Genomic DNA, 72,089 nt, shown 5'->3' with positions numbered 1-72,089 from the left:
CTAAGGCCCACTTGACTTCACATTCCAGGATGTCTGGCTGTAGATGAGTGATCACACCATCATGGTTATCTGGGTCATCAAGGTCTTTTTTGTATAATTTTTCCGTGTATTCTCACTGCTTCTTAATATCTTCTGCTTCTGTTAGGTCCTTATCATTTCTGTACTTTATCATGCTGATCCTTGCATGAAATGTTCCCTTGTTACCTCCAATTTTCTTGGAGAGATCTCTAATCTTTCTCATTCTATTGTTTTTCTCTAATTTTTGAGTTGGTCATTTAAGAAGGCCTTCTTATCTCTCTCTGCTTGCTATTCTCTGGAACTCTGCATTCAGTTGAGTATATCTTTCCCTGTATCCCTTGCCTTTCACTTCTCTTCTTTCTTCAGGTATTTGTAAAGCCTCCTCAGACAACCGCTTTGCCTTCTTGCATTTCTTTTTCTTTGGGATGGTTTTGGTCTCTGCCTCTGTACAATGTTACAAAGTTCCATCCAAACTTCTTTAGGCACTCGTCTACCAGATCTAATCTGCGAATCTATTCATCACCTCCTGTGTATAATCATACCACGTACATCACAGTAAAACTACCGAAAACCAAGAACAAAGAGAATATTTTAATAATAGCCAGAGACTATAGGCTAGTTTTCTATCACTAAACTAGCATCTGACTTCTCAAAGAAAACAGTGGAGGCCAGAATTGCATGCAGTACTGTTTTCAGAGTTCTAAGACTATGAAATTGAAAATCTAGAAATCTGTAGTCAATGAGACTATCCATCAAAACTGAAGGTAAATACTGTTCTTATTTTTAGACAAGAGCAAACTGAAGCAATTTGTTATCAGAAAAGGAAATGTTGAAGCATATTCTTTAGGCAGAAGATACAACAGTGGGAGATAAAAGCTAATTATGATGTTAAAAGTCAAAATAGTGGTTATGTTTAGGAATGAGAGATGCAGTAGGGAGTGACATATGGAGTCTTCCTAGGTACTAGTTATATTCTACTTGTTAATCTGAATTGCATGATATAGATGTGTTCTATTTGTGATATATCAATGGACTGTATGATTGGGTACATTTTTGAATGCTCAGTAAAAAGATTAAGAACAGATAGGATGCTTTTTAAAAACTAAAAAAAACTTCCTTCTTTTTAAAATTGAAGTATAGTTGATATACAATGTTGTGTAAATTATTGTGGTACAATAAAGTGATTCAGTTATACATATATATGCAATATTAAAAATATTGATTGTAAGATATTGAATATAGGTCTCTGGGCTATATAATAGGACCTCATTTTATACATAGAATGGAGAGCTCTCTAAATAAAAGCTTATATCTGCTAACTCCGACCTCCCACTCCATCTCTCCACCTTGGCAGCTACAGTTTGTTTTTTATGTCCATGATTCTGTTTCTGCTTTACAGATACATTCATTTCAGTCATTTTTAGATTCCACATGTAAGTGATATCATATGATGTTTGATTTTCATTTTTATGACTTACTTCACTTAGTATGGCAATCTCTAGTTCCTTCCATGTTGCTGCAAATGGCATTATTTCATTTCTTTTTATGGCTTAGTGGTGTTCACCACTCAGTATAGTGACTACAGTGAGTATAGTCAGTATATGTATATATATATATAAAGAAAAGAGGTTCTGAAACATCAATTGACACAATTTTTTCAATTGGTGAAAAATAGCTAGATTCTGTTTTTTAAAATCCTATATGTATTGCTTTATTATTATTTTAAAATTTATACTGAAAATCTTTTAGTGATGAAAAAATTATCTAATAAAGGAAATGAGTAGATGATCAGCAGAGTTATCATGTTAATAGCAAAAGGACAATGTTTGAATACATAATAAATATTCAGAAATGAAATATGATCAATTATGAAACTATAAGTGCTGTGGGACTATGACTATTTTGAAAATATCAACATGCTGTAAATGAATACATCATATGCATGATTGAATGCTTAATAGGACAAAATCAAGCATTCAGAGCACCATCCAAGAAAATGTACTAGCATTCTGTTCATTTGGCAGACATTACATAAATTATGCCAACACTATCAGTATGATAGAACATTTATGCAGAAGACTAACATTTACAACAAATAATATAGTAGCACATTATTTAGGGGATGAAATATGAACTGATCAACTGAAATTATGGTAGATGTTATAGATCAAGAAATTTTAAATTTTTAAAATATTTGTTTATTTGGCTGTATTAAGTCTTAGTTTTGGCATGTGGGACCTAGCTCTCTGACCAGGGATTGAACCCAGGCCCCTTGCATTGGGAGCACAGAGTCTTAACCACTGGAGCACCAGGGAAGTGCAAATCAAGCAATTTTAAATAAGGTAAGAAATGCTAAATATTTTCCACTACGATTTGATGATATCATCTCAGATATGAGCCAGGTAAAACATAATTATTAGACTTATGTATTTATAAATACATAAAACATTTGTGTATGTGTGTGTGTGTGTGTGTGTGTGTGTGTTGAATAGCTAGCTTAGTACATGAGATGACTGGAAAGGAATTATATAAATCATGCATAGCTACAAAAGCTGAATACAGACAAAAATGATTTGAAACAGCAGGCATATGATAGTACCACCCTGTGTGGAAAATATAATTTGACAAGCATCTTAAAAATTTTTGATGGTCTTCTATATAGTTTGATCTATGCACATTAATTTTAAAATTTTGATAGCAAAAGATATAGTAAAAGCTTATTTTTAAATAGTTTTAAAAATATCATACAAGAGTGGTACTATCATTTTCAGTTTCCAAAAAGGCACTTGAATGTTTTGAAAATGTAAATAAATATAAAATGAAAATCATTGTTAAATATAAGATCAGGTGCTAATGTCATCATAGGATTAAGAATTAAATTTGTGGTAATCTTCAATACTTCTTAGAAAATTTTGAAGATATGGATAAAATTATGGGTTTTAGAAAACAGGCCAAATGTATACTTCCAAAAATATCCTTTAAATTGATGGACTTAGTAGTTGTTTGGCTTTATATTCAGTAAATTGATATCATAAAGAGAATGATATTATAATCCTAATCCAATGCACTTAATTCCTCCCAAACTTCAGGGGATTAAGGCATTCTTTAAAGAAAAAATAAAATGATATGTCCAAAAGAAGATATTATGAATGTTAATAAATTATAATTTTAAAATATTGAGTCTAAATCTTAAAATAGAAAATCAGTTTTTTCTTTGCATGATAGTGTGGGACTCTAAAAAATGATCATGGCAAGGTGAAACCAAGCAGAAAGACTTAAATTATCAATGGGAAAATTAGGATCATTCCATCACCTTGAAAATTTTTTGTCAAATCATTAAAATTTTTCTTATTTTTGTTTATAAATACACAGTTGATCCTTGACCAATGTGGGGGTTGAGCTCATGAAATCTGTGTAAAACTGTGCAGAGGCTGGTCGTGTATAGCTGTGGTTCAATATCTGTGGAGTGTGTAGTGCTGTAGTACATATTTATTGAAAAGAATTCATGTAAAAGCAGACTCACATAGTTTAAAACCATGGTGTTCAAGGGTCAACTGTATAGAGAAGTTGAAAAAAGCAGTAACACTAGTATTACTTTAGCACACTGTCACTGAAAACACTGAAACAGAGAAAAATAGTGAAAACACTGAAAAGAGACTGTGGTGCTGGAGGAGACTCTTCAGAGTCCTGTGGACAACAAGGAGATCAAAAGGAAATCCTTTTTGATTTGAAGTCAAAAGTCAAATCCTAGAGGATTTGATCAAAAGTCAATCCTAAAAGAAATCAACCCTGAATATTCATTGGAAGTACTGATGCTGACGCTGAAGCTCCAGTACTTTGGCCACGTGATAAGAGCCAACTCAGGTGAAAAAGACCCCTGATGTTGGTAAAGATTTAAGGGAAAAGGAGAGGAAGGCAGCAGAGGATGAGATGGTTGGATGGCATCACCAACTGAATGAGCATGAGTCTGAGCAAACTCTGGGATATAGTGAAGGACAGGAAAGCCTGACATGCTGCAGTCCATGGGGTTTCAAAGACTTGGACGTGACTGAATGACTGAACAACAGCAACACTGAAAATGATATAAATGTCCAGAATTTAAATGTTTTATTTTCTTGTAAATATTTATCTATAGCAATTTTAGCCATGCTTGCCTTATTCTCATCATATCACTTATAGATATGGAATATCTTTTCTAGGCCTTGGTGAAATTTCATAATTCCTTCTAAGAATGGATCAGTTTCCAATTAACACTGACTTTTTGATACATTGAAGGTTCCTCAAATGTGAAATTTTCTGTAGGCATCACTTAATCTGGGACACCTTCATCCTTTTGACACTATTATTTTCCTCATTGATGTTCATAAGTTTGCCTTCACTAAGTTCCTTTAGGTTCATATATATAATTTCTCATCCTGTGGCGGTATCAACATTCCCCAGGTCTGCTATATCTCCTATGGCTTCATTTAGATTCAATTCAAATCTCGCTTCTGGCATTTTCATTTTCATCTATGTTGGCTGATTCCCTTTTTCTATTTTTGTCCATAAAATGCCACATGGATTTATTATTGGAATACAAGGAAATAATGTAGGTATAGTTGACTTCAAAACAATCTGGAGTTAGGGGGCCAACTCTTTCTGCAGTTGAAAATCCGTGTATAACTTCACAGTTGGCCCTCCAGAACCACAGTTCTACACGTGCAGATTCAACTGACCTCTGATCATGTAGTACTGTAGACTGTATTAACTGAAGAAAAAAGTCCCCTATAAGTGGACTCATGTAGCTCAAATCATATTACTCAAGCGCCAACTGTACACAATTTGCTATCTGTGCATGGAATTAATAGTCACTGACAAGCTTTGAAAGAAGTGTTGTGATTGATCATCGATGTCATTGATTACTGATTGCACATTTATTGTTTCCACTGTCTTTCATAGAATGTGGAGCTACTAGTACAGTTTGTGCTTTATTCAATTACTAGTGTTTAATATACTGTGGCAACTGAAATTTGAGCCATGTTGTTGGGGATTTGGCGTTATTTAAATAAACCATGGTAACTGAAACCTTTATATATTGAAATTGCATAAAGCAAGGACAGCATATATTAGAAAAAAAGAAGATTGTGTTGGTCATGGATCCCTAGAATTCAGTTCTGTGTTTACTTTTGCCAAGTGAACTATCTGAAATCTTTAAAAGAATTAGCTATGATACTTAATATTTAAAAGACACAACAGAAATGACAATAACTTTTTATTTTAAAAGGCTGACAAACAAGGATATATTATACAACACAGAGAGTATAGCCAATATCTTATAATAACTACAAATGGAGTATACCATATAAAAATTCTGAAACACTATATCATATGCCTGTGATTTATATACAGTTTTATGTAAACTGTACTTCAGTTTTTTAAAAAAGCTGAAAAAATACCAGAAGTCATATATCATCCAAAGAAATAAGAAAATTTAAAAATTATCATCTTACTTAGAGAGCATGGCAAGGTAATTCAGCTTGTTGTCTAGCATCAGTTGATCAGAAAAGATTTTCTTTTTAATTGGTTGTTTAGAAAAGGTTTTGTGCATTCTGTGCATGCTCAGTCACTTCAATCATGTCCACCTCTTTGCATACCCATCAGCTGTAGCCCGCCAGGCTCCTCTGTCCACGAGATTCTCCAGGCAAGAAAACTGGAGTGGGTTGCCATGCCCTCCTCCAGGGCATCTTCCCAGAGGTCGAACCCACATCTCTTACATCTCCTGTATTGGCAGGCAGGATCCTCACCTCTAGTGTCACCTGTGCATCCTGTGGATTTGGGCTAGTGTATAGTGGCATATGGGCTTCCCAGGTGGCACTAGTGGTAAAGCACCTGCCTGCCAATGTAGGAGACATAGAGACATGGGTTTGATCTCCGGGTGGGGAAGATATTAAATTCTGATTGGGCATTAAAAATTAAATAGATATTTTCAATGCCAAATTCATGTTAGCAAACCTGTGATTAAGAACTTTCATAAGAATAATTTAAAAATTTTCTAGGCAGAGCACAAGGCAGCCATAAGTTTTCTTATTATTTCCCTGTTCATATGGGTGGATTTTCTTTTTTCCTAACCCAATTTCCCTGAGGGTGTAGTAAAAAGTCCCATGCATACGTGCATGCTATGTTACTTCAGTTGTGTCCAAATTTTTGTGACCTTACAGACTGTAGCCCTTGAGGTTCCTCTGTCCATGGGATTCTCTAGGGAAGAATACTGGAGTGGGTTACCATGCCCTCCTCCAGGGGATCTTCCAAACCCAGGGGTCAAACACACATCTCTTATGTTTTGTACATTGGCAGGTGGGTTCTTTACTACTAGCCCTACCTGGGAAGCCCCCAAAAGTCCCATGACAACTTGCCTTTTGGGAGGGGGTGATCTCAAGACATTATCTCCTCACTCATGTGGCTACTATAGACATAAGTCTTGGGAATCAACTCATGCCAATGACTTGGGAAGCCTAAATGTCAGCTTCCATTTGCCACTCTGATTTTCAATGTCTTATTTGAGTTCCTTCTTAAAGATTTTATTCATCTTGTGAGGTCAGCATATGCATATATTAATAATTTACAAAGCTATAGCTTACCTGATATACCTCTGTGTAGTGGTAGTGTTTTCTTGTTGATTTCTCGGCTATGATTTTACAAAAAAAGCATTTTTCCTGTTGTTAAAATATTTACAGAAGGAAAACTTAAGGTCCAGTGAGAAGGCAATGCTTTAGGTTTCAAAATTTAGCCAAGGTGGTGGGCAGCACTTAGAATGAATGGATAGGGAAGAGTGGTGATAAAAGAGAGAAGAGATCCAGGTGACTCAGGTTAAATGTAAATAGAGAATATTATAGAACCATAGAAAAGAGGTCCAGGAGGTAGAGAAAGAAAAGACTATGTACATAAAAATAAATGTCAATACAACCCAAGTAAAAAATGTTAGAGTTGAAGCAGAATTGGAGAATGTCAAATTCTTTTAGTGCAGTCATTTTACAGTGGGAGAAATTGAGACCCTGGGCAATAATCCGTGTATGCTAGTAAGAAGTTTATCCTGGATCTCAGGGTGGTACCCTTCCCACTGCTGTAGATGTGAGAGGCAGGAGGACCCAGAACAGAAGCAGAGACTGCTGCTGGGAGCCAGGAAGGGGAGAGAATCACTTGAAGAAGTGCTGATGGGGAAATGAAAGACCAGTAAAAGGCATGTGTTATGGGAGGCAGTGTGGTTTCTTGAGCAGGGAAGTGGTCAGAGGGTGAGGTTTCTGCTGGCACAGAGGGGATGATGGCATAGAGTGTGACACTGTGGGGTGGGCACACAACAGTGGAGTGCTGAGGACAGTGATCTCTAGCGGTTAAACAACCCACTGATGTGAGCTTGATGGAGGGCTAGGTAAGAGCCCAGGCAAAGGCGAGCGTGAGGTCACTAGTGGCTAGGCACCAGTGGGGCGAGAAGAGGGAGCCTGGGGAAGGCTGGTGTCAGAGGAAGAGCACTGGGATCCCCCATGAGGGGCAAGGATCCTCAGGCAGGATGCATTCTTTTTAATATTTATTTACTTATGTGGCTACCTTGGTTCTTCCTTGTGGCATGTGGGTCTTCACTGCATCATGTGGGATATTTTGTTGCTGTGCATGCACTCTCTAGTTGCAGTGTATGGACTTAGGTGCTCTGCAGGATGTGGGATCTTAGTTCCCTGACCAGGGATTGAACACAAGTCTCCTGCATTGCAAGGTGGGTTCTTAACCACTGGACCACCAGGGAAGTCCCAGGTTGGACTTTAATCAGGATGTCCCATCCATATCAGTTTATTCTATGGGGATCATGTGTGTCTAGAGAGCTTATATAACCACCTCCTTCTTTCCCTGTTGCACTTCATACAGATTTCAGACTCTTGGATATATGTTCATAAACGTTCCCTGATATAGTCTGTCGGTTTCCCTTCTTGCACGTCTCACTCCTTTCACCTCCTCAACCCTTTTTGTTGGGTAATGATACATTAATATACAAACCTTTGTGTATAAAACTGACATATATAGGAGCTTGGATTATTTTTTATGAAATTAAATGAGCTATTAATAGCATGAGCTTGACATGATGAAGTTTGCTTTTTTTTTTTGTAGTACTGATGACCATAGTGCTGAAAAGATAGAGAGAGGGTTTGGATTGCATTGTCTAGATAAGGGGTTGTGGCCTTGACCTGGGTCACATGTGATGAACGCATAACTAAATGATTGTGAGGTTAGAGAAGAGGCATATTTTATAGATTATGGAGACAAATGCCATGGTGACTGTGAGGAATAAAGGAGAGATACATTTTCAGAAAATGCAGGTTTCTAGGTTTCTGTTTGAATGAGTGGATGGGCATTGTCATGTCAGGGGGTAGAGCTGATACCATCTTATGTCCCCTAAATTTTTTTTTTTTCTTATTCCTATTCTTTCCCATGACAATAGAGTGAATTAGTTCATTGGTGACTCCAGGAGAGAAACTGGGTTTGTGATATGTCTCAACAGCTTCTTCCTGCTCTTTGTCTCTGGAGCCAAGCTGCTCTCAGAAGTGTCAGGTCTGGTCTCTCCTCCATCCCCTGACTTGATCAGAAACAGACCCTTAGGCTTGGAGATTTTCCAGAATTGCCTGGACTAGATGAGTATATTAGTCTGTCTAGGCTGCATAGCAAAACACACAATCTGGGTTACATAAAACCACAGACATATTTTTTCACAATTCTTGAGGAGTCTGGTGAAGGTTCTCCTTTTGGCTTGCTTATAGACAGCCACCTTTTTAATATGTCCTCATGTGACCTTTCCTCTGTGCATGTGGTGAGTGGGGTGGGGGATAGGAGAAAGAAAGAGAAAGGGAAAGAGAGAGAGGGAGAGAGAGAAGGTGAGATTCTCTGGTGTCTCTTTTTAAAAGTTCCCACACTCAGGACATTATTTAACCTCATATCAATACTTTCTTAGAGGTTTCCTTTTTAAATATAGCCACACAGGAAGTTAGGGCTTCAACATACGGATTTTGGGGCTTGAACAAAAACAGTTTATAAGAGTGAGTAAGGCCACTTCAATTTTCAGTGCCAGCAAGATTACTTGGATTACACACTTAAGGAAAACTCTCTAGGAAGTTTATCAGAAATTAAATTGACAATTTCATCCACACATCTTATCCTCTATATCTGTATCTCATTTGGTTCTCAATTCAGGAGAATGGAAAGAATACTAGTTACTGGGTTCTATAATATGGTAACTGAGCAGGACCCTGCAAGGCCTTTCTGGGAATAAGCCCAGTGTTCTCTGCTTTTTGTCTGTAGAAAAGCTTTCCTCTCCTGGTCCTTCTCTGAATTCCCAAGGGCAAACTTGATTGGAGAAGTGAGGGAATGCAGAAACAAAGGAAAATATTCAAGTATGACAAGATAATATTATAGTTTAGCTACAAGGCAAAGTCAACAACCTTTAATTCCTCCTCAAGGGACATAGATAGTATTCCAAACCATATCTGTGTGCTATTTGCAGGTGCTAAAACCTTTGTCAGGTGAAAGAAGTTAACTGCAGGCTGACCACCAACAGGTAATTCCAGACTAGTTAGAACCAGAGGTTGATGATTTTAACTGCTGAAATACCTCTGAGTTACCTCATCATCAACCCATCAGAAGGGTGTGCACAAGCTGATCTTGCACCTGGAGACCTTCTCCTTCATTCAGTCTTTAAAAAATCTTTCCTTGAAGCCTTCAGTGAGTTCAGGTCTTTCAAGCATGAGTTGCCCATTCTCTTTGCTTGGTCCCATGCTGGGCACCTTGGAATAAATGCTGTATTTTCCTTCTCCATCACTCAATGTCAGTAGATTGATTTTACTGTGAGTTGGACAAGTGGACCCAAGTTTGGTTTGGTAACAATATTAACCAGTAAAGCTAGTTGTGCTGCAGTTATAAATAAATCTGAGAATCTTAGTGGCTAAAGACAACAAAGTATATTTGTCATGCAGCAAACCTCATGTGGCCAGACAGCCCTTTTTTCCTGTATCTGCATCTGTAACAGGTGACTGCTGGGGTCCTTTAGTGGACCTGAACCTGCTGAAAATGAAAGAGAGAAAGAGGCTGATATTCCCTGATTTATGCAGAGAACCAATAAAGACCTTGACACAGTGCTTTCATCACTCACAAAGGCACAGGGCGCCCTCTCGAGGGGGTCTTGGAAGCCCGGGCAGGAAAGTGAGCATGACGGATTTCTACGCTCCAGAGAGTTAGCCAGAGAGAGAGAGGAAGAAAAAGAAAGACACGGAGACCCAAGCTCTGATGGAGCAAAGGTGCTTTGATGATCTTTCTGTGAGTATATATAGGCTGTTGTACAAGAAATTTCTTTCGACAATGATAAAGATCAGGAAACCAAACATACAGCAACCATTACCAAGGGAACAAGGGATTAATATTGGTCACAAGGTCAGGAGCCAATCCATATCTCAAGAAAGAGGATCGAGACGAAGCAGTTTTGTTGTAAAGAGAATGTTTACTGAAGGAGATTCAAGCCTGTCTCATATAATGACCTCAGTCCTGGGAGTGGCTTGCCGTTCCACTGATAAGGAACAGATGATTTATGAGAAACAGCATGTAGGAGTCCTCCTGTTAAACATTCCCTACCAGGTGACCTCCAGGATGGCACCGCATGGCAAGATGATCAGCACATTGCCTACATGGTCAGGCCTGGAGGAAGCTACATCTCCAGCACACTGCATTTCATTGCTCAGAACTCAGTAACATGGCCTTGAGTCAATTACAAGAGAGAAAAAACAGAGGCATTTTAAGAACAGTTTACTAGGCAAAAAATATGGTTAACATGTAGTGTTATATCAGCTACAGCTTCCTAAAATCGCAAACCAAGTGCTTGCTAATGACAAGAAGATTCAGTGAAGATGAGATCTGGTGCTTGTGAGTGATTTGAGTGGGGCTTAAATTGTGTTTGGTTCTTGGAGGAGTGTGGAGGTCAAAGAGGTTGCCAAATATCTGTATCCAGAAGTCAAGGAAAACATGGAAACAACCCCATGTTAGGTTGCCCCTCCCATTGTTCTTGCTGAGGTTCAGGTAGTTCTTTGAATAGCTTTTGTCCCATATCTTTGGCGATTTTCTAGAAATCTAAAGTTGGTTATTTTGAAAATTTTGTCCAACTGTTATTATCAATATTTGGAGAAAGGACTTGCTGAGCTCCTAACTCTGACATTCAGGATGTCCTGCTCCACATAGACATTTAATAACATGACAGATTGAACAAACAGGAGTTTTAACTCCTAAAAATTGGAGCAAAATGCAACAAGGAGCATAACTGCCTATCAAATTTGATAACACACCAGAAGTCAGGGTGATTTAAAGGATAAAAATTTATTTGTCTCCAGGGGATACATTGTAGGGTAAGAAAACAAATCTTAAATTACCCCACATCATATTTTTGGTGGTAGGGCATCTATTGTTGTTCTAAGACTGTCATGTGTATATAGGCTAGTGAGAGAAAGTACAGTGGGACAGGTAGATAGTATAGAGTATAGTGTATAGTGAAATTAGGTGAGTACATTTGTGTTGATTCCCTGGGAACCAGGATTTTCTTTGTGGAGAAGAGTAGTTGATATGAGATGGATAAATAACACTTTAGTTTTAAACTTGAAGTATATATAAAAGTATAAAATATATTTATTGCAAGCATAACTTAAAAAATCATAATATTTAAGCTTTAGAAAAAGGTCCTAGCCACTTGAAAATTCCCCAAACCAATGCTTAGGACTCAGATTATGGTTTCCACATATTATTTTCCCATTGAGAGTCACCAAACCATCTGGAGAAATGGCTAATTTCTAGTTTGGAGTAGGAAGTTTCTACAAGAGTCTGGAACAACTTTGCTGTACCTGAAGGTAAAGGGAAGCTCAATGATAAAGGCATGTTGAAAGGATTCATAAGTGACTGGCTTTAAAAAGTTCCCATGTCACAGCTGGGACAGTTTGAACCTCAAGAAATGCCAGGATTGATTCAAATATTTTTAATATGCTGAAATTCATGAGTGTTCAATAATGCAAAAACTTACCCATTGTTCTCCTAGGAAGCCATATAAGCAATTCATTCTCTCTAAAATTGGTAAATATATGGAAAGAATCAAGTACTCATTCTGCCTTTGGTTACCTCAGGGTAATGAGATAGTTATTTAAAATGAATCTTTTTTAGAAATATTCGAACTTAGAAGACATGATACCTTCACACATGCCCTACAGAAGTACCAGATCTAGGTAAGTTGTTCTTGAGGTGTGTTCAGGGACACTTGCTTGCTCCTGACATGAGTTCAAAGCTATTTTTATACCAACACCAACCTGTTATTTGTTGTATATTGTTTTCCAGAGACTATAGGACATCAGATTGTATTTGGGAACAAATATGAAAATATAGCTGTGTTCTACTAACTCAGATGTTCAAGAGAACTGCAAAAAGCATTTAAAAATTATCTATTACTATTAGTTTATTTTTACTTTGAATAGTTAATAATGTATATTTTAAAATGTTAATTTTTACCCCTAATATAGTATGCATCTATTATATATGTATGTATCTATCCACCTATTTAAAATTCCATCCCTCACACATTGCTTGTGGGAATGTAAGATTGTACAGGTGCTATGGAAAACTGAATACTACACAAAATTAGACATTGAGGTAATCATTTCACTCAGCAATTCCACTTCTAGGTATGATATCCATATGACTGAAAACAGATGTTCAAAGAAATATTTGTACATGGAGGTACATAGAAGCACTGTTCACAATCAGTTCAGTTCAGTTCAGTCGTTCATCTCAGAAACCTGTCCTCGATATCTCCTGGGTGTCCTCGATGCAGGGAAAGCAGACCTGCAGAAGCAAGGTTAGTCTTGTTCTCTCCCCAAGACTTTTCAATTACCTCCCACCTCCTTCTTTAAATTCAAAAGTGGAGAACACCTAAGTTAAGAGGTGTTTAATCAATAAATGATCTGATTCCCATAGGAGTGGAAGAGGCAACTATCCAAATTTGTGGGTTTCTGAATCCCCAGGCTCTGGATTAGAGTCATAATCTGACATTCCTACTGCTCCTTCCTACCCCAGTGAAGCCTGAAGCCTGGCTGTCCAGTGGCCCCACTCCTGGGCCTGGCTGCCTACTGCTGGTGTGCCACGTCTCAGGATTCTACCCAAAACCTGTGTGGTGATGTGGATGAGGGGCGAGCAGGAGCAGCCTGGCACTCAGCAAGGAGACATCATGCCCAATGCTGACTGGACTTGGTATCTCCGAGTAACCCTGGATGTAGCGGCTGGGGAGGTGGCTGGCCTGAGTTGCCGAGTGAAGACAGCAGTCTAGGGGACCAGGACATCATCCTGTACTTGGGTGAGAAGGAACTGGAGCCCAGCTGGGGATGGGAGGAGGTGGTCCTCAAGAACAGAGGGCACTCCTGAGGAAGAGGAGAGACTTGATGGATGAGCTAAGGAGGGAGGGAAGGAGAGGGGGAAGAAAGAGTGATGGAGGGAGAGGTAGGAAGGGAGAGACAAAGAAAGAGAGAGAGAGTTTGAGATTCATTTCTGGGACTCCAGTGCAAGAGGAATGAAAGTAGCTGAACTAAGGCAGGCAATAGGTAAGAATGAAGGACTATAAGATGGGATGGGGCAAGAAGAACAGACTGTGGGTGGCTGTGAGAATATGACATCTGGGAATATGAGAAAGAGAATCAGAAATGTCCAATCATCAAAAGCAGGTAAGCACAAAAGTGGGTGTTGACACTTGGGTGGGCAAGAAGGCCTGGAGAACCAGAAAATGGGTTTGAAGTGATATCCCTTTGTCTTCTCCCAATTGCCAGGACACCCCGCATCCATTGGCTTGATACTTGTGGCAATAATAGTGCCCTCCTTGATCCTTTCTATATGCCGTGCATTATGGTTTTGGAGACGCTGGGGAGTTTTCATTTTTCAATCTTTTTATTTCTGTCCATTGTTTTATTTTTTCCCTCTGTTTTATCTATTAATATTATGTCTTTTTAGCCTCAATATTTCACTAGAAACTTTCCCCAACTTCCATCTGTAGGTAAATTTATTTTTAAAAAATTTCAGTAAATTACATCATGCAAAATTTACTGCATTAGTCATTTTTACACATATAGTTTAGTAGTCTTAAGTACATTCACATTTTATGCGGCCAATTTCTAGAACTCTTTTCATCTTGAAAAACTAGAAGTCTATGCCCATTAAACCACTTTCCCCAATCCTTGCTCCGTCAGACCCTGGCAACCACCATTCTACTTTCTGTCTCCATGAGGTACCTCTAGAAGTGGAATCATTTGCTATTTTGTGAATGGTTATTACAGTTAGCATTATGTCCTCATAATTCATTCATGTGGTGATCTGTGTTAGAATTTCTTTCCTGTTAAAGATTGTTTTGTTTACCTGTTGATCTCTCAACAGACACTTGGGTTAATTCAACAGTCACTTTTTGCCTGTTGTGAATAATGCTGCTATGAACAGTGGACAAATATCAATTAAGAAGAGCAATTTTTTGCTTGTGTTCTTAACAGGTCATATCAGAATATCTCATGAGTCCTGAATGTCTCCTTTTCCACTTGGAATAAGTATCCAGGAACCCTGAAACTCAAGTTGTCAGCCTAGGAATCAATCTCATCATATTTTATCAAATGATCATCATATTTGGTCAAATCATTGTTTCTGTAGGTTGTAAGATAAATCATAATTTATACGCTAGCAGAAACATAAATGAAAATTGTTATGGGACAATATCACTAGCAGGATCCACTCAGATTTCATAGGTGTGATTTGTGAGAAAGAACATACCTTGGAATAAATGAAATGATGTACACAACTTCATGGTGACATGCCTTTGACTTGTTATTTAAAACTTTTTTTTTTTTTGCTTCAGCTAAAATATCATTTTTCAAATTGAACTAACTGTAATTATGCTGAGATAATTGTATTTGCAGAGCTGCTGAGCATCTTTAACAAAATGTCTCCATCTTGGCCTGGATGATTTTCTGTCTATAATGGTTAGCTGAGCAGCTTGTTTCTCCAGAAAGCCTTCCTTAGTGCTACAGTGGAAGTAAACCCCTCTTGACTGGTATCTTGCATAGATCCACTTTACTCTTACCCAAAACACTACGGTTCTTATTGTTTTTCTTTTCTTTCTACTTATAAGTTCCTTGAGAGAAGAGCTTGCTCTTGGTGGATCTCTGGCCCAAATGATGTTTTTGTGTGTAGTGTTTTTATTGTTATTCTTAAAGCTATCTTGTGTGTATAGGCTGGTGAGATATGGTGTATAGTGAGACAGGTGGATAGTATGGAATACAGCATATAGTGCGTTTAAGTGAGTACATAATTGTGTTGATTCACAGGAAACTAGAATTTTTCTATGTGGAAAAGTTGATGTGAGGAAATGAGTAAAACTCTGTAGTTTTAAACTTGAATTGCAAGTATAAATAAAAAATCATAGTATTATGACTTAAAAAAGGGTCTTGGCAACTTAAAAAAACATAAAATGAAGGCTTAGAACTCAGATTAAGGCTTTCACATAGTATTTTCCCACTACAAGGAACCAAAGTACCTTGGAGAAATGACTGATTTCTAGTTTGGAGCAGGAAGTTTCTCCAAGAGTCTGGAACACCTTTGCCATACCAGAAGGTAAAGGGAAGCTCAATGATAAAGGTATGATAAAAGGATTCATAAGCACCTGGGGTGAAAAAACTCCCATATCATAATTGGGACAGTTTAAGTCTCAAGAGAAACAATGGCTAGGATTTGATGTTGTTGTTTAATAGCTAAGTTGTGTTGAATCTTTGTGATCCCATGGACTGCAGCATGCCAGGTTTCAGTGTCCTTCACGGTCTCCTGGAGCTTGCTCAAATTCATGTCCATTGAATCAGTGAAGCTATCTAATCATCTCATCCTCTGCTACTCCCTTCTCCTTTTGCCTTCCATCTTTCCCAGCATCAGAGTCTTTTCCAATTCATCAGCTCCTTCCATCAGGTGGCCAAAGTGCTGGAGCTTCAGCTTCATCATCATCAGTCTATCCAATGAATATTCAGGGTTGACTTCCTTTAAGACTGACTGGTTTGATCTCCTTGCAGTCCAAGGAACTCTCAAGAGTCTTATTTAGCCCTTTAGTTAGAAAACATCAATTCTTTGTCACTCAACCTTCTGAACAGTCCAACTCTTACATCCATACATTGTTGTTGTTGTTCAGTCTCTCAGTCCTGTCCGACTCTTTGTGACCTCATGGACTGCAGCACGCCAAGTTTCCCTGTTCATCACAAATCTGGAGTTTGCTCACACTCATGTCCATTTAATCAGTGATGCTATCCAATCATCTCATCCTGTGTTGCCCCTTTCTCCTCTTGCTCTCAATCTTTCCCAGCATCAGGGTCTTTTCCAATGAGTCAACTCTTCACATCAAGTGGCCAAAGTATAGGAGCTTCAGCTCAGCATCCATCCTTCCAATGAATATTCAAGGTTAGTTTCCCTAGGATACACTGGTTTGATCTCTTTAATGTCCAAGGGACTCTCAAGAGTCTTCTTCAGCACCACAATTTGAAAGCATCAATTCTTAGGCACTCAGCTTTCTTCATGGTCGAAATCTCACATCTGTATATGAGTACTTGAAAAACCATAACTTTGACAATACAGACCTTTGTTGTCAAGGTGATGTCTCTTCTTTTAAATATGCTGTCTAGGTTTCTCATTGCTTTTCTTCCAAGGTCAAGTGTCTTAATTTTGTGGCTGCAGTCATCATCCACAGTGATTTTGGAGCCCAAGAAAATGAAATCTGTCACTGTTTCCATTTTTCCCCATCTATTTGCTGTCAAGTGATGAGGCCATGTAAGGCTTGGAGAACTGCGCTCTGAAAGGAACACTCAGGGACAGCCTTTAGTGGACTGACAAAGTGTATTATCCAGCTATGCAGTTTTATGGTCTCAGGGAAGAGAACATAAAGCAGACTTGCATGTAACCTTTCTCGATAAACATCAAAGAATTCAAGCATAAAATACAGTTCCCACTGTCCAAGACATATTATAGCTTTCGCAAAACTCTAAAGGGAGTCTTATCATGAAACAACAGTCCTTGTTCCCAGAAACAGGTGGTCAGAAGGAAGTCTTCGAATGCCTCAAGGCCGGGTGTATAACCCTTCGTTATCCGTTCCCAGACTCAGGCACTTGGTGAATGCTCATAACCCTTTGTTATGTTTGTTCCAGCTTCCAACCTTCGTCATGAGAGGAGCAAATAGATTTCCAGTATTTGCTCAAAGCCTTCCAGCTCCTCCACATTTCCTCCCTTTTTCCTTAAGAGCAAGGCCTGTTGCAGCCATTTTTACTCTTGCTTTTTGGGTGGCAGTGGCTCGAGCACGTAATGTTTGGAATCCTATAAGAACAATAACAAACAATAAAAAGATCAGCACATAAGAAGCCATTGTATGGGGTACCACATTTTTTGGATTTAGAAAGGAAGTACTAGCAGATAGTGTATTATAGAAGTCAGTGTTATATAACACAGGGGGAATGTTGTTGAAGGTAGACGTGATTTGTTGCTTCAGTTTTTCTATATCTAGACTAGTGTTTGATTTCAAACCTAAAAGATGTAACTTTATTGTTCCCAAGGATATTTAGTGGCATTGTATGGCATATGGTCAAACAGAAAGTAGTGAAATTCCAGTGACACTGCAACTTCAATTGTACCTGTAAAGCATGCAGATCATCCCCCACATACATAAGGGCAGCTTGTAGGTCATCTAAGTGTATTTGTATTTGTTGATCTATCTGCGCTTGTTGGGCCCAGAGATCATTAGAATCCTTTTTCCAAGCAGTAATGAAATCATGATTTTGAATAGAATTATACAATGCCATTCCAGAAACTGTACCAACGGTTATGACTGAAATAATACCCACTATAGCAGCTCTGATCCAGCCAATAAAGCGTTTGCTTCTTTTTAGAGATTCTTTCAGAATAAAAGACAATAACATGGAATCTGACCAGGGTTCAGAGATCTTAACTGGAACCCATAAGTCAGTCCTTTGCCAGACTAAAAAAAACCCTGTCTTTAATAACATTAATTGGCACACTATGATTTAAACAGGCATAGAAATGACACTCAGTGCAGGACAGAACTGAGCCATTACTCCTAAATTGTCCAATAGCAAAAATATATGGCGCGTTTACACAAGCTCAAACATAACCGGTGTAATTATACTCAATAGTATAATTTTGTGGAATGGAAATATGTGCATAAGCATACGAGACGCTAAACCGAGACAAGCAAGCAGGAATTTTCCAAACATGCCAGTGTTCAGGCCCCAGGACTGGACTGATTATCTGGGGTCTGGGAGGTGAAAGACCTCTGTTGTACCAGTTCAAAAGTTCATCGCGTTGATGCCAGAGTCCTGTTTGTGTTCTGTTAAAATGTGGTGCTGAAACATTATACCACTGGCACGTGTTATTATTTTCTTGTGATTCTGAGCTATTCACAAAGAGTTCATGAGGCCCCCAATCTACAAAAGTCATGTTGGCGTGAACAGAGACTTTTCCAAACCTTCTTCTATAGGTGGACCAGTCCATTTCCGGCACAGACAATTTTTTCTTCCAAGATACACTGTCACGAGGAGGCTCAGAAAGCCTAAATAGATAGTGAGTGAAGTTGGCTATTTGTCCATGGTAGGTAGTATCTGTCCAGTTGAGAACAAAGGTCATGGTAGCAAACATTCCAAGACGGAAAGAGCCATTTGAGAAAGAGTAAGCCCACCATTGTGGATATAGACGGAGACACAAAGGGAGGGCGCTGAAACAGATGGGGAGCATTGGATACGTAAGTGTTAACTGTCTTTCCTTCCTCTTTTATTCGTGGTCCTAGATCTGACCAGGGGGCAGGAAAATGTAAGCTATCATTTGTGAAAACCACAGGAGATGATTTTGTCTAATCCACCACTTGTAAAAGAGGCGGGTTGGGGATATAAGCCCAACAGGTGTAATTACCACTTACCCCAGAAGCACAGGTTAAAATGGCCTGTTGGTCATCAATAGAGTATCCTCAGCTCGTCTTGTGGAGAAGGCAATGGCACCCCACTCCAGTACTCTTTTGCTTGGAAAACCCCATGGACGGAGGAGCCTGGTGGGCTGCAGTCCATGGGGTCGCTAAGAGTCAGACACGACTGAGCGACTTCACTTTCACTTTTCACTTTCATGCATTGGAGAAGGAAATGGCAACCCACTCCAGTGTTCTTGCCTGGATAATCCCAGGGACGGGGGAGCCTGGTGGGCTGCCGTCTATGGGGTCGCACAGAGTCGGACATGACTGAAGCGACTTAGCAGCAGCAGCAGCAGCAGCAGCTCATCTTGACAGATTTTTCATTTGCGCCCAGGTCGGAAAAGGCGCATTTGGTCAGGGACGTTTCATTTTCTTGCCGTCTTTCAGTGTCATCTGTTGCAATTTTCGTTTTAGTGCTGTTACTGGTCAGGGGGTGTGGAGCAAGGCCTGCCGGTCTTCTGACTCTTCTGAGTGGGACCCACTGTTCGGTTTCATCATCTAAAGTGACAAGACAATATCCCTTGCCTAGGAACTTAAGTGTTCCTGGCTGCCACTGATCAAGACATTTAACCCAAACAGCAGTTTGCTCAGGCATACGCGAGGGTGAATCAGAAAAATGTCCCTCTGCTCGTGTTTCCTGACTGTGTAGAGGCAAATTAAAATAATTGATTGTTAGAAGGGCTATAGGCAAGATGGCTTTAGGTCCATAGGGGTCCCTTGGCTTATTCCCCCTGTTTTGTTCATTAAGAACGAGCTTGAGTGTACGGTGGGCCCATTCAAAGATGGCTTGGCCCTGAGAGTAGTACGGGATGCCAGTAAGATGGCAAATATCTCATTGATGTATGAAATCACGAAAAGCATTGGCTGTAAAAGCAGGACCATTGTCCGTTTTGATGGCGGCAGGGATCCCCATCATTGAAAAACATTGTAGAAGGGCTGTGATGGCAGCTTTAGTAGTCTCGGTGGTGGAAGGAACTGCCCAAATGAAGCCAGAAAACGTATCTATGATTATAAATAAAAATTTAAAAGGGGGCAGTTTGTAATGTGTAAAATCAGCTTGCCATTATTCATTTGTTTGTAAGCCTCTAGGATTAGTCCTTTGGGGACTAGTGATAGTGGACACCTGGAGAGCATTATCAATTTCTGTTTTTGCCAAAGGTAGGTAAATCTTAGTAGGGTCATATCTAGCTATAGTGCATAAGCGAGAGCATGCAAGAAAAATGATTTTCTCTATTAAGTCTATATAGGAAAGAATGTGTTTAGTCTGTTTGGAATGGAGATATACCCATTCAATAAGGTGATTATCCTGTACTATAATGGCCATAGGAAATATCTTGGTACCAAAAACATATATCTGAAAGGGGGAATTGTAATTAATACAGTTTACAAATGTTTGTTGAATCTTCTGTTCCACCAATTGTAATTCTTTCTCAGCCTCAGGGGTAATTTGTTGGGGACTATTCAAATCAGAGGAACCTTCTAATAATTTGAATAAATTTTGTAAAGCATATGTGGGAATCCCCAAGGTAGGTCATAGCCAATTAATATCCCTGAGAAGTTCCTGGAAGTCATTGTTTGTAAATTACCCCGTCTGATAGAAAGTTTCTGTGGCTTTACAGTGGAGCCGTCCATAAAATATCCGAGATATTTAAAAGGGGAGTGGTGTTGTAATTTATCTTTTGCTATTAGTAGCCCATGATTAGTTAAATTAGTTATGACCTTATTACCTAATAAATTTAATTGAAATTCTGAGGGAGAAGCCAATAAAATGTCATCCATGTAATGAATGAGATGTACCTCAGGAAATTGTTGTCTGATGGGCTGCAAAATTTTTGTCAACAACGAATTGACAAACCATAGGGGAGTTCATCATACCTTGGGGCAGGACCTTGCATCCATACCGTTGAACAGAAGATTGATTATTAATACAGGGCAATGAGAAGGCAAAGCGTTGCCTGTCTCTGGATGTAAGGGTATAGTGAAAAAGCAATCTTTTAAATCAATAATCATAATAGCCCAGTCTTAGGGACCATAGCAGGGCTTGGGAGTCCTGGTTGTAATGTTCCCATAGGAATCATTATAGTGTTGATATTCCTTAAATCTGTTAACATTCTCCATTTACCTGATTTCTTTTTGATAGCAAAAACTGGTAAATTCCATGGCGATTGAGTAGTTTCTATTCTATTTTTTTGTAGTAATTCAGCCACCAAAGTATGCAAAGTGAACAGTTTCTCTTTTGATAGGGGCCATTGAGCTGTCTAGATAGGTTTATCAGACTTCCATTCTAACTTCAGTGGCTTTATCTCAGTGACCCCTAAGAAAAAGTTTCATTCAATTGTATAGTCACTTGAGCTTGTTGTAGAAAGTCTCTTCCCCATAAGTTTAATGGTAATGGGGCAATGTATGGTTTAATGTAAGTGACTAATTGATCAGGGCCCAGGACTTGTAATAAGATGAACTAACATTGTTTGGGCTGCATCTGCAGTTCCTATTCACACCAGTTGGTGGGAGGCTAAAACTGTAAGCCAATCTGAAGGCTATTCTTCTGTTCTTATGATGGAGACAACTGTCCCAGTGTCTAACATTCCTTCAAAAGTTCTTCCTCTGATTTTTAATTTTAACATGGGCCTATTGATTTCTTTTATAACAGTAGAAAGGGCTGCAGTAATGTTGGTACTCCCAAAGCCACCTGTTCTGGTATCTACCCTTTTATTAAGTGGGGGCACATAGGGTAATAGCAATAGCTGAGCAAATATGTCACCCTTTTGTAAATAGAAGTTGTGAGTCACATGTAACATTACTGCAATTTCACCTGTGTAATCTTCATCAGTGATCCCAGTATGTACAATTATTCCATGCATGGTGCTGTTGCTTCATCCCAACAGGAGGCCTACAGTACTTTTTGGTATAGGGCCAAAATATCCAGTTAAGATTTTCATAGGATTATTTACCATTAATAATTCCATATCTCAGGGAGCAGGAATGTCTACACATGTACTATGTCTGGTAGCCGCTGTTAACTCAGTAATATTTGGTTGTCCTCCTTGTTAAATGGGGCTATAGGAGAGCCCTTGTTCTAGTTTCCCAGAGGAGGTGTTTGGATGGGTAAGGCATTACCTTGTTTATTGAAGGTAAACAAGGCATTTATTTAGAGCGGCATTTATTTAGCCAATGATTCCCCTTTTTACATCTTGGGCGGAGACCGGGGGGCTTAGTTTTAGTACCCCCTCCTTTGTCAGGAGAAAGACCTGTTTGCCAAGGTAAGCAACACTGTTTTTGCATGTGTCCTAGCTTGCCACAATTAAAACATTTAACTTTAGACTTTTGGGAAGCATTTAAGGTTTTTAAAGCGGCTATTTTAGCTTTATTATGAATTGTCCCCACATTCTGGCAAGCTTTCAAATACTCCATAATTCCTCCTTGCTCCCTAATGGGTCTGATAATAGCCTGACAATCTTTATTAGCATTATCAAAAGCCAGTTGTTTCAAAACAATTTTTCGCAAAGATGTATCCTTAAGACTGCGATCAATGGCTTCTTGCAATTTACTAATAAACTGAGCATATTCTTCAGTGGGTCCCTGCAATATTTTTACAAAGGATCCATCAGAGGTGGAACTGTCGATTTTAGCCCATGCTCTGATAGCTATTTTTTTTTTTTAAATCCAGTATAATATGGGTGGCTGCACAAATTGTAATTGCACAGCAGTTTCAGCCATAGCTTTGGTGCCGGTGAGAATTTCAAAATTTAGTCCAGCAGCGTTTCCCTTGCTTTGCTGTTCTTGCAAGATTAATTTGGCTTTATCCGTGACCCACATTTGCCACTGTAGTAGCTGTTGTGGAGTCATAACCATTTTAGCCACTGTAAAAAAATCTGCATGAAGCCACTGATCTGCATAGCCCCGAAGAAGTTCCATACAGTAGGGTGAGGTAGGTCTATACAGTGTAAATGCCATTTTGAATCGCGTGAGCAAACGGAAATCAGGTGATTGCCACTGATTATGTCTAGGTTGAGGAGTATTAAATTGGACCAGAAAAGCCCACGCATGAAGAGGCATGTCCCGAAGAGGAATGCTAGGAAACGGGGGAGCAGTAGCGGCAACGGACAGCGTCGTGGCGGGCGAAAAAGCCGGCGTTAGAGGCTTGTTAATATGAGCTCGTGAAAAGCAAGGTGAAGGCGGATCAGGGACCTCTGGTAAAGTTGATTGTTTAACTGCTTTCAGCATCTGTGACTCTTGTTTGTCTGTAATCTGCCCTAGCATTACATTTTTTTGATTTAAAACCTCTGATAGATCTTTCTCTTCTAATTCATATTTATTCAGGGATCGATTTCCTCCCAAGCCATCTAATTGTTCTATAATGGCCCATAAAAGAGACCAAGTTACCCACCATTGTGAGGGAATTTTTACCCCCTGTCTATAAGCTTTTAAACCATTATTTTTTACTCTGGTCTAAGTCTGTAAATCTAAGGTTTCTTCCTCTGGAAACCATGGAATATATTTAACCACTGTCTGGTAACAGCTAGTTAACTGCTCTTCAGGCAGATTAACCCCGTATTGTTTCAAGAAATGATGCATAAGATGAACAAAAGAAATCTTACTTGTCTGATGTTCCATCCTGCTTACCTCGCTTCTGCGGGAGTGCGGTCCTTGTTCAAAACCAGTCTACTGCTTCGAGCCCCACGTTGGGCACCAGTTGTAAGGCTCGGAGAACTGCACTCTGAAAGGAACACTCAGGGACAGCCTCTAGTGGACTGACAAAGTGTATTATCCAGCTGTGCAGTTTTACGGTCTCAGGCTACAGCAGACTTGCACGTAGCCTTTCTCGATAAACATCAAAGCATTCAAGCATAAAATACAGTTCCCATTGCCCAAGACATAACATAGCTTTTGCAAAACTCTAAAGGGAGTCTTATCATGAAACAACAACAGTCCTTGCTCCCAGAAACAGGTGGTCAGAAGGAAGCCTTCGATTGCCTCAAGGCCGGGCGTATAACCCTTTGTTATCCATTCCCAGCCTCAGGCACTTGGTGAATGCTCATAACCCTTTATTATGCTCGTTTCAGCTTCCAACCTTCATCTTGAGAGGAGCAAATACATTTTCAGTATTTGCTCAAAGCCTCCAGCTGCTCCACATGGCCAGCTGCCATGATCTTAGTTTTCTGAGTATTGAGTTTTAAGCCAGCCTTTTCACTCTCCTATCTCACCTTTATCAAGAGACTCTTTAGTTGCACTTTGCTTTTTCCATAAGGGTAGTGTCATCTGCACATCTTAGGTTATTGATATTTCTCCTGGCAATCTTGATTACAGCTTGTGCTTCATCCAGCCTGGGATTTTGTATGATGTACTCTGCATAGAAGCTAAATAATCAGGTTGACAATATACAGGCTTGATGTACTCCTTTCCCAGTTTTCACCAGTTTGTTGTTCCATGTCCGGTTCTAACTGTTGCTTCTCGATCTGCATACAGGTTTCTCAAACCATCTCTTGAATAATTTTCAAAAAATTGTTGTGATCCACACAGTCAAAGGCTTTACCATAGTCAATGAAGCAGAAAGTGAAAGTCGCTCAGCCATGTACGACCCTTTGCCACCCCAAGGACAGCATAGGCCAAACTACTGGAGAGGGTAGCTTTTCCCTTCTCCGGGTGATCCTCCCAACCCAGGGATCGAACCCAGGTCTCCTGCATTGCAGGTGGATTCTATACCAGCTGAGCTATAAGGGAAACCCTCAATGATGCAGAAGGAAATTCTCACATCCATACTCCATATGTATGTAGTTTTAATGCTCTTCATTTATTTATTTATTTTTTTTGGAGTTCCCTTCCTTTATCTGTGTTCCAGCAGATGTTAACAATTTGATCTTTGGTTCTTCTACCTTTTCTAAATCCAGCTTAGACATCTAGAAGTTAACTTTTGACACTAGGTTTAAATCACAACATTAAAACAAAAGTAATAGCACAGGCTACACAGTTGCTTGAGTTTCCTTTGTTTAGTTTATCAACATGCCCAGAATCCAGAAATGGCAAAGTTAAAAGCACCAAATCAGTGAGTAATATTTATAAGAGTTTATTGTGGATATAAAAACAATTCACAAATGGGGAGATTCCAAATTAAAAGATTGATGTGAAGTTCAGGGTCATGAAATTACAGAATGATTTACTGAGTAGAAATGAGGAAGTTATTAATTTTTACAATGATTGGTTACTAGAGTAGAAGTTTCTCTTGCCATTTTTAGGTAGTTGACTTCTGTTTCTTTTATGATTGCCAGAGCCATTTATGAAACAAACCTAGCTTGAGTTACACTTACTTTGGTGAAATAAGTTGGTTTTAGTTTTCTTACATGGCTTAAATGTTTTCGTCTATCAAGAAATTCTCACATCCATACTCCATGTTTATGTAGTTTTAATACTCTTTAGATACTGTGACCACCACTCAGACTGTATAGGATTGCTCAGTAGCTGTCCTCAGGCAACCATTAGATACCAGCTCACTTGGGCAACTGCCTTGTACTTCAGTGGAAGGTTCTCTGGTCCTCAGGCTTGCAGAAGTATGACTTCTGGACCTGAGGTGTGTGTCTTCCTTGATCTTGGAGTAGACTTTAAGGTACATGTATTTATTTTTCTAGGGAACTTAAGAGAATCAGAGGTAAATTTTCACCTTTTTATCTCTACCATCTCAGTCTAATTTTCACCAGTAAAGAGAAGATCTTGTTTACTGATCTTCTTGATTGGAGTAATAAAGATTTTGAAATAATTTGTTTCCACTCAGGATTTCCCTTTGATACCATGGGCCATTGACAGAGGAGCCTTTATAGTATTAGTGTGGAGTGAAAATCAAGCTCTGAGTACCATACTTCCTGGACATCATCTTCATGTCCTAGTGAGTCTGTCAGCACATTTAGCCAAGTATTAGCCAAGCAGGAGATACTAATGGTGAGGATAAAATGGTATAGAGAGCAACGTTCACTGTTCCAGTATCTGACTCCGTGAAATGGGGGCTGGGGTTCTCAGAATCTCCCTTTCTCCTGTGCATCTCCATTCTCAGAGGCGGTCTCTCTGTGAATGTACACCAAGGTACTGTGGCCACTCACACGGACCCATTTGGCATTCTCTCCAAGACTACCTGCACTGCCTCTCTGTTACTGCTGCCTCCCTGTCAGCGCTATATTTGCTGTATGAGAGAATGAGATAGGTGGACCAACCAAAGGATACTTCTAGATTAAAAGAGACTGGAAGTTCAGCAATTGTTTAGTATTACCCTCTTCTTTAATAGATGTGGAAACAAAGGATTGGGAAGGTGAAATAACTCTTCAGCACCACAAGGGAGATTTTCCAAGCTAGTACATATAAAGGAGATGAAGACCAAAGAATGGAAATGAGGTGGAGTGGGAGTTCAGAGCTGTGGGAGGCACAGTTTTTCTGAGATGTGCAATGTGGGTCAAAGATTTGTCAGTTGGGGAAGAGAGGAAGTCAATTTAGAGTACTGAAAAAAAAAGCTGAAATTAGAGATCAAATACCAGCCCCGAGAGTCAGAAGTTCTACTTCCCAGTGAAATGCCTCTTCTACTACTTCTGTTACTTGGAGTTATCCTCCCAGGTGGTGACAATGAGGATGGTAAGAATAACTCTGGCTGCTCTCAGCACAGGTGCAGGGGTTCTTGATAAAAGAATGCCACACCTACCACTAAGGGTCTGGGCTCTGCTGTCTCCAGCCCTCTCCTATTCTGGAGGCTGGTGATGGAGCCACAAGCTTTGGAGGCGGGGATTGCTTCAAGCTCTGTGTTGTTGTTCAGACTCTGGGTTCTTTTTCATTCTATCCTGATGCCACATTTCCCTCTCATTATTCTTATCTTTCCACCACTACAGTGTTCCAAGGGCCAACCTCCTTCCATCTCAAGCAGATTTCAACCTTTCTCAACAGCACATGGGCTCAAAATCTAGGCTCAGGCTGGTTGGATGACTTGCAGATTCATGGCTGGGAGAGTGACCCGGGCACTGCCATTTTCCTGAAGCCCTGGTCCAAGGGCAACTTTAGTGATGAGGAGATGACTGAGCTGGTGGACCTCTTCCGAGCCTACTTCATTGGATTCACTCGAGAAGTGCAGGATCGAGTCAATGAGTTCCAGTTGGAATGTGAGTATAGTCCTCTGATCTGGAGAGACTCTCAGTGACTTTTCTTTCTCTTGTGTCAGGCTACTGCTGCCTCTGATGATGGTCCCTTTCCCCCTCTTTATCTAAGTGCATGTACATAGTTGTCCAGAGTAGCCTTCAACCCCAACTCCATACCTCCACCCAGTATCTGAGATTCTTCCTGTTTCTTGCTCTCTTCTGTGTACATGACCACTCTTGTGGTTATTCTTGTTTGCATCTATGTAATTTGTTTCTCTAAAACCCCAAGGAAGAACCTCCTTTCCTACTCTGTGCTTGAGTGAACTTAAGTGTGACTTTCTACTCCTCCAACTGATGTCCTCAAGCATCTGTTGCCCGATCCCTTCTCTACATGTAACCCTTCCTTCCACCGTGGAATGCTGCACTTCTGACTCCATCACACGTCGCCCCTCTCCCCTCTTGCCCACTCTACATCCTTAAAACTGCCTAAACCCACCGTTGATGATATGCATACCTCTCCCCAGTGCTCTTTCTGAAAAGTCCTGAATACTGCAATTGGTTTTATGTCAATAACTTCACCTCTCAACTTGTCGCCACTAAAATAAAAAGTCCTATGCCTTTTTCTCATCTCTTTCTTTCCTGTTTGCTTTTTAATAACTTGTCTCAGTTTTCCTTCACACAGACCCCTTTGTGATCCAGGTCATAGCAGGCTGTGAGCTGCATTCTGGGGAGGCCATAGGAAGCTCTTTGAGAGGAGCGTTAGGAGGACTGGATTTTGTGAGGATCCAGAATCATTCCTGTGTGCCTGCACCAGACAGCAGCAGCAGGGGGCAGAAGTTTTGTGCACTCATGACTCAGTATCAAGGCATCTCCGATATCATTGAGAGGCTCCTCTCAGAAACCTGTCCTCGATATCTCCTGGGTGTCCTCGATGCAGGGAAGGCAGAACTGCAGAGACAAGGTTAGTCTTATGCTCTCTCTAAGATGTTTCTTTTTCTCCTCCCACAACTTTTTTTAAATTCAAAAGTGAGAAGTCCCTAAATAGAGAAATGGTTAATCAATTAGTCATTTGGTGCCCATAGGAGTGGAAGAGGCAACTGTCCAAATTTGTGGGTTTCTGAGTCCCCAGGCTCTGGATTAGAGTCATAATCTGACATTCCTACTGCTCTTTTCTACCCCAGTGAAGCCTGAGGCCTGGCTGTCCAGTGACCCCACTCCTGGGCCTGGCCGCCTATTGCTGGTGTGCCATGTCTCAGGATTCTACCCAAAACCTGTGCGGGTGATGTGGATGAGGGGTGAGCAGGAGCAGCCTGGCACTCAGCAAGGAGACATCATGCCCAGTGCTGACTGGACTTGGTATCTCCGAGTGACCCTAAATGTGGCAGCTGGGGAGGCGGCTGGCCTGAGTTGCCGAGTGAAGCACAGCAGTCTAGGAGACCAGGACATCATCCTGTACTGGGGTGAGAAGGAACTGGGGCCCAACCTGGAATGGGAGGAAATGGTCCTCAAGAACAGAGAGGGCGACACAGGAAGGGGAGGGATTTGATGGATGAGAGAAGGATGGAGGGAGGAAGACAAGCATGGAGAGAGGATAGGTGGGGAGGAAAGAGAATCAGGGAGACAGAAAGAGAGAGAGTCAGAGGGACAGAGTTTGCAGTTTATTTCTAGGACTACAGTGCAGGAGGTATGAAAATGGCTGACCTAAGCTGTACAATAGATAAAAATGAAGCAGTCTCCACTACTACAGTAGTAATCCCACTGTAGTCTCAGTGGGATTCAGCAAGAAGGAGAGATTAAGGGTGGCTGTGAGCATAAGACCTCTGGGAATCTGAGAAAGGGAACCCGAGATGCCCATGCTTCAGAAGCAGTTAATGATGGTGCTGACACTCAGAGGGGCAAGAAGGCCTGGAGAACTAGAGAATTGGTTTGAAGTGACATTCCTTTTTTTCTCCCAATTGCCAGGACACCCCTCATCCCTTGGCTTGATACTTGTGGCAGTAATAGTGCCCTTCTTGATCCTTTCTATATGCCTTGCATTATGGTTTTGGAGACGCTGGTGAGTTTTCATTTTTAAATCTTTTTATTTCTGTCCATCCTTTTATTCTTTCCCTCCTTTTTATCTATTAATATTACATCTCTTTAGTCTCAACATTTCTGCTAGAACATCTCCCTTTTGTCCCCAACTCCCATCTGTAGGTAATTTCTTTAAAATTGCAGTAAAATACATCATGGAAAATTGACTGCATTAGCCATTTTTACACATATAGTTTAATAGTCTTAAGTACATTCACATTTATGAAGCCAATCCTTAAAATTCTTTTCATCTTGAAAAACTAGAAGTCTATTCCCATTAAACCACTTTCCCCAATCCTTTCTCCCTCAAGCCTTGCCAACCACCATTCTACTTTCTGTCTATATGAATCTGTCTATTCTAGGTACCTCATAGAAATGAAATCATTTGTCTTTTTGTGAATGGCTTGTTCCCCCTAGCATTAAGTCCTCATAATTCATTCATGTGGTGTCCTGTATTAGAATTTCTTTCCTTTTAGATGTTGTTTTGTTTACCTGTTCATCTCTCAACAGACACATGGGTTAATTCACATTTTAGCTGTTGTGAATAATGCTGCTATGAACATAGTGTACAAATATCTCTTAAGTTGAGCATTTTTTTTCCTTGTGTTCTTAACAGGTCATATCAGAATATCTTGTGAGCCCTGACCATGTCTCCTTTTCCATTTGGAATAAGTATCCAGGTACCCTGAAACTTAAGTTGTCAGCCTAGGAGTCAGTCTCATCATATTTTATCAAATAATCATCACATTTGTTCAAATCATTATTCCTGTAGGTTGTGAGATAGATCATAATTTATACCCTAGCAGAAACAAAAATGAAAATTGTTATTATGAGACAATATCACTAGCAGGATCCACTCAGATTTCATAGATGTGATTTGTGAGAAAGACTATACCTTGGAATAAATGAAATGATGTACACAACTTCATGGTGACATGCCTTTGACTTCTTATTTAAAAATTTTTTTGCTTCTGCTGAAATATCATTTTTCAAATCGAACTAACTATAGGTATGCTGATGTAACTGTATTTGCAGAGTTGCTGAGCATTTTTAACATCATTTCACTCTCTTTATTTGGATGATTTTCTAACTACGAGGGTCAGCTGAGCAGCTTGTTTCTCCGGATAGCCTGCCTTACTGTTAGAGTGGAAGTAACTCTCCCTTGACTGGCACTGTGCAGAGATTCACTTTTCTCTGTACCCAGAACACTGCAGTTCCTTTTCTTTTCCTTCTACTTATGAGTTCCTTGGGAGAATGGCTTGTTCTCAGTGGATCCCTGTCGAAAACTTATTTCTGGTGGTAGAGTTATTACTGTTATTGTAAGACTATCATGTTTGTATAGGCTAGTGAAATATAGTATAGAGTGGGACAGGTGGATAGTATATAATGTAGTGGTAGACAGGTGGATGGTATGCAGTTTAGGTGATTATATATTTGTGTTAATTCACTTGGAACCATGCTTTTCTGTCTAGAGAATTTGATGTGAGATAGATGTAATATTAAACTCCATAATCTTAAACTTGAATTGCAAGCATAATTAAAAAATCATAATATTTAGGCCTAAAAAATGTCATGACCACTTAAAAGCTGCAAAACCAAGACTTAGTGCTCACATTATGGGCTGTGACATATTTTCACACTAAAGGAACCAAAGCACCGTGAAGAAATGGCTGATTTCTAGTTGGGGCAGAAAGATTCTTCAAGACGCTGGAACAACTTTGCCATCAGTTCAGTTCAGTGCAGTTCATTCACTCAGTCATATCTGACTCTTTGTGACCCCGTGAATTGCAGCACACCAGGCCTCCCTGTCCATCACCAACACCCAGAGTTCACCCAAACTCATGTCCATCGAGTTGGTGATGCCATCCAGCCATCTCATCCTCTGTCATCCCCTTCTCCTCCTGCCCCCAATCCCTCCCAGCATCAGGGTCTTTTCCAATGAGTCAACTCTTTGCATGAGGTGGCCAAAATATTGGAGTTTCAGCTTTAGCATCATTCCTTCCAAAGGACACCCAGGGCTGATCTCCTTTAGAATGGACTGGCTGAATCTCATTGCAGTCCAAGGGACTCTTAAGAGTCTTCTCCAACACCACAGTTCAAAAGCATCAGTTCTTCAGCACTCAGCTTTCTTTACAGTCCAACTCTCACATCAATACATGACCACTGGAAAAACCATAGCTTTGACTAGATGGAGCTTTGTTGACAAAGTAATGTCTCTGCTTTTTAATATGCTGTCTAGGTTGGTCATAACTTCCCTTCCAAGTAAGCATCTTTTAATTACATGACTGTATTCACCGTCCGCAGTGATTTATTAGGGACGTGCATACAAAACCACAATATAGTATCATCTCACTTCAGTGAGAATGGCCGTCATCAAAATGTCTCTCCCTGGAGAAGGAAATGGCAGTCCATTCCAGTATCATCTCATGACAGTCAGAATGGCTGCCATCAAAAAGTTTGCAAATAAATGCTGGGGAGGGTGTGGAGAAAAGGGAGCCCTTTACACTGTTGGTGGGAATGTAAACTGGTATAGTCACTATGGAGAACAGTGTGGAGATTCCTTAAAAAACTGGAAATGGAACTGCCATGTGACGTAGCAGTCCTACTGCTGAGCATACATACTGAAGAAACCAGAAATGAAAGGGACACATGTACCCCAGTGTTCACTGCATAACTGTTTACAGTAGCTAGGATATGGAAGCAACCTAGATGTCTATCAGCGGATGAATGATAAGGAAATTGTGGTACATATACACAATGGAATATTACTCAGTTATAAAAAGGAATGCATTTGAATCAGTTCTAATGAGGTGGATGAAACTGGAGCCTATTATACAGAATGAAGTGAGTCAGAAAAAGAAACAAAAATACTGTATATTAATGCACAATATGGAATTTAGAAAGATGATAATGACAATCCTTTATGTAAGGGACCAAAAGAGTCACCAATATAAATAACAGACTTTTGGAATCTGTGGGAGAAGGTGAAGGTGGTACGATTTGAGAGAATAGCACTGAAACATGTATACTGCCATATGTAAAATAGATGACTGATGCAAGTTCGGTGCACGAAGCAGGACACTCAAAAGCCAGTGCTCTGGGACAACTCAGAGGGATGGGGTGGTGGGGGGAGGTGGTAAGGGGGTCCAGGATGGGGGGACCCATGTGCCCCCATGGCTGATTCATGTTGGTGTATGGCAAAAACCATTACAATATTGTAAAGTGTTTATCTTCCAATAAAATAAATTATTAATTTAAAAAATGTGAGGCAGGTTTGTAATTACACTGGGAAGAAAATAGAAGTTGAAAAACCTGGCATTTCACAGTTGGGAAGAGTTGGCTGTATTGTCCAAATTAGTAGGCAGACCACAGAAGTGAGTAAGTGAAGGATGACAAATGGGCTCCACTGTGAAAACATGTAAAATTCTGAATTATTGTGGCCCATCAACCTAAGTTCTATCTCCTGATTACTTGATAGAAAAGTAACTTCAACAAGTTGGAAGATGAGATGTTAAAGTGTGAAAATGTGTTGATTAGTAAAAGTGTATGTTAGTATTTTATTAATTAGAGTTTAATTTTGTTCTAAATTTCTTTTTTAAATATAAATTTATTTATTTTAATTGGAGGTTAATTACTTTACAATATTGAATTGGTTTTGCCATACATCAATATGAATCCGCTACAGGTATACACATGTTCCCCATCCTGAACCCCCCTCCCTCCTCCCTCCCCGTACCCTCCCTCTGGGTCATCCCAGTGCACCAGCCCCAAGCATGCAGTATCATGCATCGAACCTGGACTGGCGATTCTTTTCATATATAATGGCATGTATAAGATTCTTTATTTTTTTTTAAAGGAAACCCAGGCATGTGACCAGATGGCTGTAGTCAGCTTTGTAAATGAGAGAAGATTTAACACATCATTGCATCATCACATTTAAAAATATTTATGCTTATTATTTATAATCACTAAATTATGTATTCTTTAGTTGTTGATTATTTTAATTTTTTGTGGTAAATTAAAAAAAATCTTTTTCATATTCACACATGTGAGAGGAAGCTTAACTGATCAAGTCAACAGCAAGCTGCAAGTTTACAGGAAATATATTAGTGCTGCAAAGAAGGATTAAATAGAATTTGTGAGTGCATGGATTTACAATTGTGGGAAACATAGGAAAGAGAATTTTTTCTTAAAAGAGCCCTGGCCAAAGCTGCATGCAAAAATATGTTTCATCATAGGTAGGAGTAACAGATTAGGAGGAATTTGAGCAAGAATGAAGGAAAAACCAATGTACATCATGTTTCTAGGATATTAGTATTAGCCATTCTTGCTTTGAAATCTACTTTCTGTATGACTCTAGTTTGGTATCTAGAAACATTCTTTGGTCAATCTGATAATTGTTGTGGTCTATAAGTTTCAGAAGTGACTGATTTATGCTTTGTTCAATTTTCTGTGGTCATTCATACATTCAGTGCCTCTGTTTAATATGGAACTTAGAGATGGACCATCTTCACTCATATCTTTCTACTTTCTGCTTTTCTGGATTTTTAAACAGTGGTCACTAAGGATTAGTTTTTGCAGTCTTATTACAGTGCACTGTTTGTGCATAGGTGGGTGCACATCTTTTACTACATGAAAAAAAAAGTTCATGTAGAAGTTCATACATGATTTTAAAGTGATACATATAGAAGGATTAACAGATTTAAAGTTATTTATTTGTAAATAAGACAGACCAAAAGCATATAAGCTAAGATTTTAATTGAGGAAGCTATAGGAACATGATCAATAAAAATTTAACCATAGAAATTGAAAATAAAAAAGAAAAACAAAAAAATGGATAAAGGTGGCACAACACTTAAGGAACACACTTCTTGAGAAAATTAATAAGAACATTAAAACCTCTCTCAGAGCTAGTGAAAAATAATAAGTTTTAGAAAAGTAGACATATTACTGCATAATACAGAAGTTAAAATAAGAAAATGCTGTGTATAATTTACATCAACATATTTGTTATAGATAAAATTGTATTTTTAAAAAATCCTAGTAAAGGAAGAAAATATGAACATATAAGTAACTGTTAAGGAAAATAAACAGTAGTTAATGTTTTTACTAGTTGTGCAGGTCCTAAATCCAGACTATAGGGAATGGCAGGTAATAGTACTTCATGCACATTGTTCTAGGTAGAGAAAAAGATGGAAAATGATTGCAACTGATTTTAGGAGGCAATATTTTCATTATATCGAAGCCAGCAAGATTTTTTTCAAGGAAAAAAACAAATATTAAACTAGTAGCTAATAGCGAATCTCATTTATGCACATTTATCTAGAAACTATCTCTATGTAGACGCAAATAAAATATATGCATACAGAAACCAGCACCATGTGAAGTGGCATTTATCCAGCAAATGGAAAAATTATTTACCAATAAAAAATCGCTTGATAGAATCAAGCGACTTTTTTCTTTAAAAAATTAAGGAAATATAACCATATAATCATCTCCAGAGTTATAGAAAAAGCATTTGATACCTTTAAATGTCCATTCTGATAAAACATTACCAACTCAGAACAAAAGGAAACTTCCACTGTATTGTCAAATGTAGCTATTAATACACATAGCCTACATGAGGTAAATTTAACTGTGAATGTTTAAAAGCATTCCAGTGAAAACCAAATACAAGTTGTCTGCCTGCTTTAATCTTCACCATTCAATAGAATATTAAGAGTCCTAGTTAATCCAGCAAGGTAAGGAAATTAAGAAGGGATTAAAAGACAAATTAAACAAAAAGTATTAATTCCTCTGGTTCAAGATGATGGAGTAGATGAACATGTACTCATCTCCTCCTGTGAGAGCACCAAAATCACAACCAAAGATAAAGAAGAAGTCACAGTGAGATGGTAGAATGGGCACAATCACAATAAAATCAAATCCCATATCCAATGGTGGGTAACCCACAAACTGGAGAATAATAATACCAAAGAAGTTCTCCCACTGTTGTGAAGGTTCAGATAACCATGTTAGGCTTCCCAGCCTGAGGACCCATTAAGTTCAGTTCAGTCGCTCAGTTGTGTCCCACTGTTTCCGACCCTATGAATCACAGCACGACAGGGCTCCCTGTCCATCACCAACTCCCGGAGTTCACTCAGACTCGCGTCCATCGAGTCAGTTATGCCATCCAGCCATCTCATCCTCTGTCATCTCCTTCTCCTCCTGCCCCCAATCCCTCCCAGCATCAAATCTTTTCCAATGAGTCTACTCTTCACATGAGGTGGCTGAAGTACTGGAGTTTCAGCTTTAGCATCATTCCTTTCAAAGAAATCCCAGGGTTGATCTCCTTCAGTATGGACTGGTTGGATCTCCTTGCAGTCCAAGGGACTCACAAGAGTCTTCTCCAACACCACAGTTCAAAAGCATCAATTCTTCGGCACTCAGCCTTCTTCTCAGTCCAACTCTCACATCCATACATGACTACTGGATAAACCATATCCTTAACTAGACAGACCTTAGTCAGCAAAGTAATGTCTCTGATTTTGAACATACTATCTAGGTTGGTCATAACTTTTCTTTCAAGTAGTAAGCGTCTTTTAATTTCATGGCTGCAATCACCATCTTCAGTGATTTTGGAGCCCCCCAAAATAAAGTCTGACAGTGTTTCCACTGTTTCTCCATCTATTTCCCATGGAGTGATGGGACCAGATGCCATGATCTTCGTTTTCTGAATGTTGAGCTTTAGGCCAAATTTTTCACTCTCCTCTTTTACTTTCATCAAGAGGCTTCTGAGTTCCTCTTCACTTTCTGCCATAAGGGTGGTGTCATCTGCATATCTGAGGTTATTGATATTTCTCCCGGCAAGCTTGATTCCAGCTTGTGTTTCTTCCAGTCCAGCGTTTCTCATGATGTACTCTGCTAAGCAGGGTGACAATAATACAGCCTTGACATACTCCTTTTCCTATTTGGAACCAGTCTGTTGTTCCATGTCCAGTTCTAACTGTTGCTTCCTGACCTGCATACAGATTTCTCAAGAGGCAGGTCATGTGGTTTGGAATTCCCATCTCTTTCAGAATTTTCCACAGTTTCTTGTGATCCACACAGTCAAAGGCTTTGGCATAGTCAATAAAGCAGAAATAGATGTTTTTCTGGAACTCTCTTGCTTTTTCCATGATCCAGCGGATGTTGGCAATTTGATCTCTGGTTCCTCTGCCTTTTCTAAAACCAGCTTGAACATCAGGAAGTTCACAGTTCACATATTGCTGAAGCCTGGCTTGGAGAATTTAGAGCATTACTTTACTAGCGTGTGAGATGAGTGCAATTGTGTGGTAGTTTGAGCATTTTTTGGCATTGCCTTTCTTTGGGATTGGAATGAAAACTGCCCTTTTCCAGTCCTGTGGCCACTGCTGAGTTTTCCAAATTTGCTGGCATATTGAGTGCAGCACTTCCACAGCATCATCTTTCAGGATTTGAAATAGCTCTCCTGGAATTCCATCCCCTCCAATAGCTTTGTTGGTAGTGGTGCTTTCTAAGGCCCACTTGACTTCACATTCTAAGATGTCTGGTTCTAGATGAGTGATCACACCATCGTGATTATCCGGGTTGTGAAGATTCTTTTTGTACAGTTCTTCTGTGTATTCTTGCCATCTCTTCTTAATATCTTCTGCTTCAGTTCGATCCATACCATTTCTGTCCTTTATCAAACCCATCTTTGCATGAAATGTTCCCTTGATATCTCTAATTTTCCTGAAGAGATCTCTAGTCTTTCCCATTCTGTTGTTTTCCTCTATTTCTTTGCATTGATCACTGAAGAAGGCTTTCTTATCTCTTCTTGCTATTCTTTGGACCCAATAAAGGGACTGGGAATCCTCAGGGAATCTGACCTTGAAGTGCAGAAGCAGAATTTGATTGTAAGATTTCCCTAGGACTGCGGGAAACCGACTTCAGGCTTGGAGGGCACAAACAAAACCTTGTGTGCACCAAGTCTCAGAGGAAAGGAGCAGTGATTCCACAAGAAACTGGAGCAAAACTACCTGCTAGTATTGGAGGGCCTCCTGTAGAAGTGTGGGTTAGCAGGGGCACACTACAGAGACAGGGGAACTGGCAGCAGCTGTCTGGGAAGGTCTCCTTTGTCATAAACACTCTTGGAGGTCATCATTAACCTGACCATAGAGCCTGTAGACTGAGGGCTCAGTCACCTCGAGGGGAGGGGGGGTGGAAATCAGGGAAGGAGTGCAACCACACTCATCAGCAGATAATTGGATTAAAGCTTTACTGAGCAAGACCCTTCCCATCAGAGCAAGACCCAGTGTTTCTCAACACCAGTCCCTCCCATTCTATCATGTATACTATCATGTAAGAGTTGAATCGCCAGTGTATGTCTGACTCAGGATACAGCATGCTTGGGGCTGGTGCATGGGGATGACCCACAGAGATGTTATGGGGAGGGAGGTGGGAGGGGGTTTCATGTTTGGGAACACATGTAAGAATTAAAGATTTTAAAATTAAATAAAAAAAAATTAATTATAAAAAAATAAAATTAAAAAAAAAAAAAAAGAAGAAGCTTACATAAGCCTCGGAGCCTCGTCCATCAAAGGGCAGACAGAAGAAGCATGAATAACCACAATCCCACAGCAACTAAAACAAACCACATTACAGAACGTTAACAAGCATGAAAAAGCAGAAAGTTACATCCCAGGTGAAGGGAGAAGATAAAACTATAGAAAAACAACTAAATGAAGCGGAGATAGGCAATCTTCCAGAAAAAAAGAATTCAGAATAATTATCAGTTCAGTTCAGTTGCTCAGTCATGTCTGAGTCTTTGCCACCCCATGGACTGCAGCACACCAGGCTTTCCTGTCCATCACCAACTCCTGTAGTTGACTAAAAATCAGTGATGCCATCCAACCATCTCACCCTCTGCTGCCTTCTTCTTTTTTTTCCAGTCTTTACCAGCATCAGGGTCTTTTTCACTGAGTTGGCTCTTCTCATCTAGGGGCCAGAGTACTGGAGTTTCAGCTTCAAAATCAGTCCTTCCAGTGACTGTTCACGGTTGATGTCCTTTAGGATTGACTGGTTGGATCTCCTTTAAGTCCAAGGGACTCTCAAGAGTCTTCTCCAACACTGCAGTTCAAAAGCATCGATTCTTCAGCACTCAGCTTTCTTTAGAGTCCAACTCTCACATCCATACATGACTACTAGAAAACTATAGTTTTGACTAGACAAATCTTGGTTGGTAAAGTAATGTCTCTGCTTTTTGGTATGCTGTCTAGGTTGGTCATAGCTTTTCTTTCAAGGAACAAGCGTCTTTTAATTTCATGGCTGCAGAAACCATCTGCAGTGATTTTGGAGCCCAGAAAAATAAAGTCAGCCACTGTTTCCACTGTTTCCTCATCTATTTGCCATGAAGTGATGGGACCAGATGCCATGATTTTGGTTTTCTGACGGCTTAGTTTTAAGCCAAATTTTTCACTCTCCTCTTTCACTTACATCAAGAGACTCTAGTTTTTCTTCACCTTCTACCACTAAGGGTGGTGTCATCTGCTTATCTGAGGGTATTGATATTTCTCCCAGCAATCTTTAATTCAGCTTGTGTTTCTTCCAGTCTGGCATTTCTCATGATGTACTCTGCATTTAAGTTAAATAAGCAGGGTGACAATATACAGCCTTGATGGACTCCTTTCCCAATATGGAACCAGCCATGTGTTCCATGTCCAGTTCTAACTGTTGCTTCTTGACCTGCATACAGATTTCTCAGGAGAAAGGTCGGGTGGTCTGGTATTCCCATCTCTTTCAGAATTTTCCAGTTTGTTGTGATCCATACAGTCAAAGGCTTTGATGTAGTCAATAAAGCAACTCTTGGAACTCTCTTGCTTTTTCAATGATCCAGCAGATGTTGCCAATTTGATCTCTGGTTCCTCTGCCTTTTCTGAAACCAGCTTGAACATTTGAAAGTTCACAGTTCACCTACTGTTGAAACCTGGCTTGGAGAATTTTGAGCATTACTTTGCTAGTGTGTGAGATGAGCTCAATTGTGCAGCAGTTTGAGCATTCTTTGGCATTACGTTTCTTTGGGGTTGGAATGAAAACTGACCTTTTCCAATCCTGTGGTCACACTGAGTTGTCCAAATTTGCTGGCATATTGAGTGCAACACTTTCACAGCATCATCTTTCAGGATTTGAAATAGCTCAACTGGAATTCCATCACCTCCACTAGCTTTGTTTGCAGTGTTGTTTCCTAAGGCCTACTTGACTTCACATTCCAGAATGTCTGGCTCTAGATGAGTGATCACACCATCATGATTATTTGGGTCGTGAAGATCTTTTTTGAATACTTCTTCTGTGTATTGTTGCCAGCTCTTGTTAATATCTTCTGCTTCTCTTAGGTCTGTAACATTTCTGTCCTTTATTGAGCCCATCTTTGCATGAAATATTCCCTTGGTATCTCTAATTTTATTGAGGAGATGTCCACTCATTTGCATTCTATTGTTTTCCTCTATTTCTTTTCATTGATCACTGAGGAAGGCTTTCTTATCTCTCCTTGATGTTCTTTGGAACTCTGCATTCAAATGGGTATATCTTTCCTTTTCTTCTTTTCTCTTGGTTCTCTTCTTTTCATAGCTGTTTGTAAGGCCTTCTCAGACAAACATTTTGCCTTTTTGCATTTCTTTTTCTTGGGGATGGTCTTGATCACTGCCTCCTGTACAATGTCGTGGACCTCAGTCCGTAGTTCTTCAGGCACTCTGTCTATCAAGTCTAGTCCTTTGAATCTATTTGTCACTTCCACTGTATAGTTGTAAGGGATTCAATTTAGGTCATACCTGAATGGTCTAGTGGTTTTCCCTACTTTCTTCAATTTAAGTCTGAATTTGGCAGTAAGGAGTTCATGATCTGAGTCACAGTCAGCTCCTGGCCTTCTTTTTGCTGACTCTATACAGCTTCTCCATCCTTGATTGCAAAGAATATAATCAATCTGATTTCGGTATTGACCATTTGGTGATGTCCATGTGTAGAGTCTTCTCTTGTGTTGTTGGAAGAGGGTGTTTGCTATGATCAGTTCTCTTGGCAAAACTCTGTTAGCCTTTGACCTGCTTCATTTGTACTCCAAGGTCAAATTTGCCTGTTACTCCAGGTCACTTGACTTCCTACCTTTGAATTCCAGTCCCCTATAGTGAAGAGGACATCTTTTTTTGGGTGTTAGTTCTAGAAGGTCTTGCAGGTCTTCATAGAACTGTTCAATTTCAGCTTCTTCAGCATTCCTGGTTGGGGCATAGACTTGGATTACTGTGATATTGAATAGTTTGCCTTGCTAACGAACAGTGATGATTCTTTTTTTTTTTTTTTGGATTGCATCCTAGTAATGCATTTTGGACTCTTTTGTTGACTATGATGGCTACTCCATTTTTTCTAAGGGATTCTTGCCCACAGTAGTAGATATAATGGTCATCTGAGTTATTTTCAGCCATTCCAGACCATTTCAGTTCACTGATTCCTAAAATATTGATGTTCACTCTTGCCATCTCCTAATTGACTGCTTCCAATTTGCCTTGATTCATGGATCTATCATTCCAGGTTCCTAGGCAATATTGCTCTTTACAACATCAGGCTTTAATTCCAACACTTGTCACAGCCACAACTGTGTATCGTTTTTGCTTTTGCTCAATCTCATCATTCTTTCTGGAGTTATTTCTCCACTGATCTCCAGTAGCATATTGGCTACCTACCGACCTGGGGAGAAGAAATGTTTATCAAGACCTACAAGAACTAAAGAATAAACAGATCAATAAAACACTAGAAAGAATCCATAGCAGAATAACTGAGCCAGAAGCACAGATAAATGACCTGGAGGACAGAATGGTAGAAATCACTGCTACAGAACAGAATATAGAAAAAAGAATGAAAAATAATGAAGATAACCTTAGAGACCTCTTGGACAACATTAAATGCATGAATATTCACATTGTAGGGATTCTAGAAGCAGAAGAGAGAGAGAAAGGACCTGAGAGAATACTTGAAGAGATAATAGCTGAAAAATTCTCTAACACGGTAAAGGAAATAATTGACCAAGTCCAGGAAGCACAGAGAGTCCCACGCAGGATAAATCAAAGGAGGAACATACCTAGATACATAGTCATCAAACTGATAAAAATTAAAGACAGAGATAAAATATTAAAAGCAGCAAAGGAAAAATGACAAATTACATACAAGGGAACTCCCATCAGCCTATCAATTGACTTCTCAACAGAAACTGTACGAGCCAGAAGCGAATGGCATGACATATTTAAAGAGATGAAAGGGAAGATCTGACAGCCAAGAATACTCTACCTATCAAGTCTCTCCTTCAGATTTGATGGAGGAGTCAAAAGCTTACCAGACAAGCAAAAGTTAAGAGAATTCAGCACCACCAAACCAGCTTTACAATAAATGTGAAAAGAACTTCTCTAGGCAGAAAACAATATAAGGAAAAGACCTACCTACAGAAAATGAACCCAAGACAATTAAGAAAATGGTAATAGAATCATACATATTGATAATTTCCTTAAATGTAAATGTATTAAGTGCACCAACCAAAAGACATAGACTGGGTGAGCAGATGAAAACTGTGCATGTATGCATTTACACTTACCACACCACTCTGCTTGACCCCCCAAATTGTATGTAATTATTTTATATTGTTAGGCTAATCATGTTCCTGTTATGGCTCACAATTGTTCTTATCTTTTATGTTTTGCTTGGCTATTGCTTGTGAAAACTGATAAACATCTTTTACTATTGTGATTATGTAATTATTACTCACTTAATACCATTGTATCATGGTCAACAGAAAAATTATAGAATTCTATATCACCAAAACTACCATTTAATAGAAAAATCTGTAATCGCTTTTCAAAATTCAGATGCATATCAGAGTTATCTTGAAATTAAAAAAAATACAATTGCCCAGGTATGTTTTTTTTTTTTTTTTTTTTTTTGCCAGAGCTCCAGATATGTTTCTAGTAAGCAGCCATTTTAAAAAGCAACTGGACTGTATGAGGATTTTTTACCTTTATCTAGTTTATTTCACTTTTTAAATTTCATATTCATTGCTCCCATTTCATTTAGCTCATGTTTTTCAATTTATACAGCTTTCTTATTTTTTTGATGTTCTTAAGCCTTTATCAAGCATAGTAAAAAGCTTTTGTATGCATATATAAAATAATAAGTATAATACATATATTTTAAAAAACATGAATTTTTCCCTAACTAAAAAATTAATGACATTTTGACTCCATTTGTTTCACTTGGTATGATTAGAATGCTAGATTTCTAGTTTAAAAAAATAGATATGCAACAAACCACAAAGGTTTGTTTTATGGCACAAGTAACTATAGGCAATATCTTGTAATAACCTATAATGGAAAATAATTTCAAAAATAGCAAATGTATATACGTATAACTGAATCACACACACACAAATGAATTTTTTGAAATTTAGTAATGCTTATCTTTTTGCCAGTTTTTCTAAATATCCTATGTACATCTAATAACAATGTATGAGATGCAAAATTTTAAATATACATGTGTATGATATGATTAATATAAGTTAATTAAATATAAATCTATTATATTTAAATTATTGATGACATCATTCAAGAATCTCCTATTCTTATCTTTCCTGAACTTGATAAATTATTCTCAGAGAAATTTTAATGTTTCACTATGATTCTATTTTTTCCTTTTCTTTATATTTCTTCTGATTTTTGGTTTATGTATCTGTTTCTTTGTTGTTAAGGTGTCTAATGGTTTATGATGTTTATCTTCTTTGTGAATTTTACCTTTTATCATGAAAAATATTCATCTTTGCTTCATTTAAAATAAATAAATTAAAAAATAAGCTACAATGATATATTGTACAACACAAAGAATATAGTCACTACTTCATAAATTGAGTTTATATATTTTATAAATGTAATTGCATAAATTTTGTATATTTTATAAATGAAATTTAACCTTTAATGGAAATGGGGACTTCCCTGGCAGTCCAGTGGTTAAGAGTTTATTTCCATTACTAGGGAGATGTGTTTGATCCCTGGTTAGGAAAGAAGGATCCCACATGCCCCCGGGTGTGGCCAATAAATAAATAAATAAATGGAATGGAAATGAAAAAGAAAATATGAATCACTATATTGTATACCTATTACTTGTATGACATTGTACATCAACTATAATTCAATATAAATAAAATTAAAATTAAAAAGTATAATTTGAAGATTATATGATTATGTATAAGTAAAATATTGGGAATAAAAAGAACTGAGGAATTATCTAAAAATGAACAAATATAAACTGAAAGGATTTCTAGAGAATTGGTATTCTTTCAGATGATAAAATTTCTACCTATAAAACTAATGGATTAAAAAGTAAATCATTAGAGCTAACATGAAAATTTAGCAAGGAATTTAGACAGAAAATAAATATTAAAAATAAACAAACTTTTAAAAATATAATTAATAAACCAATACAATAAGATACCATCCATGGATGGAGAAGTCTGGTAGGCTGCAGTCCATGGGGTCACAAAGAATCGGTGAGTGACTTCACTTTCTTTCTTTACCATTTATAATAACATCAAAAACTATAAAATAGCTAAAAATCAGATAAAGAGAGAATATAACAGTATTTTGCAGAGAAATTCTAATATCTATAAAGATCATGAGAGTATTTCCAATCAATAGAAGTTGAATGGAAAAAGTTATTATTACAAGGAATTGCAATTTTCTTTCTTTAAATTATTCTATAACTTCAGTAAATTCCCAGTTAAAATTCCAGGTGAATTTTTTTAGGTACTTAATAAACTTATTTTTTTATATCATGTGGAAGAATAAATGACTATGTAGGTCGAAATCATTTTTGAAATAGAAGAGTGAAGTTTATTCACAATGGAATAGTCTTAAATGCAAAAGATAATACTAGAAAGTTAATAGTATATAATATGGCAGATATTAGGGCTATATTGTTAGTGCAGAATTATTTCTTAAATTAGATTTTCAGACTTGAAACTCTAGCCTTGGGAGAACTGGCCTATGGTGGGTTGTTCCTCCCTTGCCATATACATGACTAGTTTACTAGTAGACACATAAGGGGGCCTAAGTGCTGGTGTCTCCTTCCCAGCCTTGACTCCTAAGGGCTTAGTTCCTATCAGAGCCTGTAACTAACCTAGGTCCTGTTGGACAGTGGCCCTGGGTTTGCCACTTCTTGGGGGATAGAAATGGACATGTCCAGGAAGAAGGGGGGCCCCCTGTTTGGATATTGTTTCTTCTGTGCCACAAGGGATATTGATGTTTCTTCCCCCTCCACCGCCACCCAAAAGGATTAATTTAAAAGTAAAAATGGTTAAATTTTGCTTTCTAAAAGTAAGACTTTCTCTTCAATAACATATATATCCAACAAACTTAATGGGCAAAAACTTGAGGGAAGTATTTGAAATTTTGAAAAAAAAATGCATATATGTATTTTGTACATATATATAGAGAATAATATGGGAAACTTTTTAAAAGAGTGCTGAATGAATTACATTAATAAAGAACAAATATAATACTCTTTTTGAAATTAGAGTTGAACTTTAATAGCTACAGAAATGCAAATTAAGATAAGATCTCATTTTATACCATTTAATTTGCAAAATTAAAAAGCTGTAAGCAGCCCAGTGTTTGCAGGGATGTGAAAAAATTGAGTTGACCAAAATATTTGTTTGGGTTTTTAATGTCATGGAAAACCTGAAAGAACATTTTGGCCCACCCAGTAAGTGTAAATTCCCATGAACTGATGGTGATGAGGTAATTCTGGAGAGTTTGCTGTAGTAACTTGTCTAATGACGTTCATATTGACCCTGAAATCCTACTTCTGATTATGAGAAATGGAAAATATTTACCTAGGTCCAAGAGAAAACATATGTAGAGATGTTTATCTCAGAGTTTTTATGGTAGTGAAGTGTTGGAAGCATTATAGATGTTCATCTCTATTATGGGATTCTAGGTAGCAAGTAGAGACAACAGACTCAACACAGAGTAGTACGGGAAGATCTTTAAAGGAGTGCTGAATGAAATAATATTAATAGGTGAAGTATATACAGCATAATACCATTTGTGGGAATTAAAGTTGTACATATCAAATATAGTACATTTCATAAGAATATCTAATGGGATAACATATTTATATATTAGAATGTGGGAAAGATAAGGCTATGGGGATAAACAGATGAATGAAATATTTCACAGAGAAAGACTGTGGGAACAAATGATGTCCATGAGACCATAATGGAGGAGAATGATTAACTCAACAATCTGTACTTAAGATTTCAAAGGCAAAACACAGCACAGAAAAATAAACATTGAAAAATATTTAATGAAAGAGTTAGGGTGATGGGTTTACACCATGAGTAGTTTCTTCTCAGGGAAAACTATACAATATTATATAAAGTACTTGTATGTCTAAGAACAGAATCAAAATATCTGCAATATCAAAACACTGGTTGAAAATGTCAAGGTTTTTGTAATCAGCAAAGATACAGATAGAGAAAAATTTCTATATTTTACCACTGGGTATCAATAGAGATTAAAACAGCTTCAGCATCTTAGTTATTGAAAAATTCGAAGTGTTAGGCTCAGAGAGTAAAGAATCTGCCTGAAATACAGGAGATCTGGGTTTGATCCATGCATGATGAAATTTCCCTTGAGAAGGGAATAGCTACTCAATCCAGTATTCTTGTCTGGAGAATTCCATGGACAGAGGAGCCTGGTGGGCTACAGTCCACAGAGTCATGAGTCAGACACAACTGAGCAACTAACACTTGTTTCACTTTAAAGCCCTCCACATCATCAAACAGCTTACAAACTGATGCTTAAATGCATAATAACTTTTTATATCTAAAAATAATTGAAAATTACTTACAAAAACATGCAGAAAACCTCCTCACCTTTCTTGGTCCTGAGGCCACAAGGAAATTTCTCTCACTAGTTCTCATAGAGGAAAAACTATTTGGTATAATAAGAGATGTTCTCAAGGAGTATTCTTTGAGTAAATTTCATGAGTTTCACAGGCATGTTTAAGTTTCTTAAAGTAGAGTAATCATGTCAGCCTGAAAAAAAAAAAAAAATATGGGCAAAGTATTTTTACACAACATGCAGGATCTGGTCCATGGGAGCAGCTCTCTGATGTTCTGGAAAACTCAATGGCAAGTTTTGCATAACCTACATGAGTGAGTAGACTGTAAGTCCCATAAATATTGTTTATGTTGAAATAATTTGAATTATGTTTTTTATCAGCACAGACTTTTAGGTTATGTACTCTAACATGCACCTGTGTACAATGGTTTATACTATATTAAATGCAGAGAAATAACATTAATAATTGGTGGATTAATAATAACACAGATGGAATTTGCAATTGGAAATTTTTGTGGCTTTTAGATACTTACTCCAGGACAGTTGTTTGAATCTCAGGTTTGCTCCCGGGAGACTGATAGTATCTGTAGTGAGGACCAATATTCTTCTCGAAATATAATTTGGTTCTGCTCTAATACAGAGGCTTTTCTTGACCTTCCTACAACTCTGTCCAACTCTAATATGCAACCAATTGCACTTCATAGACAATGCCAAAGACTTTAGAAAGAGAATTATTTAAAGTGAGTATGAGCCCTAATTTGGGTATAAATTGTCCTGAAACAAACATCCAAGGTTTTTGAACAGTGATATTCCCAGATGGCCTATTTAAGTTACTAACTACACATTTAGTACCTAAATAGATAGATACTGCCAAATGGGGTTATATGGAAGAGACTAGTGATTATCTCCAAGAATCTATTTTGTACTTCCTCTAGAATAAATCACCTCCCAATTATAGCCAGCAGAGTAAGACTGCACCTCTTAGGCAACCTTTTAGCTGGCTGTGGTCATGTGCCTGAGGTCTGTTCAACATAGTGTACAGCTACCGCAAAGTGGAACTGAGGCAGTGTGGGATGAGTATCTTTGGCATATTCCTTTTTCCTTATGCTGACTAAAAGGAGAATTTGATGAAAGAAACTCTTGAATCATTTCAGAGAACAGGATGACCTTTGGAATGAGGACCAAGCATGGTAAAGACCTAAAGAAAACAAAAAAGCAAAACCCCATGCCCCCCAAACAAAACAGGAAACTGGAACCTAGTCCCCCACACAATGAAATGTCATAACAACACTGAATTGCCTGCTTCTAGTCTTTTCACAAGAAATATAACTGCATGTTTTTAAAGATTTTGTTAATCTGAATTTTCTGTCACTTACAGTCGAACTTGATCCTAACTGATCTAGGATGTTGCCTGAATATCAATGAAAACTTTGGCTTTCCTTTTGCCACTGTGGCTAGAGCCATGATCATGCTCAGGCTTCAGTGTGTTCCAGTGCAAGAATCAGAGATGGTTGGACCCCATTGAGACTAACGAAATATCCAGTGCCAACTCCCATCAGCAGATCCCGAAGCTGATCCTTGATGGGCTGGCTATTTAGAAGTCTGTCACTGTCACTGTTCATTTTTGGGCTTGAAGCTGGATAAAACACCTTGGGCTGCTGAAAGGGTAGGTATATGTGCTTAGGTATGTGAAAGGGTATCCAATACTGAATAAGGTAACCTAGATGAAGAGGATGTGAAGGATGAGAATTGCACACACACTACTCAGAAAATACCACAAATCTAAAAATAATGACTGCCATATGTATCACAGCCTCTACCTGAAAGTGATGGGTAATATATTAAAAATCAAGTGTGTTTTCACAGAATATATCCATAAGCCAAAGGTGGACAATGCTTGTAAGAAGCTTCAGGCCCACCAGGCTTAGGCCTTTCAGATCTACAGCTAGAGAAGCAGAAAGGTCTTTGAAGAGGGGCTCCAGGTCAAGAAGGAGGAAATCATCAACGTTCTGTCCAAGGAGGAAGAGACCAAGAAATAGGTTCTACCCTTCTTGTCTGTACACACTGGCCTTGACAATTATGTAGATCACTCATTCAATAAAACAAGACTTTGTCTGCCTAAAAAAAAAAAAAGGTTGATAACCATGATTAAAAAAATTTTTGCTAAGGCTAAATTAAATTTTTCACAATAACATCTATGTTACCTGTATCTCATTTTATTTTCTCTATATTTTTTCCAAGGCAAAGGTGAAAATGCAGCTAGTCATTCCAAAATATATATGAAAAGAAACATGTTAGATATCAGCATGAACTTCTGGGAAAATGGTAGAGGGAAATATTTCATAATTCATCTCACTGAGATAAATCCAAAATAGAAAAAGGAACTTTCTCTGTGTTGACTCAGAAAAGAGCTGCAACTTAAAAACAAGAAAAGTCTGTAACTTATAAACAAACTAGGAATAACATTTAAGCACACAGTTTCTCTCATTTTAAATAAAATGGACGGTTAATGGATGTCCACGGTTTAGGATAATAAGTTTAATTCAGAAGAGAATTAATGAAGGTTACTCAGGCCTTTGTTAGAAGATAAGCATGGAGGAAAAAATCACTACAGAAATGGAGAACAAATTAATGTATGAGAAACATTTAGTTTTAGAAATTAGGGAATGACAACATGAGGTTTTGATCTTGGTAGTATGCAGTGGCTCATGTGGCTTAATGTGGAGTCTTAAAGAAATTTTTAATTAAAAAACTTATTGTAGTATAGTTGATTACAATGTTGTGTTAGTTTCAGGTGTATCACAAGATGAGTCAGTTCTATGTATACATATAGTCAACTCTTTTAGATTCTTTTCCCATATAGGTCATTATAGAGTATTGAGTATATTCCTGTGCTATTTAGTAGATTCAAATTATCTATTTTATATGTCAGTTCAGTTCAGTTGCTCAGTCGTGTCTGACTCTTTGCACCCCATGTATTGCAGCACGCCAGGCCTCCCTGTCCATAACCAACTCCCTGAGTTCACTCAAACTCACGTCCATCGAGTTGGCGATGCCATCCAGCCATCTCATCCCCTGTCGTGCCCTTCTCCTCCAGCCCCAAATCCCTCTCAGCATCAGAGTCTTTTCCAATGAGTCAACTCTTCGCGTAAGGTGGCCAAAATAGTGGAGTTTCAGCTTTAGCATCATTCCCTCCTTCAAAAGCATCAATTCTTCAACTCTCAGCTTTCTTCACAGTCCAACTCTCACATCCATACGTGACCACTAGAAAAACCATAGCCTTGACTAGACGGACTTTGTTGGCAAAGTAATGTCTCTGCTTTTGAATATGCTATCTAGGTTGGTCATAACTTTCCTTCCAAAGAGTAAGCGTCTTTTAATTTCATGGCTGCAGTCACTATCTGCAGTGATTTTGGAGCCCCCACAAATAAAGTTTGACACTGTTTCCACTGTTTCCCCATCTATTTCCCATGAAGTGATGGAGCCAGATGCCATGATTTTCGTTTTCTGAATGTTGAGCTTTAAGCCAAATTTTTTGCTCTACTCTTTCACTTTCATCAAGAGGCTTTTTAGTTCCTCTTCACTTTCTCCCATAAGGGTGGTGTCATCTGCATATCTGAGGTAATTGAGATTTCTTCTGGCTATCTTGATGCCAGCTTGTGTTTCTTCCAGTTCAGCATTTCTCATCATATACTCTGCATATAAGTTAAATAAGCAGGGTGACAATATACAGCCTTGACATACTCCTTTTCTTATTTGGAACCACTCTGTTGTTCCACGTCCAGTTCTAACTGTTGTTTCCTGACCAGCATACAGGTTTCTCAAGAGGCAGATCAGGTGGTCTGGTATTCCCATCTCTCCGAATTTTCCACAGTATATTGTGATCCGTACAGTCAAAGGCTTTGGCAAAGTCAATTAAGCAGAAAAAGATGTTTTTTGGAATTCTCTTGCTTCTTCCATGATCCAGCAGATATTGGCAATTTGATCTCTGGTTCCTCTGCCTTTTCTAAAACCAGCTTGAAGTTCACGGTTCACGTATTGCTGAAACCTGGCTTGGAGAATTTAGAGCATTACTTTACTAGTGTGTGAGATGAGTGCATTTGTGTGGTAGTTTGAGCATTCTTTGGCATTGCCTTTCTTTGGGAGTGGAATGAAAACTGACCTTTTCCAGCCCTGTGGCCACTGCTGAGTTTTCCAAATTTGCTGGCATATTGAGTGCAACACTTTCACAAAATCATCTTTCAGGATTTGAAATAGCTCAACTGGAATTCCATCCCCTCCACCAGCTTTGTGTGTAGTGATGCTTTCTAAGGCCCACTTGACTTCACACTCCAGGATGTCTGGCTCTAGGTGAGTGATCACACCATCATGATTATCTTGGTCATGAAGATCTTTTTTGTACAGTTCTTCTGTGTATTCTTAGCAATATGTATATGTCAATCCCAATCTCCCAGATTATTCCTTCCCCTTTCACTTGGTGACAATAAGTTTGTTTTCTACATCTGTGACTCTATTTGCATCTTGGAAATATGTTCATTTTTACCATTTTTTTAGATTTCAGGTACAAGCAACATCGTATGCTGTCTCTGTCTACATTTCACTCAGTATGACAGTCTTGGGTCCATCCCTGTTGCTACAAATTACATTATTTTGCTCTTTTTTTTTTTTTTTTTAATGGTTGAGCAGTATTCCACTCTACATATGGGCTACAAGACTTCGCTGGTGGCTCTGATGGTAAAGCAGCTATCTGTAATATGGGAGATCCAGGTTCGATCCCTGGGTTGGGAAGATCCCCTGGAGAAGGAAACGGCAATCAATTCCAATACTATTGCCTGGAAAATCCCACGGACAGAGGAGCCTGGTAGGCTATAGTCCATGGAGTTGTAAAGAGTCAGACATGACTGAACGACTTCACTTTCACCTTTTCTTTATCCATTCCCAACATAGAGATTTTTGTATGCTATGTAGCCTTTTTATTGTTGTGGCCTGGACAGGCTCTAGAAGGACTTTGCTTCTAGTGTCCACTTGAGGCTTAGTTTGATAGGTTGCTGCTACTTAGGATGGTTTTGTCCAAGTGGCTATTTTTCATACAGATGAGTGTCCTAGGTCAGTTTCTAGCGAAACAAACTCAGGTGTGTGCAGGAGGCTTGCTGGGGGTGCTCTCAGCAACAGAAGGACTGAGGAGAGGGTGAGGCTGAACTGCACTGCAGATTCAGTAGAGGATCTAATTAAACTCACAGAGACTTCTGGAGCTAGGAGGACCCTTCAGAGACTTCCTAAAGCTAGGTAATGTGACGTACTTTTTACTCACATATTTGACATGTGCTTTTTACAAGGAAGGGATGTTCCCTTGGCCAAACCACCTCTTCCAGTGAAGGCAGTTCCTGGAGAGGAGCATGTCTGTGAGCTGTCAGCAGCCGACACTCCCTGAGACTGAGAAATCATGCATGCTTATCTTGAAGGGGGTACACTGGTGGCTCCACAGCATCTGCTAGAGCAAGGGTGCATTTCTATGGAAGTAGAGATTTACATGCTAAGCCTTAAATAAAGTCACAGACCTCAAAAAGTCAGTGTTAAAACACAGGCCACAAAGCAAATCTTAAGAAAATGTGCATGAGATTCTATGAACAATGGGCTTCAATTAGGTTGCCTCTGTATGAATGGCTGAGGCAAAGAATCTGTTAAAGAAACCAGAGATTCTTAGATATGGGCTATTTTGAGAAATAAAATACTTAGGAATACACCTAGCTAAAGAAACTAAAGACCTATATATAGAAAATTATAAAACACTTATGAAAAAAATCAAAGAGAACACTAATAGATGGAGAAATACACCATGTTCATGGATTGGAAGAATCAATATAGTGAAAATGAGTATAGCACCCAAAGCAATCTACAGATTCAATGCAATCTCTATCAAGCTACCAGTGGTATTTTTCACAGAGCTAGAACAAATAATTTCACAATTTGAATGGAAATACAAAAACCTTGAATAGCCAAAGCATTCTTGAGAAAGAAGAATGGAACTGGAGGAAGCAACCTGCCTGACTTCAGGCTCTACCACAAAGCCACAGTCATCAAGACAGTATGGTGCTGGCACAAAGACAGACATATAGATCAGTGGAACAAAATAGAAAGCCCAGAGATAAATCCATACACTTATAGACACCTTATCTTTGACAAAGGCGGTAAGAATATACAATGGATTAAAGACAATCTCTTTAACAAGCGGTGCTTGGAAAATTGGTCAACCACTTGTAAAAGAATGAAACTAGAACACTTTCTAATACCATACACAAAAATAAACTCAAAATGGATTAAAGATCTAAGCATAAGACCAGAAACTATAAAACTCCTAGAGGAGAACATAGGCAACACACTCTCTGACATAAATCACAGCAGGATCCTCTATGATCCACCTCCCAGAATACTGGAAATAAAAGCAAAAATAAATAAATGAGATCTAATTAAACTTAAAAGCTTCTGCGCAACAAAGGAAACTACAAGCAAGGTGAAAAGACAGCCTTCTGAATGGGAGAAAATAGTAGCAAATGAAGCAACTGACAAACAGCTAATCTCAGAAATATACAAGCAACTTATGTAGCTCAAGTCCAGAAAAATAAACGACCCAATCAAAAAATGAGCCAAAGAACTGAATAGACATTTCTCCAAAGAAGACATACAGATGGCTAACACACACATGAAAAGATGCTCAACATCACTCATTATCAGAGAAATGCAAATCAAAATCACAATGAGGTACCATTTCACACCAGTCAGAATGGCTGATATCCAAAAGACTACAAGCAATAAATGCTGGAGAGGGTGTGGAGAAAAGGGAACCCTCTTACACTGTTGGTGGGAATGCAAACTAGTACAGCCACTATGGAGAACAGTGTGGAGATTCCTTAAAAAACTGCAAATAGAACTGCCTTATGACCCAGCAATCCCACTGCTGGGCATACACACCAAGGAAACCAGAATTGAAAGAGACACGTGTACCCCAATGTTCATCGCAGCACTGTTTATAATAGCCAGGACATGGAAACAACTTAGATGTCCATCAGCAGATGAATGGATAAGATAGCTGTGGTACATATACACAATGGAGTATTACTCAGCCATTAAAAAGAATGCGTTTGAATCAGTTCTAATGAGGTGGATGAAACTGGAGCCTACTATACAGAGTGAGGTAATCCAGAAAGAAAAACACCAATACAGTATACTAACACATATATATGGAATTTAGAAAGATGGTAATGATAACCCTCTATGCGAGACAGCAAAAGAGACACATGTATAGAATGGACTTTTAGGCTCTGTGGGAGAGGGAGAGGGTGGGATGATTTGGGAGAATGGCATTGAAACATGTAGACTATCATGTAAGAAATGAATTGCCAGTCTATGTTGGGTACAGGATACAGGATGCTTGGGGCTGGTTCACGGGGAAGATCCAGAGAGATGATATGGGGTGGGATGTGGGAGGGGTGGTTCAGGATTGTAAACTCATGTACACTCGTGGCGGATTCATGTCAATGTATGGCAAAACCAATACAGTATTGTAAAGCAAAATAAAGTAAAAATAAAAATTATAAAAAAATAGGTTTTATATGGCCCATAGGCTGTATGTAGTTTTGCCAATTTTGTTGTAGAATTGAAAAAATACACTATTTAAGAGGTTACTGATGGCCTTGCCACGAAATTGAACACTCAGAAGACTAGCTTAGTGAACTAGAGTAGTAAAATATCCAAACTAATATACAGAGTAAAAAAGCGAACAGAGCAGTACGTAAGAGATATGCAAGATAGAGTCTACTTGACTAGTATGCATGAAGTACCTTTATGTAAAGGACACTAGTGAAATTACAGCTGACTTAAACAGTAACTGTGGAAGCCAAACCAAGTGAAACATCTGTTGGTATGGAGAAAACAATACTGCCAATACAGAATTTATCCAAACAAAAATACTGTTTAAAAATGAAGTTAAAATAAAGATATTTTCAAACAAAGTATGAATGCCAGTATCCAATGCAGGAAATACTAAAGTCCCTGAGACTGAAAGAAAGCATCAGAAGTGAAAGCAAGAAACCACAGAAAAACAAAGAACCCTGGCAATAATAAATCTGTGGATGCATATTAAAAATACTGAATACCAAAATAAGATTAATAATTGTATGTTTTACAATTTCCAACATTTGCAAAAGATTAGTATATGATAAGAATAGCACAAAAAGCAGGAAAATGGTTAAAGTCACCAATCTATTGAAATGTAAGTGATAAAAGTCCAAATTTAATGTAGAGGCTAATGAATTAAGCATGCTATCCTTCATATTCTTCAATTTAAAAAAAAGAAAAAAAAAACAAAACTTAAAACAAAAACAAGTATGAAATGAACCGCCAGTCCAGGTTTGATGCATTATACTGGATGCTTTGGGCTGGTGCACTGAGACGACCCAGAGGGATGGTACGGGGAGGGAGGAGGGATGGGGGTTCAGGATGGGGAACACGTGTATACCTGTGGTGGTTTCATGTTGATATATGGCAAAACCAATACAATATTGTAAAGTAATTAACCTCCAATTTAAATAAATAAATATATATTAAAAAATAAAACAGAAACAAAACCCAAATACTGAGAAATATAGAGACACAGCAAAATGAATAATTTTTCTTTAGAACAATACAGACAACAGATACAGGTTTACTGGCAACCTAGATAATGAAGTAATCATGCCCAGACTTTAAAATGAGTAGGATTAACACACTCAAGAAGGTAAAAACAAGATTGAGAGTTTTGGCCGCTAATTGGAAGTTATATAGAGAGAAGCAAATGAAAATTCTGTAACAGAAAAATGAAATGATAGTAGCTAAAAAATGGATGAATATAATACCAGATAAGACCTCACTAAAGATGGAATTACTGAACTGGAAGATAGATTAGAAGAATATGTCTAGAATGAATTTTGAAGGAACAAAGGGTAAAAAATACAGAAAAGACAAAGTATGCAGCTGAGGAAATACCATATAAAGGTCAAAATATGCATAGCTGGTCACAAAGTGACTGAAGAGATGGAGAAAACGGTAGAGATGAAATAATGGTTGAGAACTCCCCAAAATAGAAACATGGGATCAAGAATTCCGATGAAGAAGGAGAAAATGAACAACAACAACAAAAATGTCATAACAAGTGTTGTTGTTCAGTCAGCAAGTCATATACAACTGTTTGCGACCCCATGGACTGTAGTAGTTTAGGCTCCTCTGTCTTCCACTAGCTCCTGGAGTTCGTGTTGAGTCAATGATGCTATCCAACCATCTTATTCTGTGTCACCCCCGTGTACTCCTGCACTCAATCTTTAATGGCCTTCAGGTCTTTACCAATGAGTTGACTCTTCTCATCAGGTAGCCAAGGTGTTAGAGCTTCAACTTCAGCATCAGTCCTTCCAATGAATACTCAAGGCTGATTTTCTTTAGCATTAACAGTTTTTGACCTCCTTGCAGTCCAAGGAACTCTCACAAGTCTTGTCCAGCACCACAATTTGAAAGCATCAATTCTTCAGCACTCAGTCTTCTTTATGGTCCAACTCTCACATCTGTACATGACTACTGGAAAAATCATATGGACTGACCATATGGACCTTTGTTGGCAGAGTAATGTCTCTTCTTTTCAACACACTGTCCAGATTTGTTATAGTTTTCCTTCCAAGGAGCACGTGTTTTTTAGTTTCATGGCTGTACTCACTGTCTGCAGTGATCTGGAGTCCAAGGAAATAAAATCTGTCACTGCTTCCACTTTTCTCCCTTCTATTTGCCATGAAGAGATAGGTCCAGATGCCATGATCTTAATATTTTGAAAGCTGAATTTTAAGCCAGCTTTCTCACTCTCCTCTTTCCCTTTCATCTAGAGACTCCTTAGTTCCTCTTCATTTTCTGCCATTAGAGTGGTATCATCTACATATCTGAGGTTGTTGACATTTCACCTGGAAATCTTTGATTCCAACTTGTGATTCATCCAGCCTGGCATTTTGCATGATGTACTCTGCATAGACGTTAACAATATACAGGGTGACAGGGTGACAATATACAGCCTTTTCACTCTCCTTTCCCAATTTTGGACCAGTCCATTGTTCCATATCGAGTTCTAACTGTTTCTTCTTGATCTGCATACAGTTTTCTTTGGCATTGCCTTTCTTTGGGACTAGAATGAAAACTGACATTTTCCAGTCATGTAGATACTGCTGAGTTTTCCAAATTTGCTGGCATATTGAGTGCAGCCCTTTGACAGCATCATCTTTTAGGATTTGAAATAACTATGCTGGAATTCCATCACCTCCACTAGCTTTGTTCGTAGTGATGATTCCTAAGGCCCACTTGACTTCACATTCCAGGATGTCTGGCTGTAGATGAGTGATCACACCATCATGGTTATCTGGATCATCAAGGTCTTTTTTGTATAGTTTTTCTGTGTATTCTTCTCACTGTTTCTTAATGTCTTCTGCTTCTGTTAGGTCCTTATCATTTCTGTACTTTATCATGCTGATCCTTGCATGAAATGTTCCCTTGTTACCTCCAATTTTCTTGAAGAGATCTCTAATCTTTCTCATTCTATTGTTTTTCTCTAATTTTTGCATTGTTCATTTAAGAAGCCCTTCTTATCTCTCTCTGCTTGCTATTCTCTGGAACTCTGCATTCAGTTGAGCATGTCTTTCCCTGTATCCCTTGCCTTTCACTTCTTTTCTTTCCTCAGCTATTTGTAAAGCCTCCTCAGACAACCACTTTGCCTTTTTGCATGTCTTTTTCTTTGGGATGGTTTCAGTCTCTGCCTCTGTACAGTGTTACAAAGTTCCATCCAAACTTCTTTAGGCACTTGTCTACCAGATCTAATCTGTGAATCTATTCATCACCTCCTGTGTATAATCATACCACGTACATCACAGTAAAACTGCTGCTGCTGCTAAGTCGCTTCAGTTGTGTCCAACTCTGTGCGACCCCTTAGACGGCAGCCCACCAGGCTCCCCATCTCTGGGATTCCCCATGCAAGAACACTGGAGTGGGTTGTCATTTCCTTCTCCAATGCATGAAAGTGAAAAGTGAAAGTGAAGTCTCTCAGCTGTGTCCGACTCCCAGCGACCCCATGGACTGTAGCCTACCAGGCTCCTCTGCCCATGGGATTTTCCAGGCAAGAGTACTGGAGTGGGGTGCCATTGCTGAAAACCAAAAGCAAAGAAAATATTTTAAAAATAGCCAGAGACCAGAGAATGGTTTTCTATCACTAAACTAGCATCTGACTTCTCAAAGAAAACAATGGAGGCCAGAATTTCATGCAATACTGTTTTCAGAGTTCTAAGACAATGAAATTGAAAATCTAGAATTCTGTAGTCAATGAGACTATCCATCAAACCGAAGGTAAATACTGTTCTTATTTTTAGACAAGAGCAAACTGAAGCAATTTGTTATCAGAAAAGGAAATGTGGAAGCATATTCTTTAGGCAGAAAATACTACAGTGGGATAGAAAAACTAATTATGATGTTAAAGTCAAAATAGTGGTTATGTTTAGGAATGAGAGATGCAGTAAGAAGTGACATATGGAGTCTTCCTAGGTACTAATGATATTCTACTTGTTGATCTGAATTCCATAATATAGATGTGTTCTATTTGTAATATATCAATGAACTGTATGATTGGGTACATTTTTGAATGCTCAGTAAAAAGATTAAGAAAAGATAGGATGCTTTTTAAAATATAAAATAAATTCTTCCTCCTTTTTTAAATTGAAGTATAGTTGATTTACAATGTTGTGTTAATTATTGTGGTACAAAAAGTGATTCAGTTATACATATATATGCAATATTAATAGTATTTATTATAAGATATTGAATATAGGTCTCTGGGCTATATAGTAGGACATCATTTTATATACAGAATGGAGCACTCTCTAAATAAAAGCTTACATCTGCTAACTCTGACCTCCCACTCCATCTCTCCACCTTGGCAGCTACAGTTTGTTCTCTATGTCCATGATTCTGTTTCTGCCTTGCAGATACATTCATTTCAGTCATTTTTAGATTCCACATGTAAGTGATATCATATGATGTTTGATTTTCTTTTTTTATGACTTACTTTACTTAGTATGGCAATCTCTAGTTCCTTCCATGTTGCTGCAAATGGCATTACTTCATTCCTTTTTAAGGCTTAGTGGTGTTCACCACTCAGTATTGTGACTACAGTGAGTATAGTCACTATATATATATATATATATATATATATATATAAAGATAGGAAGTTCTGAAACATCAATTGACACACTTTTTTCAATTGGTAAAAAATAACTAGATTCTGTTTTCTAAAATCCTATATATATTGCTTTATTATGATTTTAAAATTTATACTGAAAATCTTTTTATGATGAAAAAATTATCTAATAAGGAAAATGAGTAGATAATCAGCAGAGTTATCATGTTAATAGCAAAAGGAAGCTAAAACTCCTTAACAATGTTTGAATACATAATAAATATTCAAATGAAATATGATCAGTTATGAAACTATAAGTGCTGTGGGACTATGACTATTTTGAAAATATCGACATGCTATAAATGAATACATCATATGCATGATTGAATGCTTGATAGGACAAAATCAAGCATTCCGAGCACCACCCAAGAAAATGTATTAGCATTCTCTTCATTTGGCAGCTATTATGTAAATTATGCCAACACTATCAGTATGATAGAACATTTATGCAGAAGACTAACATTTACAACAAATAATATAGTAGCACATTATTTAGGGAATGAAATATGAAATGATCAACTGAAATTATGGTAGATGTTATAGATCAAGCAATTTTTAAATTTTTAAAATATTTATTTCTTTGGCTTTACCAAGTCTTAGTTATGGCATGTGGGACCTAGTTCTCTGACCAGGGATTGAACCCAGGCCCCTTGCATTGGGAGCACAGAGTCTTAACCACTGGATCACCAGGGAAGACCAAATCAAGCAATTTTAAATAAGATAAGAAATGCTAAATATTTTCCACTAAGATTTAATGATATCATCTCAGATATAAGCCAGGTAAAACATAATTATTAGATTTATGTATTTATAAATACATAAAACATTTGTGTGTGTGTGTGTGCGTTGAATAGCTAGCTTAGTACATGAGATGATTGGAAAGGAATTATATAAATCATACATAGCTACAAAAGTTGAATACAGACAAAAATGATTTGAAACATCAGGTATATGATAGTACCACCCTGTGTGGAAAATATAATTGACAAGCATCTTAAAATACTTAAAAAACTTTTGATGGCATTTTATATACTTTGACCTGTGCACAATAATTTTAAAATTTTGTTAGCAAAAGATATAGTAAAAGCTTATTTTTAAATAGTTTTAAAAATATCATACAAGAATGGTACTATCACTTTTCAGTTTCTAAAATGGCACTTGAATGTATTGAAAATATAAATAAATATAAAATGAAAATAATTGTTAAATACAAGATGAGGTGCTAATGTCATCATAGGACTAAGAATGCAATTTGTGGTCATCTTCAATACTTCTTTGGAAATTTTGAAGATATTGATAAAATTATGGGTTTTTAGAAAACAGGCCAGATGTATACTTCTAAAAATATCCTTTAAATTGATGGATTTAGTAGTTGTTTGGCTTTATATTCAGTAAATTGATACCATAAAGAGAATGATATTATATTCCTAATCCAATGCACTTAATTACTCCCAAACTTCAGGGGATTAAGGCATTCTTTAAAGAAAAAATAAAATGATATGTCCAAAAGAAAATATTATGAATATTAATAAATTATAATATAAATTGTAATATATTTTAAAATATAAAATTTATATATATATAATGTATATGTAATATATATAAATTACATACAAAATATATAATTTATAAAATATTGAGTCTAAATCTTACAATGTAAAATCAGTTTTTTATTTGCATGATAGTGTGGGACTCTAAAAAATGATCATGGCAAGGTGAAACCAAGCAAAAAGACTTAAATTATCAATGGGAAAATTAGGGTCATTCTATCATCTTTAAAATTTTTTGTCAAAGCATTCAAAATTTTCCTATTGTTGGTTATAGATACACAGTTGATCCTTGAACAATGTGGGGGTTGAGGTCATGAAATCTGTGTAAACTATGCAGAGGCTGGCCCTCTGTATTTGTGGAGTGTGTAGTGCTGTAGTACATATTTATTGATAAGAATTCATGTAAAAGCAGACTCACATAGTTTAAAACCATGGTGTTTAAGGGTCAACTGTATAGAGAAGTTGAAAAAAATAGTAACACTAGTATTACTTTAGCACACTGTCACTGAAAACACTGAAACAGAGAAAAATAGTGAAAACACTGAAAAGAGACTGTGGTGCTGGAGGAGACTCTTGAGAGTCCCGTGGACAACAAGGAGATCAAAAGGAAATCCTTTTTGATTTGAAGTCAAAAGTCAATCCTAAAAGAAATCAACCCTGAATATTCATTGGAAGTACTGATGCTGACGCTGAAGCTCCAGTACTTTGGCCACATGATAAGAGCCAACTCAGGTGAAAAAGACCCTGATGCTTGTAAAGATTGAAGGGAAAAGGAGAGGGCAGCAGAGGATGAGATGGTTGGATGGCATCACCAACTCAATGAGCATGAGTCTGAGCAAACTCTGGGATATAGTGAAGGACAGGAAAGCCTGACATGCTGCAGTCCATGGGGTTTCAAAGACTTGGATGTGACTGAATGACTGAACAACAACAGCAACACTGAAAACGATAGAAATGTCCAGAATTTAAATGTTTTATTTTCTTGTAAATATTTATTTAGAGCGATTTTACCCATGCTTGCCTTACTCTCATCATATCACTTACAGATATGGAATATCTTTTCTAGGCCTTGGTGAACTTTCATAATTCCTTCTAAGAATGGATCAGTTTCCAATTAACACTGACTTTTTGATACATTGAGGGTTCCTCAAATGTGAAATTTTCTGTAGGCATCACTTAATCTGGGACACCTTCATCCTTTTGACACTATTATTTTCCTCGTTAATGTTCATAAGTTTGCCTTCACTAAGTTCCTTTAGGTTCATATATATAATTTCTCATCCTGTGGCAGTATCAACATTCCCCAGGTCTGCTATATCTCCTATGGCTTCATTTAGATTCAATTCAAATCTCGTTTCTGGCATTTTCATTTTCATCTATGTTGGCTGATTCCCTTTTTCTATTTTTGTCCATATAAATGTCCCATGGATTTATTATTGGAATGCAAGGAAATAATGTAGGTACTACTGACTCTGAAACAATCTGGAGTTAGGGGACCAACTCTTTAAGCAGTTGAAAATCCATGTGTAACTTCCCAGTTGGCCCTCCCAAACCACAGTTCTACACGTGCAGATTCAACTGACCTCTGATCATGTAGTACTGTAGACTGTATTAAGTGAAAAAAAAGAAGAGTCACCTCTAAGTGGATTCATGTAGCTCAAATCACATTATTCAAGCGCCAGCTGTACACAATTTGTTATCTGTGCATGGAATTAATAGTCACTGACAAGCTTTGAAAGAAGTGTTGTGATTGATCATTGATGTCATTGGTTACTGATTGCACATTTATTGCTTCCACTGTCTTTCATAGAATGAAGAGCTACTAGTAAAGTTGTGCTTTATTCAATTACTAGTATTTAATATATTGTGGCAACTGAAATTTGAGCCATGTTGTTGGGGATTTGGCATTATTTAAATAAACCATGGTAACTGAAACCTTTATATATTGAAATTGCATAAAGCAAGGACAGCATATATTAGAAAAAAAGAAGACTGTGTTGGTCATGAATCCCTAGAATTCAGTTCTGTGTTTACTTTTGCTGAGTGAACAGTCTGAAACCTTTAAAAGAATTAGCTATTAGTTACTTAATATTTAAAAGACACAACAGAAAGGACAATAACTTTTTATTTTAAAAGGCTGACAAACAAGGATATATTGTACAACACAGAGAGTATAGCCAATATCTTATAATAACTACAAATGGAGTATAACATATAAAAGTTCTGAATCACTATATCATATGCCTGTGATTTATACACAGTTTTATGTAAACTGTACTTCAGTTTTTTTAAAAAGCTGAAAAAATACCAGAAGTAATATATCATCCAAAGAAATAAGAAAATTTAAAAATTATCATCTTACTTAGAGAGCATGGCAAATAATTCAGTCTGTTGTCTAGCATCAGCTGATCAGAATAGATTTGCTTTTTTAATTGGTTGTTTAGAAAAGGTTTTGTGCATTCTGTGCATGCTCAGTCACTTCAATCATGTCCACCTCTTTAAATACCCGTGAGCTGTAGCCTGCCAGGCTCCTCTGTCCACGAGATTCTCCAGGCAAGAAAACTGGAGTGGGTTGCCATGCCCTCCTCCAGGGCATCCTCCCAACCCAGAGGTCGAACCCACATCTCTTACATCTCCGGTATTGGCAGGCAGGATCCTCACCTCTAGTGTCACCTGTGCATTCTGTAGATTTGGGCGAGTGTATAGTGGCATATGGGCTTCCCAGGTGGCACTAGTGGTAAAGCACCTGCCTGCCAATGTAGGAGACATAGAGACATGGGTTTGATCTCCGGGTGTGGAAGATATTAAATTCTTAGATTGGGCATTAAAAATTAAATAGATATTTTCAATGCCAAACTCATGTTAGCAAACCTGTGATTAAGAACTTTCATAAGAATAATTTAAAAATTTTCTAGGCAGAGCACAAGGCAGCCATAAGTTTTCTTATTATTTCCCTGTTCATATGGGTGGATTTTCTTTCTTCCTAATCCAGTTTCACTGAGGGTGTAGTAAAAAGTCCCATGCATGCGTGCATGCTAAGCTACTTCATTTGTGTCCAACTTTTTGTGACCTTACAGACTGTAGCCCTTGAGGTTCCTCTGTCCGTGGGATTCTCTAGGCAAGAATACTGGATTGGGTTGCCATGCCCTCCTCCAGGGGATCTTCCCAACCCAGGGATCAAAAGCACTTCTCTTATGTCTTGTACATTGGCAGGTGGGTTCTTTACTACTAGCCCTACCTGGGAAGCCCCAAAAAGTCCCATGACAACTTGCCTTTTGGGAGGGGGGTGATCTCAAAACATTGCCTCCTCACTCATGTGGGTGTTATAGACATAAGTCTTGGGAACCAACTCATGAAAATGACCTGGGAAGCCTAAATGTCAGCTTCCATTTCCCACTCTGATTTTCAATGTCTTATTTGAGTTCTTTCTTAAAGATTTTATACATCTTGTGAGGTCAGCATATGCATGTATTAATAATTTACAAAGCTATAGCTTACCTGATATACCTCTGTGTTGTGGTAGTGTTTTCTTGTTCATTTCTTGGCTTTTGTTTTACAAAAAAAGCATTTTACCTGTTGTTAATATATTTACAGAAGGAAAACTTAAGGTCCAGTGAGAAGGCAATGCTTTAGGTTTCAAAATTTAGCCAAGGTGGTGGGCAGCACTTAGAATGAATGGATAGGGAAGAGTGGTGATAAAAGAGAGAAGAGACCCAGGGGACTCAGCTTAAAGGTAAATAGAGAATATCATAGAACCATAGAAAAGAGGTCCAGGAGGTAGAGAAAGAAAAGACTATGTAAGTAAAAGTAAATGTAAATACAAACCAAGTCAAAAAATGTTAGAGTTGAAGCAGAATTGGAGAATGTCAAATTCTTTTAGTGCAGTCATTTTACAGTGGGAGAAATTGAGACCCTGGGCAATAATCTGTGTATGCTAGTAAGAAGTTTATCCTGGATCTCAGGGTGGTACCCTTCCCACCGCTGTAGATGTGAGAGGCAGGAGGACCCAGAACAGAAGCAGAGACTGCTGCTGGGAGCCAGGAAGGGGAGAGAATCACTTGAAGAAGTGCTGATGGGGAAATGAAAGACCAGTAAAAGGCATGTGTTATGGGAGGCAGTGTGGTTTCTTGAGCAGGGAAGTGGTCAGAGGGTGAGGTTTCTGCTGGCACAGAGGGGATGATGGCATAGAGTGTGACACTGTGGGGTGGGCACACAACAGTGGAGTGCTGAGGACAGTGATCTCTAGTGGTTAAACAACCCACAGATGTGAGCTTGGTGGAGGGCCAGGTAAGAGCCCAGGCAAAGGTGAGCGTGAGGACACTAGAGGCTAGGCACCCGTGGGGCGAGAAGAGGCAGCCTGGGAAGGCTGGTGACAGAGGAAGAGCACTGGATCCGCCACGATGGGCAAGGACCCTCAGGCAGGATGCATTCTTTTAATATTTATTTACTTATGTGGCTACCTTGGTTCTTCCTTGTGGCATGTGGGTCTTCACTGCATCATGTGGGATAGTTTGTTGCTGTGCTTGCCTCTCTAGTTGCGGTGTGTGGGCTTAGTTGCTCTGCAAGATGTGGGATCTTAGTTCCCTGACCACGGATTGAACACATGTCTCCTGCATTGCAAGGTGGGTTCTTAACCACTGGACCACCAGGGAAGTCCCAGGTTGGACTTTAATCAGGATGTCCCATCCATATCAGTTTATTCTATGGGAATCATGTGTGTCTAGAGAGCTTATATAACCACCTCCTTCTTTCCCTGTTGCACTTCATACAGATTTCAGACTCTTGGATATATGTTCATAAACGTTCCCTGATATAGTCTGTCGGTTTCCTTTCTTGCACATCTCACTCCTTTCACCTCCTCAACCCTTTTTGTTGGGTAATGATACATTAATGTATGAACCTTTGTGTATAAAACTGACATATATAGGAGCTTGGATTATTTTTTGTGAAATTAAATGAGCTATTAATAGCATGAACTTGACATGATGACGTTTGCTTTTTTTTTTGTCGCAATGATTACCATCGTGCTGAAAAGATAGAGAGAGGGTTTGGATTGCATTGTCTAGATAAGGGGTTGTGGCCTTGACCTGGGTCACATGTGATGAAAGCAGAGCTAGTGAGTTTAGAGAGGAAGAGGCATATTTTATAGATTATGGAGACAAATGCCATGGTGACTGTGAGGAGTAAAGGAGAGATACATTTTCAAAAAATGCAGGTTTCTAGGTTTCTGTTTGAATGAGTGGATGGGCATTGTCATCTCAGGGGGTAGAGCTGATACCATCTTATTTCCCCTAAATATATTTTTTTTTCTTATACCTATTCTTTCCCATGACAATAGAGTGAATTAGCTCATTGGTGACTCCAGGAGAGAAACTGGGTTTGTGATATGTCTCCACAGCTTCTTCGTGCTCTTTGTCTCTGGAGCCAAGCTGCTCTCAGAAGTGTCAGCTCTGGTCTCTCCTCCATCCCCTGACTTGATCAGAAACAGACCCTCAGGTTTGTAGATTTTCCAGAATTGCCTGGACTAGATGAGTGTATTAGTCTGTCTAGGCTGCATAGCAAAACACACAACCTGGGTTACATAAAACCACAGACATTTTTTCACAATTCTTGAGGAGTCTGGTGAAGGTTCTCCTTTTGGCTTGCTTATAGACAGCCACCTTTTTGATATGTCCTCATGTGTCCTTTCCTCAGTGCATGTGGTGAGCGGGGGGTGGGAGATAGGAGAAAGAGAGAGAAAGGGAAAGAGAGAGAGGGAGAGAGAGAAGGTGAGATTTCTCTGGTGTCTCTTCTTAAAAGTTCCCACACTCAGGACATTATTTAACCTCACTTATCAATACTTTCTTAGAGGCTTCATTTTTAAATATAGCCACACAGGAAGTTAGGGCTTCAACATATGGATTTTGGGGCTTGAACAAAAAGAGTTTATAAGAGTGAGTAAGGCCACTTCAATTTTCAGTGCCAGCAAGATTACTTGGATTACACACTTAAGGAAAATTCTCTAGGAAGTTCATCAGAAATTAAATTGACAATTTGATCCACATATCTTATCCTCTATATCTGTATCTCATTTGGTTCTGAATTCAGGAGAAGGGAAAGAATACTGGTTACTGGGTTCTATAATATGGCAACAGAGCAGGACCCTGCAAGACCTTTCTGGAAAAAAACCCAGTGTTCTCTGCTTTTTGTCTGTAGAAAAGCTTTCCCCTCCTGGTCCTTCTCTGAATTCCCAAGGGCAAACTTAATTGGAGAAGTGAGGAAATGCAGAAACAAAGGAAAATAGTCAAGCATGACAAGATAATATTATAGTTTAGCTACAAAACAAAGTCAACAACTTTTAATTCCTCCTCAAGGGACATAGATAATATTCCAAACCATATCTGTGTGCTATTTGCAGGTGCTAAAACCTTTGTCTGGTGAAAGAAGTTAACTGCAGGCTGACCACCAACAGGTAAATCCCAGACTAGTTAGAACCAGAGGTTGATGATTTTAACTGCTGAAATACTACCCAGTTACTTCACCATCAACCCATCAGAAGGGTGTGCACAAGCTGATTATGCACCTGGAGACCTCCTTCATTCAGTCTTTAAATAAACCTTCCTTGAAAGCCTTCAGTGAGTTCAGGTCTTTCAAGCATGAGTTGCCCATTCTCTTTGCTTGGTCCCATGCTGGGCACCTTGCAATAAATGCTGTATTTTCCTTCACCATCACTCAATGTCAGTAGATTGATTTTACTGTGAGTTGGACAAGTGGACCCAAGTTTGGTTTGGTAACAATATTAACCAGTAAAGCTAGTTGTGCTGCAGTTATAAATAAATCTGAGAATCTTAGCGGCTCTAGACAACAAAGTATATTTCTCATGCAGCAAACCTCATGTAGGCCAGACAGCCCTTTTTTCCTGTATCTGCCATCTGTAAGAGGTGACTGTTGGGGTCCTTCAGTTGACTGGAACCTGATGGTCCAGAGTTGACGGTAAGAAAGTGAAAGAGAGAAAGAGGCTGATATTCCCTGGTTAATGCAGAGAACCAATAAAGACCTTGACACAGGGCTTGCATCGCTCACAAATGTACAGACACCCTCTCGAGGGGGTCTTGGAAGTTCAGGCAGGAGAGTGAGCATGACGGGTTTCTATGCTCCAAAGTATTAGCTAGAGAGAGAGAGGGAGAAAAAGAAAGAAAGAAAGACACGGGAACCCAAGCTCTGATGGAGCAAAGATGCTTTGATGATCTTTCTGTGAGTATATATAGGCTGTTGTACAAGAAATTTCTCTCGACGATAAAGATCAGAAAACCAAACATGCAGCAACCATTACCAAGGGAAGAAGGGATTAATATTGGTCACAAGGTCAGGAGACAATCCATATCTCAAGAAAGAGGATCGAGACGAAGCAGTTTTGTTGTAAAGAGAATGTTTACTGAAGGAGATTCAAGCCTGTCTCATATAATGAGCTCAGTCCTGGGAGTGGCTTGCTGTTGCACTGGTAAGGAACAGACGATTTATGAGAAACAGCACGTAGGAATCCTCCTCTTAAGCATTCCCTAACAGGTGACCTCCAGGATGGCACTGCATGGCAAGATGATCAGCACATTGCCTACATGGTCAGGCCTGGAGGAAGCTACATCTCCAGCACACTGCATTTCATTGCTCAGAACTCAGCAAAATGGTCTTGAGTCAATCACAAGAGAGAAAAACAGAGGCATTTTAAGAACAGGTTACTAGGTAAAAAATATGGTTAACATGTAGCGTTATATCAGCTACAGCTTCCTAAAATCGCAAACCAAGTGCTTGCTAATGACAAGAAGATTCAATGAAGATGAGATCTGGTGCTTGTGAGTGATTTGGGTGGGGCTTAAATTGTGTTTGGTTCTTGGAGGAGTTTGGAGGTCAAAGAGGTTGCCAAATATCTGTATTCAGAAGTCAAGGAAAGCATGGAAACAACCCCATGTTAGGTTGCCCCTCCCATTGTTCTTGCTGAGGTTCAGGTAGTTCTTTGAATAGCTTTTGTTCCATATCTTTGGTGATTTTCTAGAAATCTAAAGTTGGTTATTTTGAAAATTTTGTACAACTGTTATTATCAATATTTGGAGAAAGGACTTGCTGAGCTCCTAACTCTGAGATTCAGGATGTCCTGGTCCACATAGGCATTTAATAACATGATAGATTGCACAAACAGGAGTTTTAACTCCTAAAAATTAAAGCTAAATGCAACAAGGAGCATAACTGTTTATAAAGTTTGTAACACACCAGAAGTCAGGGTGATTTAAAGCATAAAAATTTATTTGTCTCCAGGGGATACATTGTAGGGTAAGAAAACAAATATTAAATTACTCCACTCATATTTTGTTGGTAGGGTTTCTATTGTTGTTCTAAGACTATCGTGTGTATATAGGCTAGTGAGATCGAGTGTACAGTGGGACAGGTAGATAGTATAGAGTATAGTGTATAGTGAAATTAGGTGAGTACATTTGTGTTGATTCCCTGGGAACCAGGATTTTCTTTGTGGAGAAGAGTAGTTGATATGAGATGGATAAATAAAACTCTGTAGTTTTAAACTTGAAGTATATATAAAAGTATAAAATATATTTATTGCAAGTATAACTTAAAAAATCATAATATTTAAGCTTTAGAAAAAGGTCCTAGCCACTTGAAAATCCCCCAAACCAATGCTTAGGACCCAGATTATGGTTTCCACATATTTTTTTCCCATTGAAAGTCACCAAAGCATATTGGAGAAATGGCTAATTTCTAGTTTGGGGTAGGAAGTTTCTACAGGAGTCTAGAACAACTTTGCTGTACCAGAAGGTAAAGGGAAGCTCAATGATAAAGGCATGTTGAAAGGATTCATAAGTGACTGGCTTTAAAAGGCTCCCATGTCACAGCTGGGACAGTTTGAACCTCAAGAAAAACAATGGCCAGGATTGATTCAAATATTTTTAATATGATGAAATTCATGAGTGTTCAATAATGCAAAAACTTACCAATTGTTCTCCTAGGAAGCCGTATAAGCAATTCATTCTCTCGACAATTGGTAAATATATGGAAAGAATCAAGTACTCATTCTGCCTTTGGTTACCTCAGGGTAATGAGATAGTTATTTAAAATGAAACTTTTTTAGAAATATTCTAACTTAGAAGACATGATACCTTCACACATGCCCTACAAAGTACCAGATCTAGGTAAGCTGTTCTTGAGGTGTGTTCAGGGACACTTGCTTTCTCCTGACATGAGTTCAAAGCTATTTTTTACCAACACCAAGATGTTATTTGAATGTATATTGTTTTCCAGAGACTATAGGACATCAGATTGTATTTGGGAACAGATATGAAAATATAGCTGTGTTCTTCTAAGTCAGATGTTCAAGAGAACTGCAAAAAGCATTTAAAAATTATCTATTACTATTAGTTTATTTTTACTTTGAATAGTTAATAATGTATATTTTAAAATGTTAATTTTTACCCCTAATATAGTATGCATCTATTAGATAAGTATGTATCTATCCTCCTATTTAAAATTCCATCCCTCACACATTGATTGTGGAAATGTAAGATTGTACAGGTGCTATGGAAAACTGAATATTACACAAAATTAGACACTGAGGTAATCATTTCACTCAGCAATTCCACTTCTAGGTGTAATACCCATAATGACTGAAAACAGATGTTCAAAGAAATATTTGTACATGGAGGTACATAGAAGCACTGTTCACAATCAGTTCAGTTCAGTTCAGTCGTTCATCTCAGAAACCTGTCCTCGATATCTCCTGGGTGTCCTCGATGCAGGGAAAGCAGACCTGCAGAAGCAAGGTTAGTCTTGTTCTCTCCCCAAGACTTTTCTATTACCTCCCACCTCCTTCTTTAAATTCAAAAGTGGAGAACACCTAAGTTGAGAGGTATTTAATCAATAAATGATCTGATTCCCATAGGAGTGGAAGAGGCAACTATCCATATTTGTGTTTCCAAATCCCCAGGCTCTGGATGAGAGTCATAATCTGACATTCTTACTGCTTCTTCCTAACCCAGTGAAGCCTGAGGCCTGGCTGTCCAGTGGCCCCACTCCTGGGCCTGGCTGCCTACTGCTGGTGTGCTGCGTCTCAGGATTCTACCCAAAACCTGTGTGGGTGATGTGGATGAGGGGCAAGCAGGAGCAGCCTGGCACTCAGCAAGGAGACATCATGCCCAATGCTGACTGGACTTGGTATCTCCGAGTAACCCTGGATGTGGCAACTGGGGAGGTGGCTGGCCTGAGTTGCTGAGTGAAGCACAGCAGTCTAGGAGACCAGGACATCATCCTGTACTGGGGTGAGAAGGAACTGGAGCCCAACTGGGGATAGGAGGAGGTGGTCTTCAAGAACAGAGGGCACTCCTGAGGAAGGGGAGAGACTTGATGGATGAGCTAAGGAGGGAGGAAGGAGAAGGGGAAGAAAGAGTGACAGAGGGAGAGGTAGGAAGGGAGAGACAAAGAAAGAGAGAGAGTTTGAGATTCATTTCTGGGACTTCAGTGCCAGAGGAATGAAAATAGCTGAACTAAGGCAGGCAATAGGTAAGAATGAAGGACTATAAACTGGGTGGGATGGGGCAAGAAGAACAGACTGTGGGTGGCTGTGAGAATATGACATCTGGGAATATGAGAAAGAGAATCAGAAATGTCCAATCATCAAAAGCCGGTAAGCACAAAAGTAGGTGTTGACACTTGGGTGGGCAAGAAGGCCTGGAGAACCAGAGAATGGGTTTGAAGTGATATCCCTTTGTCTTCTCCCAATTGCCAGGACACCCCGCATCCATTGGCTCAATACTTGCAGCAATAATAGTGCCCTCCTTGATCCTTTCTATATGCCTTGCATTATGGTTTTGGAGACGCTGGGGAGTTTTCATTTTTTAATCTTTCTTTTCTGCCCATCGTTTTATTTTTTCCCTCTGTTTTATCTATTAATATTATGCCTTTTTAGCCTTAATATTTCCACTAGAAAATTTACTCAACTTCCGTCTGTAGATAAATTTGTTTTTAAAAAATTGCAGTAAATTACATCATGTAAAATTTACTGCATTAGCCATTTTTACACATATAGTTTAGTAGTCTTAAGTACATTTACATTTTATACAGCCAATCTCTAGAACTCTTTTCATCTTGAAAAACTAGAAGTCTATGCCCATTAAACCACTTTCCCTAATCCTTGCTCCCTCAGACCCTGGCAACCACCATCTTACTTTCTGTCTATATGAATCTCTACACTCTAGATATCTCTAGAAGTGGAATGATTTGCCTTTTTGTGAATGGTTATTACATTTAGCATTATGTCCTCATAATTCATTCATGTGGTGATCTGTGTTAGAATTTCTTTCCTGTTAAAGATTTTGTTTACCTGTTGATCTCTCAACAGACACATTGGTTAATTCAACAGTCACTTTTTGCCTGTTGTGAATAATGCTGCTATGAACATAGTGGACAAATATCTCTTAAGTTGAGCATTTTTTGTTTGTGTTCTTAACAGGTCATATCAGAATATCTCATGAGCCCTGAATGTCTCCTTTTCCATTAGGAATAAGTATCCAGGAACCCTGAAACTCAAGTTGTCAGCCTAGGAATCAATCTCATCATATTTTATCAAATAATCATCACATTTGATCAAATCATTGTTTCTGTAGGTTGTAAGATAAATCATAATTTATACACTAGCAGAAACATAAATAAAAATTGTTATGAGACAATATCACTAGCAAGATCCATTCAGATTTCATAGGTGTGATTTGTGAGAAAGAACATACCTTGGAATAAATGAAATGATGTACACAACTTCATGGTGACATGCCTTTGACTTCTTATTTAAAACTCTTTTTTTGCTTCTGCTGAAATATCATTTTTCAAGTTGAACTAACTGTAATTATGCTGAGATAACTGTATTTGCAGAGCTGCTGAGCATTTTAAATAAAATATCTCCATCTTGGCCTGGATGATTTTCTGCCTATAATGGTTAGCTGAGCAGCTTGTTTCTCCAGAAAGCCTTCCTTAGTGCTACAGTGGAAGTAACCCTCCCTTGACTGGTATCTTGCATAGATCCACTTTACTCATACCCAGAAC

General features: G+C 38.5%; 1 protein-coding gene and 1 pseudogene across 1 annotated transcript; both read left to right on the top strand.

Moving 5' to 3' along the window:
* The first annotated feature begins 12,789 nt into the window (after window positions 1–12,789).
* On the top strand, window positions 12,790–17,299 carry LOC138097739 (T-cell surface glycoprotein CD1b-2-like; annotated as a pseudogene).
* Window positions 17,300–26,640: 9,341 nt separating this feature from the next.
* LOC138071746 (T-cell surface glycoprotein CD1b-2) lies at window positions 26,641–29,906 on the top strand. The gene is made up of 6 exons (XM_068963187.1): window positions 26,641–26,701; window positions 26,953–27,219; window positions 27,878–28,156; window positions 28,377–28,655; window positions 29,158–29,251; window positions 29,885–29,906. Exons 1-6 carry the CDS (start codon window positions 26,641–26,643, stop codon window positions 29,904–29,906), a joined length of 1,002 nt encoding a protein of 333 aa, XP_068819288.1.
* The last annotated feature ends 42,183 nt before the right edge of the window (window positions 29,907–72,089 follow it).

This window comes from Capricornis sumatraensis, chromosome 2 (genome assembly GCF_032405125.1).
Source record: "Capricornis sumatraensis isolate serow.1 chromosome 2, serow.2, whole genome shotgun sequence".
NCBI classification, from domain to species: domain Eukaryota; kingdom Metazoa; phylum Chordata; class Mammalia; order Artiodactyla; family Bovidae; genus Capricornis; species Capricornis sumatraensis.
The sequence above is the reverse complement of the archived record's forward strand: the minus strand, read 5'-3'. Positions and strand labels throughout refer to the sequence as shown.

Excerpts from the sequence above, each read along its gene's own strand:
- LOC138071746 (XM_068963187.1), top strand. The coding sequence starts at position 26,641 with ATGCCTCTTCTACTACTTCTGTTACTTGGAGTTATCCTCCCAGGTGGT. Across the intron at positions 27,220-27,877 it reads CAATGAGTTCCAGTTGGAAT|ACCCCTTTGTGATCCAGGTC; the intron begins GTGAGTATAGTC and ends TCCTTCACACAG. Across the intron at positions 29,252-29,884 it reads TTATGGTTTTGGAGACGCTG|GTCATATCAGAATATCTTGT; the intron begins GTGAGTTTTCAT and ends TGTTCTTAACAG.